Source organism: Castor canadensis, chromosome 14 (assembly GCF_047511655.1).
Source record: "Castor canadensis chromosome 14, mCasCan1.hap1v2, whole genome shotgun sequence".
NCBI lineage: Eukaryota > Metazoa > Chordata > Mammalia > Rodentia > Castoridae > Castor > Castor canadensis.
In genome coordinates this window covers 16,098,632-16,168,299 of record NC_133399.1, presented here as the reverse complement: position 1 = coordinate 16,168,299, position 69,668 = coordinate 16,098,632, and the positions used below count along the sequence as shown (strand labels likewise).

At 47.4% G+C, this 69,668-nt stretch overlaps 3 protein-coding genes and 1 pseudogene across 13 annotated transcripts in view; all 4 read left to right on the top strand.

Annotated features, from left to right (window-relative positions):
* LOC109687419 (cytochrome P450 4F3-like) overlaps window positions 1-10,993 on the top strand; it is a 12,961-nt gene extending 1,968 nt beyond the window's left edge. For 2 of the 6 annotated variants that reach the window (XM_074053847.1, XM_020165304.2), the window contains 11 exons: window positions 2,064-2,208; window positions 4,100-4,153; window positions 4,241-4,368; window positions 6,143-6,264; window positions 6,994-7,264; window positions 8,270-8,336; window positions 8,500-8,629; window positions 9,375-9,508; window positions 9,603-9,667; window positions 9,831-9,913; window positions 10,302-10,993. In XM_074053847.1, the coding sequence (XP_073909948.1) occupies window positions 2,064-2,208; window positions 4,100-4,153; window positions 4,241-4,368; window positions 6,143-6,264; window positions 6,994-7,264; window positions 8,270-8,336; window positions 8,500-8,629; window positions 9,375-9,508; window positions 9,603-9,667; window positions 9,831-9,913; window positions 10,302-10,479 (1,377 nt within the window). In that variant the 3' untranslated portion in view covers window positions 10,480-10,993. Of the gene's footprint in view, window positions 1-2,063; window positions 2,209-4,083; window positions 4,154-4,240; window positions 4,369-6,142; window positions 6,265-6,993; window positions 7,265-8,269; window positions 8,337-8,499; window positions 8,630-9,374; window positions 9,509-9,602; window positions 9,668-9,830; window positions 9,914-10,301 lie in introns of those variants that run through there. The other 4 variants (XM_074053849.1, XR_012441297.1, XM_074053850.1 and 1 more) reach the window with 4 other exon arrangements.
* Window positions 10,994-18,521: 7,528 nt separating this feature from the next.
* On the top strand, window positions 18,522-29,324 carry LOC109687411 (cytochrome P450 4F4-like; annotated as a pseudogene).
* Window positions 29,325-32,039: 2,715 nt separating this feature from the next.
* LOC109687421 (cytochrome P450 4F1-like) lies at window positions 32,040-43,669 on the top strand. 2 transcript variants are annotated; one of them, XM_074053854.1, is made up of 13 exons: window positions 32,040-32,205; window positions 32,474-32,672; window positions 35,072-35,216; window positions 37,310-37,363; window positions 37,453-37,580; window positions 39,391-39,512; window positions 40,106-40,376; window positions 41,378-41,444; window positions 41,604-41,733; window positions 42,449-42,582; window positions 42,671-42,735; window positions 42,900-42,982; window positions 43,359-43,669. In XM_074053854.1, exons 2-13 carry the CDS (start codon window positions 32,475-32,477, stop codon window positions 43,534-43,536), a joined length of 1,575 nt encoding a protein of 524 aa, XP_073909955.1. In that variant the 5' UTR covers window positions 32,040-32,205; window position 32,474; the 3' UTR covers window positions 43,537-43,669. The 2 variants fall into 2 exon arrangements, with proteins under 2 accessions (XP_073909955.1, XP_073909956.1); XM_074053855.1 differs by lacking the exon at window positions 32,040-32,205 and having other exon boundaries at window positions 32,232-32,672.
* Window positions 43,670-46,257: 2,588 nt separating this feature from the next.
* On the top strand, window positions 46,258-57,999 carry LOC109687406 (leukotriene-B4 omega-hydroxylase 3-like). 5 transcript variants are annotated; one of them, XM_020165288.2, is made up of 13 exons: window positions 46,264-46,571; window positions 48,258-48,275; window positions 49,341-49,467; window positions 52,230-52,283; window positions 52,375-52,502; window positions 53,184-53,305; window positions 54,543-54,813; window positions 56,077-56,143; window positions 56,322-56,451; window positions 56,805-56,938; window positions 57,032-57,096; window positions 57,264-57,346; window positions 57,724-57,999. In XM_020165288.2, exons 1-13 carry the CDS (start codon window positions 46,374-46,376, stop codon window positions 57,899-57,901), a joined length of 1,575 nt encoding a protein of 524 aa, XP_020020877.2. In that variant the 5' UTR covers window positions 46,264-46,373; the 3' UTR covers window positions 57,902-57,999. The 5 variants fall into 5 exon arrangements, with proteins under 5 accessions (XP_073909961.1, XP_020020877.2, XP_020020879.2 ...); XM_020165290.2 differs by lacking the exon at window positions 48,258-48,275 and adding an exon at window positions 47,277-47,290 and having other exon boundaries at window positions 46,264-46,575; XM_074053860.1 differs by lacking the exons at window positions 48,258-48,275; window positions 57,264-57,346 and adding an exon at window positions 47,277-47,290 and having other exon boundaries at window positions 46,258-46,575; window positions 57,724-57,933.
* The last annotated feature ends 11,669 nt before the right edge of the window (window positions 58,000-69,668 follow it).

The window sequence follows — 69,668 nt, the reverse complement described above, 5'->3', positions numbered from 1 at the left end:
AGAAAACATTCAGGCTTTGTCTTTCTGAACCGGGGTTACTTCACTTAACATCTTGTCCACCAGTTGCATCCATTTACCTTCAAACTGCATGGTTTCATTCTTTTTTGTGGCCAAATAAAACTTTATATATGTAAAGTTTCATACACAGTTTCTTATCCATTAATCACAATAATAAGTTATAGGGTGTCAGAAACCATCCTTGACCTCACACCTTAACCTTGGATTTCGATCTGCTTCCTCTTTGGGTGATGTAGCATCCCTGGTTGCCTTTCTTGCGAAAGGCACAGTTGACTGGAATGTGCACAGGTTCAGTGAGACCAGGCACAGGAACTCTATCTTAGCCTGGTGGGCAGCAGGTGCTTCTGGTGGGAGCTGACCCACTGATGAACAGTAAGGGGTCACCTCTACTCCCTTGGAATCTGGCAAGGCTGTAAGATTCCCTTTTCTAGTCCTTCTCCATAGGAAGGGATGGAGGCTGAGTGAAGTGTCAAGACATGAAAGGAAGTGAGATGAGCTGTAGGGACAGGTCCTGAGGCCACACTGCTGCCCACAAATCCTCCTGTGGTGGTTTTCTCCTGAGGCTGCCTCCAGTGCTGGAAGAATTCCCCCAGTGGAAAAAATCCATCTTCACTAGCCAAGGTGGGCATCTCAGGGTAAGACAGCATGGGTTCTCTGTCAGCCCTGGGATGCACCCTTGGGACTGAATATGGCTCTGAGAGGGAAGGAAAGGAGGAAGCGGAAGCAGAGATTTCCTGCATCCTTGCCTAATCCAGACACATACTGTAGGGGCTGTGTCACCTCCAGAGGCTGGAGGACCTGCTAAAGCTCTTGGGAAAGTATATTAGTCAGGGTTCCCTAGAGAAGCAGAACCAAAAATGACACACACATGTATATACACATGCACACACATATACACACATGCACATACATGCACTTACACACACATGCAAGAGTTGTTATGAATTGCTTAGCTAGGTGACCCATTCTGAGAAATTCTTTGGGAGATGATTTCATTGAGCTAACAGTCAGAGAGTATAGTCATATAAACTTAGCTGCTGTAGCCTGCTGCATACCAGGCTAACTGGTATTACCTGTTGTTCCTTGTATGCAAACCTGCACAGTAAGTTACTGTTGTAGGAAATTGTAACACTATGATATTTGTGTATATAAATGCATCTAATCATATAAAAATATACAGAATTTTTGTTTCTTTAAATTCTCCTTCCTTCCTCCTTCCCTCCCTCCCTCCCCCCTCCCACCCTCCCTTCCTTCCTTCCTTTCTTTTCTTTCTTTCCTTCTTTCTTTCTTGGCAGGATCTCACTTTGTAGTCCAGTCTGGCTTCAAACTCACAATCCTCTGTTTCCATATCCCAAGTTCTGTGATTACAGGTGGGTACCACCATGCCCACCTTAATTAACCGTGTTGTATTCTTATGGGTAAGGTCATATTGTGTGTTGTGTCCTCGACAGAAATTTCATTAAGTAGCGTGACCATATTTGCAGTTATGTACACATGCATATATAAATACATATGCATGTGTACATATGTGTCTGCACAAGACACATAAACATAAATATGGAGAGAGGGGAGGATATATTTTTTATGGACACTGGCTTTTGTAATTATGGAGACAGAGAAGTCCCACAGGATGCCATCTGGAAGCTGGAGGACCAGGGAAGCTGGCGATGCAATGAATTCAGTGTGAGACCAAAGGTCTGACATCTGGGGGAAGGGAGGGGCTGCTGGTGTAAGTCCTGGAGTCCAAAGTCTCAACAACCAGAATTCTGATGTGTGAGGGAAGGAGAAGATGGATGTCTCAACTTGAGAAATGAGAGCCAATTTGTCCCTCCTCTGCCTTTTTGCTTTTTCTGAGTCATCAATGGTCTGGACGATGCCACCTGTGGAGGGTGGGTCTTCCTACTCACTCTACTGATGCAAATGCCCATCTCTTTTGGAAACACAGTCACAGACACCCAGACATCCCAAGGAATGTCCCTTGGCCCAGGCAGGTTGACACCTGAAATAAACATCAGAGGAAGTGACCACTCTTGTTTTGTTTGCAGATCCCTCCCACAGAGCAGGGCATGAAGAAAGTGACTCAGCTGGTGACCACCTATCCCAAGTGCTTTATGATATGGATGGGTCCCATTATCCCTGTCATCACCTTGTGCCACCCTGACACCATCCGACCTATCCTCAGTGCTTCAGGTACCCAAGGGGAGCTGGTGGTGGGCACCATGGTACATCTATTTGCAGTCCCTACCCCACCTTCTGTGTGGCCCCTGCAGTAGCCCGGCTCCTCCTTCTCTCTTCTCTCTCAGTCTTCTCCATCTCTCACCAGCTCTCCTTCCATTTACTCTCCACAGCTGCTCACCTCACATCCATTTGGATCCCACTGTTCTGAGCATGTCAGAGGTCCTAGGAAACCTCAGTCCAAGGCCCTGTTCTGGAGGAACCCCCAATATTGAGGATGTAGATCAAGACAGACACATCCCCAACCTCATGCATGGAGGAATGAGTTGAGGAACACGGGCTGTGTTAGCTCAGTGGAGAAGAAATGTTTCTACGAGATCAGACATGAGCAGAATTCAAAGGGTGGAGGACAGGGGAAGACAGAAGCAGGGTCATCTGGAACGATGACTGAGACTGTTTAAAGCAGGAGCAGGGGTATCCTCAGTACCCAAGGCTCTGCCATGATTGCATCACTCATGCTCATCCCAAGCCCAGAGCAATGAGAGGGGATCTGGGTAGCTATTCCTTTCTTTCTTTTTTGTAGTACTAGAGTTTTGAACTCAGGGCCTCATGATTTCTAGGCATCTTTGGGGACATGTGATGCTGATGGGAGGGACCCTGGCATGTGGTCATCCACCTCTTTCACCCTTGGTCCATCACACCTGAGCTCTTCACTCAAGATGGGCACAGCAATTGCTCCAGCTGTCCACTCTTGAGGTCACTGAGCTGCCTCCAGCTGGTCAGGTGACCTGACGGCAGGCAGGAGGGTTGTGGAAGTGATGCTCCTACCTCTGTCTCACCTGTGGCCATGTCTGTTTGTGTCTCAAACATTCCATGTGATGTCTTCTGAGGACCATACCTGCAGTAGGCCACATCTTGTCATATTTACAGTTGCAACTCTGTCCTGGTTACACATGGTATATTTTGTACCTGGTTACAGAAGGTGAACACCTGGGCTCATATGAAGAAGGTCATGTGTGCAGATCATTTTCCAGCTTGGACATCTGGGGCATGTCCAGTTTTGTCTGGTTCTTGTCTCATGATCAGTTTGTGACTGTCTTTTTCTCTGGTGGTCATATCTGGGTCCTACTTGAATCTTGCCTAAGATCTGGGACCTAGAGATTCTCTGAATATGACTGAGATTTTATTTGAGTCTTGTTTGAGGCTGGAATTAAATACATATAGGTGACATCAGTGGCCACATGGTGTTGCATCTGGGACACACCTGGAAAATGAGTGGCACCATGTTTTTTGAAGCAGGGTCTCATTATGTAGCCCAGGCTGACCTCAAACTGGAGGTCCTCCTACCTTAGCCTCCTGAGTGCTAGACTTATAGACATATAGCACCAGACCTAGTGAATAAAACTATTTTTACATCCTATCTGGGCCCTGTGTGTAGGGCATGCTGACATCTGTCAGCCTACCTCTGTACTGTTTCATAGTACATGGTGGATTGTCAGGACAGGTCATGTTTGCCGTGGCCACCTCTTGACATGGCAACTCATAGGTGTCCATGTCACATGTCCCAGGTGTATTTCAGGAGATGTCAGAGAGTGCTGGACTGGATAGGGTGTCCTAGGTCTCTGTAAAGGTCTGTAAGTGTGGTGCTGTGCTTGGTGGAGCAAACCATGTGGACCATGTGGGAGCCAGGTCAAGGCATGGTGATGCATGTTGTGCTATGTCAGGCTGTTTCTTGACTCTACTTGGTGCTACAGCCTGACTCGCTTTCCCCTGGACTCACTGTTCTTCCCTGTGCCTTTGTTCCCCTTCTTCCTATGCTGGGCTTGGAGGGAGAAGTGCAGAGCCCCAGTGCACAGCCCCTACCCTTATTCCTTTCATGGCCCCTGATAGCTCTCCTTCACATCAGTTGCTGTGGCACCCAAGGACATGATGTTCTACAGCTTCTTGAAACCCTGGCTGGGTGAGTAATGCAGGTGAAAGGGGTGGGGACAGCCTTGGGGTCAGGGGAAGGTGTTGTCTTGCCTAATGCCCATGGCTGCCCTACAAGGAGATGGGCTCTTGCTGAGCACCAGTGACAAGTGGAGCTGTCACCGTCGCTTGCTGACACCAGCCTTCCACTTCAACATCTTGAAGCCCTATGTGAAGATTTTCAACGACAGCACAAATGTCATGCATGTGAGTCCCTTGAACTCAGGGCCCAGCTGAAGCTTGGTGGGGCAAAGAGACCACAGAGAGTTCATCTACAGTTTTGGATCAAATGGGTTACTTTAAGACCATGTTGTTTCTCTATGAGCCCCAGTTTTCTCATTTATAAAGTGGGAATGAAAATCTCTAACTGAAAGTTGGTCCTAATTAGACATTGGAATCATGTCTCTGGCACAAGTATGTTCTCAGGAGTTAGTATCTACATTTCTCTCACAGAGCCTTGTAAACTGAACTCAGTGGTGATGAAGGTTGCATAGAAACTATCTTTGAGGAACAAGACACTTCCAAACTCATTGCATTGACGGTTTAAGGGCTGATGATTGCTGACAAGATTGTAGGTCCATTGACTGGTTCTTTTGGACCTCTGGGATGAGCTCACTCATGGGATATGAGGAGCTGTGGGTCATGTGGGTAGCTTGGCTGATCCTGGCTCAGTTCTCTCACATACTTTGGGCTTGGCCAACTTCCGGCTAATTTAGATTGACCTCAGATGGAATAAATTTATTAGTACCCCTATAACTCTCCCTTAAGAAGGCATTCTCTGGTCATTCACATGGCAGAGAGAGGGCCCTGTGGGAGGGAGAGGAGGCTGAAATGCCTCTTGAATATTATGTGTAATTGTTATGGCCTCATCAATTTCCCCACATTGTGTTGGCCAAAGTTTGAAGTTCAGCAAAGAATCAAATTGGGGGAAGAGGCTAAAATGGGCTCAAATTCTTAATTGTAGGTATTGAAAATCACCTTGCACAGGGTGTGGGTATAGGATGAAGATAAGAATTCTGGATGAAGATTTTTTTTCCTAATGCAAAATGATTAAATGAATGCTTTCTCATTAAATGAGAATGGGACAGAAGCTTAGGGGTGTCAATTACACATGGCACAGAAAGGAATATATAAATATTGTTGGTTTTCATCCTTTCTTCATATCACACAAACACAATAGGGTTGACATGCTGGACTTCAGTTGGTGCCTGCTGATGTCTCTTTATGCATTACAGGGAATAGTCTTAGGTTTAGGGAATTTGTTTTTACATCAAGCAAAGTAAGCATGATGTTTGTCAGAGGTAACCAATTCTTCCTCTCTCACCTTTATTCTCTGAAAACACAACTCTGAGAAATGGCCCAGTTAAGTTAAGGGTCATGAATTTTTTGGTATGCTCAGAGCATGTATGGGATGTTTTGAATCAATTTAATATAATGAAAATGAGGACAACTAACATGGATTGAGCAGTCAACACATGCCAGAAAAGATGCCATGTGCCAATTCCATAGTCTATGCTGTTCAATATAATTTTCACAATCCCTCAGAAGTTATGTTTTTTACCCCATTATGGATGGTGAACCTGAGATCCTTGCCCATGTTTTTGCACCTAGTAAGCAAGGTAGGAATGGCAGAGCAAGGGTTTCATTCTGCTTTATCTGAAACTAAAGGAGATCAACTTACTTGTTGCTGAAGACTTGACTGGTGGGACATGGGGGAAGGCAAAGAGCTGACAGAGTGCCAATAGGGCATGGGAGACAGAGCTGTGACTCTAATGTAGGACTCATGTCTCCCAGCCTTGGGTTTTCATCTGCTATAGTAACAGCTTCCACTCCCTCCCAAGCCTGATTATGCTTAGGGTCAGGTATCTGGGGCAGAGGACAAGGAGATACCAGGAGGCTGGTTCTGGGCATTCTATCCTGGTTGTTGGGGTTGGAGAGAGGCTCAGAGGCCAAGACCTAGACCCAATCCTTCTCTGGCCAGGCCAAGTGGCAGCGTCTGATCTCAGAGGGCAAAAACCGTCTGGACATGTTTGAACATATCAGCCTCATGACCTTGGACAGTCTCCAGAAATGCATCTTCGGCTTCGAAAGTAACTGTCAGGAGTGAGTTCTTGCCCTCAAATTGAGAACCTGGGCCATGGACCAATAGGAGGAGGTGAGGGAAAGAGGTCTGGCCCAAGGGATCTGAGTGATTTCCTGGAGGAGGTGAGTTGGAACTTGCCTTGAAAGACAGGGAAGGGTAGAGTGAGAGTGGTCCTTCTAGGTAGGTGGAATCATTTGAGTAAAAGTATGGGGGCACAAATGAGCCAATGATGTGTGAAAGGCATTAATGAGGCACCTTGGAAATGAGCTTGGTGGGGTAGGCATTCACTGTTTTCAGGACATTGAAAACCAGGCAAAGTGTAAACTTCTCATTGAGGTTTTCAGGGAACTCTTGAAGTGTTTGAACTTTTGTTAGTCAGTTTCCCTTACCATGTTAAAAAATACCCAATATAATCAACTTAAAAAGATGAAAGGGTTTTTTTAGCTCATAGTTTAGTTTTGGAGGCTTCAGTCTATGGTCTGTTAAATCTGTTGCTTTTGGACCCATGGCAAGGAGAGAGAGAGAGAGAGGAGAGAAGAGAAAGGGTCTAGGGTCTCAATATCAAGAGGTGGTCAGGACTGGATGCTCAGTAGGAGAGGAGTCTGATGTACACCCTGTACTCTTGAAGGAACCATCTGTTTCTAGATGCTCCTTCTCCTTATCGGAGGTGGCTCCCAGCTGCTCTGTGAGATCTCCTTGGGCTTCAGGGATGTTAAATGGTTGCCACCTTTTATGTCCTCGTCCTGCAGGAAGCCCAGTGAATACATTGCCACCATCTTGGATCTCAGTGCCCTAGTGACAAGAAGGGGCCACAACTTGCTTATGTATATGGACTTCCTGTACCACCTCACCCCTGATGGGCAGCACTTCCGCAAAGCCTGTCGCCTGGTGCATGACTTCACAGGCGCTGTCATCCAGGAGCGACGCCAAACTCTCCCAGATCAGGATGTTGATGACTTCCTCCTGGCCAAGGCCAAGTCCAAGACATTGGACTTCATTGATGTGCTGCTACTGACCAAGGTGGGCCTCTCCAGAGATAGAATGGATTTTGAGGTCGAATGTCAAGTCAGATAGCTTGGGCTTGATACAAAGGGCTCTGAGGCAACATGGAAGATGCTAAAGAAAGGTGAGACATTCCAGTGATAGATTTTAGTTGTGACTCTGGAATACAGAGCACAGGGACTGGTAAGTCTGAAACTCTGAAGAGCCTGAGAAGTCACTCTGTTTACAAGTTATAAGTTAGTACATGGCAGTTTATATGGATCAACATGTATGTTAAAAGCTGACCAAACTCCATAATCTCCATAAACTCCATAGCAACCTTCTGGCTACTCACAGTAATAATAGCACCCAGGGTAGGATTGTAGCAATGTCTTCCTATTCCCAACTCCCCATTCTCCAGGAAATGCCATGTTTTTTCTTGTAGGTGCAGCAGGGTTTACTCTACAGAAGTAACACCTGCACATTATAAGTCTTGGAGCTTATATAGAAAAGCTGGCATATCTGTGTCTTCTTGCCTCCAGGGAGAGAAACAGAGGGAGAGAGAGAGAGAGAGGAAAATGGAGAGGGATAGAAGAGGGAGACAGGGGATTTTGTTCTGGAGTGTAAACAAGTTCTCTCCAGTGCAAAGGTAAAGTCTGTTTGCAAAGCAAATGCCTTCAGATGAGATAAGGGAGATTCTCTGTATTGAGCACTTGAGAATGTGAGCCAATATCTTGGAGAAATGATTAATCTTATCTTCCAAGAGAAATTGCCCTTTAGTCATCCTGTAACTCTGGTTGCCAGTAACTTCCACATCAGGAATCCCTCACCTGTAGAAACACGACCATTTTCAAGGGTCACTGACTTCTACAACAAGGGACAAAACAGGAGGGAAGTCAGCCAGGTGACGATGACTGTGGGGTAGCGTCTCTGATTATGGTGACTAGAAAAGGTGGAAAGAAATGGGAGGTTTATGTTTCTGTTTGGAAGGTGGATCATCAGAGATTTTCTCAGGTTATATCAAGAGTCTTGCCTTCTCTCCAGGATGAAGATGGGAAGATGCTGTCAGATGAGGACATACGAGCAGAGGCTGACACCTTCATGTTTGAGGGTGAGGGTCCAAGTGTTGGACTAGAGAGGCAAATAGGTCTCTCCATCTCAGGGACTAGATGACTCCATTCTGTCTATGATCTCCTTTCCCCCTACTGCCTATGGGCTTCAATACCTGGGTGCTGAGCAGGGCTGACACCCATGCTTGCCTGGCTGCCCCTCAGGCCATGACACCACAGCCAGTGGTCTCTCCTGGGTCCTATACAACCTGGCAAAACACCCAGAATACCAGGAGCGCTGCCGACAGGAGGTGAGGGAGCTCCTGAGGGACCGGGACCCTAAAGACATCGAATGGTGAGTGCAGGTCCTGGCCGCCTGTTCCCTACCCCTCTCATTGACTCTGCTCCCAGGTGGGAAAGAAAAGCTGTTTTTGTAAAGTTTTCCTTTATTGTTTGGTGGCAATAGGAATGAAGTTCAGAGGCAGGCCCCGGTTACCAGGCTGACCAGCAAGGGGGGTGTTGTAGACTTTGGGACAGAAAGAGAATTAGTGACAAGATGACAATATGAGGGCAGATAATGCCACTTTGCATGTGCTCAATATATGAACTCCCCTTCTTCTCCAATCCTCTTCTCTCAAAGATCATTTTATCAAACACCTTTTCCTGGGAATGTTTTATTTTCCTCCTGAAACTGAGTTCCTACCCTAGTCGATGCACAGGGGACACCAGGGAGTAAAAATCTTGTTTCTGTGGTCCTGATCCTACATCAGCCAGCCAGCCAGCCAAGCCTCATCCAGCAAATACTTCCACAGTGCCCTCTGATTCCCAATTCAGTGCCCAACCCCATTCTGTGCTCTAGAGGCCTGGGAACGACCCAGCCCAGGGACCTGCCTTCCAGGAACTCCCAATTAAGGGGAAGAACAGTCTCAGGTTGGGCCACTAAAAGGACACTTTCTATTTTCTGCTTTTCTAATTTGCACGTATTTTATCCATCTGAGGCTTATTTTAGTAGAGGGACAAGTGCGTTCATTGGGCAACATAGGGGCCAGTAGCCTGTGCTTTTCTCCTTTGATAATTGTTAAGGTGCTGGATTTCCTTAGGGACGACCTGGCCCAGTTGCCATTCCTGACCATGTGCATCAAGGAGAGTCTGCGCCTGCATCCACCGGTTGTATTCATCACCCGCCGCTGCACACAGGACGTGATGCTCCCAGATGGCGCGGTCATCCCCAAAGGTACCACAGCCTCGGAGTGGGGGCCCTCCAGTGGAGCAAGTGAATTTCATCAGGCAGTCAGGCCTTGTCTTGCCATTCCCGTTCTCTCCCACAGGTGTTACCTGTGCCATCAGTATTTTTGGGACCCATCACAACCCAGCAGTGTGGCCAGATCCTGAGGTGCTTCCTATCTCCCCTCCGAAATTGTGGTTCAGCCCCTGAGATCTAAGAAAGAGGGCAGATTTTGAAAATCAGACCTCATCTTCCCCCAGCATAAGCACACTTATCTCCCTGGCTGTGCTGGAGACCCCACCCTGCAGCCTTGTCCCTTTTTCTCCTGCAGGTCTATGACCCCTTCCGCTTCGACCCAGAAAACATCAAGGACAGGTCACCTTTGGCTTTTATTCCCTTCTCGGCGGGGCCCAGGTGAGACCAGGGGGATGTGGTGGGGTTGTGGTGATGGGGCGGGGGTCTGGGGTGACAGTGGATCATGGGTGGTGGGCGTTGGAATGGTCAGAGTCCCAGGTGTCCTATACTCCCCACCTGTGCGGGTCTCGTGGAAAAGTTTGGAGGATGAGGCCAGGTAGGACCAGAGCGGCTTGTGGGGCGCTCAGAGCTCCTCCCTGCCTGCTGCTCTGAATTGGAGTCTGGGGTCTGCGCCATGCTTGATGACATAGAAGCCCACACGGGGTCCCAGCACGTTAGGCCTTCCCAGCCCTCCGGCTGGCCAGGTGGGGCGGGGTCCCCGGATAGGGTCGGTGCCTTGGGGCCCCGTGTGGGGTACCTGGCAGTCATCATCCCCACCCGCCCTTAGGAACTGCATCGGACAGACGTTCGCCATGAGCGAGATGAAGGTGGCGCTGGCGCTGACGCTGCTGCGCTTCCGCGTGCTGCCCGACCACGCGGAGCCGCGCAGGAAGCCTGAGCTGATCCTGCGCGCAGAGGGCGGGCTGTGGCTGCGGGTGGAGCCGCTGCGCGCGGGCGCTCGGTGACCACAGCCTGCGGGACCTCACCGTGGGCACCCACCCACCATGCAGCTTCCCAGGGATAATAGTGCACTCTCACCTGTGCCTGCCCTGGGACCCTGACTCCACCCACCCACCCACCATGCAGATTCCCTGGGATAAGACAGTGCTGTCACCTGTGTCTGCCCTCGGACCTCAAACCCCACCTACCCTCCATGCAGATTCCCAGGAATAAAACTGTCACCTATGTGTGTCTGCCCTGGGACCCTTGACTGTACCCAACCACCAATCATGCAGAATCTTTTTAATAAAACTGTGGTGTCACCTGTGTCTTCCCTGGGACCCCTGACTGTAGGTACTCCCTGCCATTGAGATTGCCAGGGATAAGATTGTGCTGTCACCTGTGTCTGTTTTGGGACCCCCTGATCCCACCCACCCACCATGCAGATTTCCAGGGATAAGACTGTGTGGTCACCTGTGTTTCCTTATGATACCTACCCACCATGTAGATTTCTAGAAATAAAACTGTGTCTGAGCCTGACTGAGCACCAACGTTGGCGCTGGGGGACTGCTGGGATCCTAGATTTAGTGGAGACGAAGGGAGCCAAGACTGGTATCTCTGAGCCCAAGAGCCTGACTGCTTCTAGCTAACAACAAGGCCACCATGCTGTTTGTGCATTTCTCCCCACTCCCTTCAAAGCTTGGAGTTAATATCTTGGCAATAGGGAACCATGGGACATGTTTGTCCAGAGAGGGACCAGGATTAGGGGTGGGGCTGAGATTTTGTGTCACAGAGCCAAACCCTGAGTCGCACTATGTTTTTCCCCACTCTAACCTCCAATCAGATCTCCTAATATACCCTTCTTTTCTCACCTCACCATTCCTTCACCATTTTTGTTGTTACCAAATTAAATTTGTCCTTGCTTTTGAATTGGAGTCTTGCTATTTAGCCCAAGCAGTCTCAAAATCCTGGGCTTCAGTTTTCTGGGTTGCTGAGACCACACATTGTATAACATCTTTTGGGGGCAGCCTTGGGTGTTTTATATTGTGTCTGATCTTTGCAGTATCTGTATTTCTTATTTGCCTGCCACGTTTGCTCATTTTTCACTCATACATTCATTCTCTGTGTCACTGGTGTCTTTGCCTGGATATCATCTTTCCTGTTTGAATGAATATTCGTAGAATATTCATTCCTGTAGAACAGTTCCTGTAGAGAGGAGTCCTTAGAACCTTGCTGATGGAAGGTTATGTTAAATGTATTTTCCGAGCTGGCAGTGTTTTTCTGGAAGGTAGATGGGTTAAGTGACTGTGTCTTGTCCAATGTGCAGAAAACAAACATTGCATGATGATTTTGTTAGCCTTCTTGAATCAGACACTGGGCCACTCTTTCTGTTCAGCCTTTTCCATTCTTCCTTCCTAGAACTTGCATATTGATGATGTTGCTGGAACTTCATCTTGGACCTTGAGGACAAGAATTGCTCTTTATGGGTGATAGGGCAGATAGCCAGAAACAGTGGGGTCAGAGTGCACTGGAGCTGTGCTATGGTCTGAAAGTTGTTTCACAACCCCAGTTCACACTCTGAAATGTCCCCAGTACAGTGTCATTAAGAGGTGGACTTTGGGGAATTGATTTGGTCCCTCAGGTAAGAGGTTTGTGCCCTTTTATGAAAGAGGTCAGTGTCTGTTTCCCTTCCCCTTCTGCTATGTGAGGACATCGAGGAGGCACCATCTCTGAGGAACAGACTTCCACCAGACATCAAATCTGCCAGTACCTTGGCCTTTCCAGCATGCAGAACTTCGAGCACAAACAATCTGTTCTTTCTAAGTGGCCCAATCTGAGATATTTGTTACACCAACCCAAATGGACTAAGACAATGCACACCAGCTTGGAGTTGTCCTGTCCAGGTCAGAATCCCAGTTGGCAACTTCTTAGCTGTTTATCTCGGGAGACTCTTTTTATCACATTCAACCTCAATTTCATACTGTCTAATCCTACTCCCCTCTTTAGGATGTTTTGAATATTGAGCAAGCCCTTAAATACAACATAGGTGAGCCAATATCCATTAATTATTCATGTTTATAAAAATCAATTTCCTCCCTTTTCCCTTCCATTTGCATCACATTTTAAATTTTGAAATATTTTAAAATTTCACAAGACAATTTTAAGTTTTAGAGACCTTGGCAACCTTCTGTTGAAGAGGATTTCTTAGAATGTTCAGTAAATTTAAAATATGCACAGTCACTCCTTAGAAATTAGAAGCTTGTCTGAAGCTGGTCTGACTTTAGAACTGAAAAAAATTGAAATACAACGAGTTCCTCATTCTCACCTAGATGTTCCAGGGAGTGGAACTAACCTGGGTTTTCACTACTAAGAATTAGGTGATGGAGTGACTATCCTGGCTTGGGTAGCAGGGCTCCTGTGACCTCTTCAGTACCACGGACAGAAGCTGCCTGAACTTTCCTCAATAGGGGTCTCTGTCAGGGCACAGAATCCAAGACCTGAGCGTCTTTGAGGAGGCTCCAGATTCAGGACCTGGGATGATTACCAGCGGTAGAATAAGAAAGGAACACTGCAGGCCTGGGGATGTAACCCAGTGATAGACCTTTGCCTAACAGGCTCAAGGCCCTGGTTTCATCCCCGGCAGTACAGTTAAATAAACATACAAAATACTTGCAAAAGTAGATGAATAAACATTTAGTAATGTCTAAGCTGAAAGTCACATTTGTTTTTCTCTGCCTCTAGTTTTCTTACTTCAAATGATTTTCTTATTCAAAGACACATTCACAGAAGAAACTAGAAGTAACAAAGTAAGGGAAAAAATCATCTATAGTCTCAATGTGTTAATAATCACTGTTACTGTTTTCTCATACATATTTATACGTCATTATTTTACATGTAAATTTTTATTTAGAACTAAATGTATTGCTTTTACATGCAAGTTTCTGTTTAGGGATCTTATTTTACTGGCTATAAGCACACAAAAAGCTGCTGGCTGCTAGAGATCATTCATCATTAACTTGATGCAAATCAATACAGTGATCTGAAGCCACTTTACCTCCACTAAAGTGGTTAAAATTATGGGCGTGTTGGCTCATGCCTGCAATCTCACAGGTTGAGACACTCATGAGCAAAGTTAACACGAGACTATCTGAAAAAACAAGGTAAAAGCAAAGGACTAGGGTCATGGCTCGAGGTAGAGCACCTGCCTACCAAGAAAAAGGCTCCGAGTTCAATCCCCAGTACCACAAAAAAAGTAAGAAAGAAAGAGGGCTGGTGGAGGGACTCAAGTGATAGAGATCCTGCCTAGCAAGTGTGAGGCCCAGAGTTCAAACCCCAGTACTGAAAAAAAGGAATGTAAAAAGAGGAAGTAACAAGTGTTGGTGAGGATGTGGTATGTATTCAACACAAACGAAAACCGGGTTTGAATATCAACTTGCACACAAATGTTCATGGAAGCCTGTTCACAATTGCATTTACAGGTTAATGATTAAGTGAATGTGGTGTATCCACATTTCAATGCAATAGAATATACATCAGCCATAAAAAGGAATGAAATACTGATACATGCTACACCATGGCTGAACTGTGACGACATTACACTCTGTGAAAGAAGCTGGACCTAAAATGTCACATGTTGTATGGTTCGTATGTGAAACGTTTAGAAGAGGTAAATCCATAGAGACAGAAAGCAGACTGGTGGTTGCTAAGGGTTGTGGGAGGTGAGAATGAAAGGAGTCCGGCTTAATGGGTGTGGGGTTTCCTCATGGGATGATGAAAATGACCTGGGGCCAAATAGAAGTGAAGATTGCACAACACAGTGACAAGATGAATGCCACTGAATTGTGCATGGCTGCAGAGGTGACTTTTCAATTCTGTGATTTTTATGTGTATTTTATCATATCTATGTCTGGGTAATCATGGGTCTTCACATAATAATATATTTTAAGCAACTTTCCATGGTGTTAAATCATCTTAGGAAATACCATTTGGTGATCTTTAAAATCATTCTTGAGTATTTAAGCCATGCTTTATTTTAGGGTATTTTTTAGGGGGGATTGCTTGTTTTTTTGAGACAGCATCTCACTATATAGATCTGGTTGGCCTGAAAATTCAGATCCTCCTGCCTCAGCCTCCTAAGTGCTGAGATTACAGACATGCCCTCCCACGCCAGGATCTATCTTTTAATGTGAATTTGTTGGAAAATAAAAATGTTTGATCTCATTTTCCATGAATTCTCTTATGCACATTGATGGCTTAAGATATCATTGTCAATTAAGATTGAGGTACTGTTCATCAAATAACTTTTTCTGTTGGTTCTGGAGTTTGAACTCAGGGTCTTAGGCATCTAGCACTCTATCACTTGAGCCATGCCTCCTGCCTAATCTTCTTCAAATAACATTTGAAGTAGAAATTTCATTTTTATAGCAAGAGATAAACATATATTCATGTAGGATTTGGGTGCAATTAGACAGCTTTCCTAGAACAAATTTGGCCTGACAACTCCACAGACACTGACTTTTAGGTTTCATTAACAGGAGTAGACAACTAAGAATGGAGAAGGCAACACTGCAGTTTCTCAGGTATATGTGCTGATTTCATCCAAACATTGACCTTATAAGTTGTAGAGATTAACTTGCTTGCTCAAAGTCACTTAGTCAGTGAGTGGTGGATGAGGTTGAATTTGGTCAGGTTGGCTTCAGAGGTTGCCCCTTAACCTATGAAGAAGTGATTTCACAGTGGCTTTGAGATCCAGGCACATCAGATCACCTGGGGCCACTCATACTTAGTGGTGGGACTCCTTGACAAATATATCTCCAATTTTTAAATACAGTATATTCTGACAGAAAAGCATTCACTCCTAAAATATAACATACATAGTGAAAATATTGCTCCTTCACCTGCCCAATCTTCACCTTTAAGGAAACACTTTTTTTTGCATACTCTTTCGAAATATACCTAGTTGAAAAAAATATATAACTATAGCCACTCAATGATCACCTTAAAATTACAAGTAAATTTTCAGGAGTATAATATGCATATTTGATGTACAGTTCTGAGTTTATAATACATAGAATTATGTAACCACCACAACTATAGTCACCCTGGCACTCATAAATTTCCTTCCACCTCTAACCTGTGGAAACCACTGACCTACCCTCTATGTCTAAGGTTATGCTTTTTTTCCTGTGTTTGGATAAGTGGTTTGAACTGTGTGTAGCCTTGGAGTCTGGCTGTTTCATTAGCATACTGCATTAGAAATTGATCCATGTTGTATGTATCAAGATTTTGTTTCCTTTGATTGCTAAGTAGTTTCCATTACATGGATGGACCACATCTTAACGAGATTGAGCTTCCTATTCATGAACATTGTATATGTTCCCACTTCTTTGAGTCTTCTTGGATTTCTTTCAACAGTGTGATAAAGTTCTCATCATAGAGATTCTGCTCATACTTTGATAGATTTACACCTGAACACATTCCTACTGGAGCACATTATTGTAAAAATTTACTTTCTAATTGTTTGTGTTTTCCACAGCAGGAGTTGACAAATTTTTTTCTTGAAAAGGCCATATAGTAAATGTTTTAGGCCTTGCGTGGTCCACTTGGTTTCTCCTCCTTAAACCTTTTTAAATTTAGAAACCATTCTTGGGTCATAGTCCACACAGAAAGATCCACAGCTCAGATTTGGTCCATAGAGCAAAGTCTGCTGATTCTTGGGATATGGAAAATGAATTGATTTTTGTGTACTGACCAGATAGCATTCCCATTGGAGTACAAATAATGACATTTCCTCAGTCCCAGCAATCCTTCCCTTGGCCTCTCTTTCTCACCAGCTGACGCTCCATTCTTTGTGATGCAGAAAACAGCTGCTCAGAGTCAACTATACTTGTGTGTTCAATGTCTCCCCTCCCACTCCAAACTCCAGGCTTTAAGATTGAACCAAGGATCACAATGGTGAATGAATGGAGAGAGTGGGAAGTGTGGGTCTGTGCAGCTTGGAGACTCTGCCACAGCCACCAGTGTAATTCTCAAAACACCCATACCTGGTGCTGTTCCCATCCTGAGCACAGAGGAGGCTCCCTGTGCTGGATAGTGTGGGGACAGCAGGGTCCCAGGAGTCTGCTTCAATGTGTGTGTGAGAGACTTTGGATGTGTCTCTGTGTAAGTGTGTGTGTGACTGTGTACATTCGTGCATTTACATGTGGGTCATATGTGAATAGGTGATTGCACACATTCTGGTGACTGTGTATGCATTTTCACACTATGTGAGTGTCTGGGTATGCACGTGTGTGTGTGTGTGTGTGTGTGTGTGTGTGTGTGTGTGTGTGTTGTTCTCACTTAGCATCTGTAATTCTTACACCAGGCTGTGCTCATGGATGGAGCCACTATGTTTGTACCCTGTCTGTGTCCCCAGGCCTGACCGCTGCAGTGCAGGTGCCACATTCTAGAGAAACAGTGTCCTTTGAAGAAGCCCTGGCACTGAGCGGTGGCTGTGGATGGATAAGTGTCACCCTGTGAAGAATGACCCTGAGGTGCCTGTGCAGTGCTATCTGTCTCCCAGAGCCCCCAGCAGGACTGAGCTCTGCTGAACCACAGTGCAAACTTCCTTCATCAAGCCCCCTTTCACTTCTGCCTCTTCTTCCATCCTCACTCCCCACCTTCCTGCTGGTGTTTCCTGGGACCACCTCCTATCCAAAGACACAGCTGGCTGTTGAGTTCCTTTCTTATGGTCATCTTCAAATAAAATATTGCATTTGACTCCTTACATCAGAATCTGCTTCTGGAGAAACCAATTTAAGACACAAAGGTTAGTTGTCTTCTCCAATTCCTATAGGCCTATTCTTGGGACCTTATTATCTAGGAGGAATGTGAGGCTCAGACAGGGTGAGTCACTTGTTCAAGGTCACAAAAGTTGTGAGTGGCAGAGCTTGGGTTTGACAATGGGCTGCTGACCTGCCAGGTCTTTTCTACTTTCCTAAAAACCTGCTAAAGGCCATGAAATGAATGAGGGATGGTTACAGCCAGCAACTTCCCTGTTGGGTGCACCAAAAGCACCCCGGCAGGTGCCTATGTCTTCATTCTACCACAACAGTAAAAATGGAAAACACAGGTGTGGTGCTGACCGCAGGTTGTCAGCTCTTTGTTAATTTTCATTTATCTCACAACAACCTTGCTATTATTACTCCTGATCCATGGACAAGAAAACAGGTACAGTGGGCCAAAGAGATATGCTCAGAGCCTCCCAGTGTATATATTAGATGTTTTCTCAACCACAATGCTTGAGGCTTCATGTTTGTGCCACATATATGTGCCAGGCATGACCCTAAGCAGTTTTGTGTGTGTGTGTGTGTGTGTGTGTGTGTGTGAGACCGAGGTTTGAACTAGGGACTTGTGTTTGCTAGGCAGGTGCTCTTACTGCTTGGGCCACTCCGACAGTTTCTTATATAAACACATGTATTGTCATTATATAGATGAGCAGTGTTATTTAAAGTTCTATGCAGACTTCACTGAGAAAAGGAAGGGTTCTGATCTCACCTGCCTGGACCCCACCTGCTAGGCACCCTATTGGACTATTATATTAATATATTAATATAGTGTTAAAATAGGTGTTTATCTATTAGACAAACACCTGAGTCTCCCCACCTCCCTCCACCTGCCACCTCCACTTGTGTCCAAGCTCCAGCTGGGCTCTTTATCCCTAGAATCTGACCTAGGAATTCCCCTGAGGGGCCTGCTCTTAAACTCTGTGTCTCAACCCAGGCCCTGGGCTGCTTGGAGATAGGACTTGAAGTAGACAAGACTGTTAAGCTAATGTATAGGCTGGCATGTGAGAACCTCCAAATTCTGCATCAAGAAAAGATACATGAGGTCCTCCCTGTTCAACTTGCCGAGGATTTCAGGAGATGTTCTGGGACAAGGCTTGACCCAGCCATGGTCTTCTGATCCCTGAACTCCCAGGTTCAAGCTTTATCTGTGGCACCTTGTACTACAAAGGGCTTTGTTGACTATAAACTTTGAGGCTCAAGTCACCTTTGTCTACCCCCCAATCTTACACCTCACCGCACCCATGCGGGTGCGACTGAGTTCTAAGCACACAGTTTTCATACAGTCACCATGAGTTGACTTCCCTGGCTGACCTTGAGAGTGATTGGCTGGTCCAGCCTAGCATAATGTCCCATGGCCTCCTTCCAGGTCAGGAGCAAAAATAAGAAGTCCTAGAGTAGGGCAGAGGAGACCGTAGGGGTAAATCTGCTCCTGAGAGAAGAAGCCAGGTTTGGTGGCTGGAGGGACTGGAGGTTCCTGGTTAGGAATGGGGAAGGGTTTGCCTAAGGCTAGGACGATTCAGGGAGCCAGCTGTCTTTGAAGGCCAAGAGTCTCCTGCCAACAGTCTTTGGCCACCTCTCTATGACTCAGGCAGTTCTGGGCTATAATCATTGTGTCCTAAACTACCTTGTCCTTTTCTTCTTCCTAAATCTCTTTTCTTTGTGCTCCTCTTCTCACATCCTCTTCCTCCTTAACTACCCTCTGAGTGCCTCTTCTCCTGGATTGCCCCTTCCTGCCATGCCTATAATACTCACAGTCCCTGGCCCTGTCCTGTATCCCTACAGTCCCTGTCCATCTCCTGAGTCTCAGGCACTCACTCTCTGTCCATCTGCCCTGCAGGATTCTGCACCTGAGCCTGTCCTGGCTGGGCCTGAGGTCGATGGCAGCCTCACCATGGCTTCTGGTTCCTGACTCATGTCCTGATGCAGGTCTATACCCTCTATGAAAATGTTCATCCCCTCCAATGTTTCTCTTAGTTCCCCAAACAGAACTGGCTCTTGGGCCACCTAGGCATGGAAAATATGGCAGGTCTGTGATAGGGTAGATGAACTTCTGAAGAGTCAGGGAGTTTGGAGTAGTGTGTGGGCTGGTGTCCTTCCCATGCCACCCAAGCCTTTGTCCCATCTCTGAAATATTACCCCTAGTCAATTTTGGATTCATTTCTGTCCACTCTTCCCCACCTTGGAGCACATGTGAAAGGTACCCAGAGTAGGTTACCCACAGTGAAGACCCCTGGTTTTCCCACATTCTGCACTACTGGACTCCAGTCCTCCCTAAGGGTGCTGTGCAGGCTGTACTTCTTGCCTAAGCCATGTCTTTTCATCTGCCATCTCTATGGTTCCATTTTTTTTATAAGAATGATCTTGAAACTCCTTCTCCCACCAGACACATGCAGGACATTTATCTCTTCTGGAAACAATCACAGACACACCCAGACATCCTGTTTCACCAGCAAGGGCATCCCCTGGCTCAAGCAGGTTGACAACTGAAATGAACCTTCTTCAGAGGTTACCACCCCTGTCTTGCTTGCAGGCCCCCCCCCACAGAGCAAGGCAGGAAGGAAGTGACTGAGTAGGTGGGTGCCTACCCCAGGACTTTATGACATGGATGGGCCCCATTGTTCCCATCATCAATTTGTGTCACCCCAACACCGTCCTATCTGTCTTCAATGCCTCAGGTACCATAGAAAGTTGGTGGTGCGGGTGCTGTGGTACATCTGAGGTCTTGCAGTGCTGACTCCCATCTTCTGTGTGCCTGCAGTAGCCATGTCCCTCTCTCTCAGCCCTCTCCATCTTTCCTTCATGTCTTCACTGGCTCCCTTTTCCCTGTCTCTCTCCACTGCGGTCACCACTTATCCCCAACCAGATGGCCTCCAGGCATCTCCTGGATGCCTCAGTTAAGGCCCTGTCTTGGAGAAATGCACATTCTCCAAGAGATGGATCAGAACAGTGGCATCCATAGCCTCACGGGGTCAAGAATTGGTCATAGGGAAAGGGGTTGTTACATCTTGTTGAAAAGCATGCTGTATGCTAGGTGAGTGGGTGCATATCCAGGGGAGACCAAAGCAGGGATGTCTGAAATTATGAGGGGGACTGTTTAAAGCAGGGTCAGGTGGCGCAGGAGGCATCGGCAGCATCTGAGACCCTCTGCCACTATGACTACCCAAAGGCCAAGATCATTAGAGGGCTGTGGCTAGCTGGGGTCTGGTCTGCTGTTTCCATGCCATCCCGCTCTGCTGAAGCGGTTCTTCTACCCTATGCCTTCCTGCTCCAGGCCCCAGGAAATTCCCCTAGGACACCTCACATCAGCCTGGCTTCCTTCCCTGACCTCTGCCTTTCCTAGCCTTGAAAGGATGAGGTTAAACAGCAGTGGGTAAACATCCCACAGAGACCATGTCTGACACCTGCCAGGGTAGGTTCCTGGCTCCCTGAGGATGCCAGTTCTCTTCCAGTTGTGAATGGCAGAAAGTTACCCTGGTGTGCGCTGAGCATTGAAAAGGAATCCACTGACTATAGACCAGGGTATGTAGTCATCAGGCACAGCTGTATCCAGAAGTCAGAGACTCACCTTACAGTCTGTATTCTGTTGGTTTTCTCTTCCTGTGTGTCACTGCCTTTCAAGGAAGCCTTTTCCCCCAGGTCTAAATAATGAGACCCAGAAATTCAGTACCATGGGAGGGTTTACCTTTCCCCCAGTTTCCATAAGTGGCCTGTGGTTCACTTTAATAGACCTGGCCGGAATCACAAGCCAAAGTTCTCATTCAGTCCCTGATACTCTGATTGCCAAGAGTTGGTAGGCATGGCGCTTTCAGTGACATTGGTTTGGGGAACCCAAAGAGTGGAATGATTAAGAAATCAGACTGTAGAGTCAGAATGACCCAGGCTGAGGCCTCAGGCAGGCAACTTTTTATTTGGGAGATGGTGGGCAAGTGACTTGATCCTTCAAGAGGCCCATGGGAATGTGATGTTTGGGATGCAAACAGGGGAGAAATCCTTGTGTCCCTATAACTGAGGGACCTGGAGAGTTGTTTTCTGAGGATGTTGGAAGGAGCCCAGACAGAGTTCAGCACCAACAGGGATAAGCGTCTGGAAAGAATTCCCAGGGCTCCAGCTGGCTCCCTTCTCTCTGGCAGCCTAGATGAGCAAACATAGGGTCCACCTGTTCTTCTACAGATGCAGAGCTCGAAGACAGGTGTTCTGTGCACCCAGGACCTGGAAAGCACCTTTAGGGATGTGTGATGCTGGTGGGAGGAACCCTGGCACTGGGTCATCCAACCTACCTTCATCACTCCATGCTCTTTGCTCAAGATGGACACCGCAGTGGCCCCCACTATCTGCTGCTGAGGTCTCTGAGCTGCCTCCAGCTAGTCAGGTGACATAAGTGCAGGCAGGAGGGGCTGTGGCAGTGGACCTCTGTCTTACCACTGTGTTATCTGGACACCTCTGATCATGTCTGCTTGTGTCTTACACATCCTGTGAGATGCCTTCTGCATTATCACACCTTGTTGCAAGGCCACATCTTGTCACATTTCCATTTACACCTGTGAATTGGTTACACTTTGTATGTACTGTACCTTGTTACACTTGGTTGACACTTGGGATCAGATGAAGTTGTTCATGTCTGAGCTCATTTTGGGCCATGCAATTTTGGGACATGTCAGGCTCTGTCTGGTGTTAGCTGAGTGGATGTTTGAAATCGTCTTTATCTTTGGCTAGTCATGCATAGACCATATGTGTGTTTGTCTGACAATTCTACAAAGTACTGACCTCTTTTGAGACTTTTCTAAGTGTCCATACAGGTCATGTCAGAGGCCCAGTTGAACCACATCTGGGCCACAGCTGCAACGTTAATGGGAGTGTATTTAAATCCTACCTGTGCATCTCTTGAGACACACTGGGGCCATGTCAGATCGTGTCTGGTCCATGTCACAGTGTGTTGTGTCTTGTCAGGGAAGGTTTATGTATGTTGAGGCCATGTCATGACTTGTTAACTAATATCTAGCCATGTTCAGGTGTATTTCAGGAGAGGTCAGAGGGTGCTGGGGTGGACGGGGTGTCCTCGATCCCTGTAAATGTCTGTGGAGTATTGTGCCATGCTCATGTGTGGCACACCATGTGAGAGCCATGTCAGCAGAGGTATGCCAACTCATGTTGTGCTATGTCAGGTTGTGCCTTGGTTCTCACTGCTGCTGCAGCCTGGGCTGCTCCCTCCATGTCTCTTTCCTCCTCCTTCTGTCTTTGGAACCTTTCCTGCTATGCTGGGCTTGAAAAGTGTAGACTCCTGGTGCATAGCCCCTACACTCTGTCTCTCTCCATGGGCCCTGATGATTCTCCTTAATGTCAGGTGCTGTGGTGCTCAAGAATGTGGTCTTTTACAGCTTCCTTAAACCCTGGCTGGGTGAGAAACTGCAAGTGAAAGTACCTGGGGAGAGCCTCGAGGGTGAGGGTAAGGTGTTGTCCTAGTCCAAAAATCATGGCTGCCCCACCAGGGGATGGGCTCTTGCTGAGTGCTGGTGACAAATGAAGCTGTCACCCACACATACTGATACCAGGATGGAGTCTTTTGAACTATTTGCCTGGGTTTGTGATGCTACTGATCCCAATCTCCCAAGTAGATAGGATTACAGGTGTAAGCCACCATATCCCAGCTAGTAGAGCAGATCTGGACTCAAATGTCAGATGAAATGGCAAGGCAGATGGTGCAACTTTGCAAATGTTCAGAAATAAGAGGACACTCAGAAGCCAGGAAATGTATTGAACAGGTAAGGGACAAGCCAGAGATAGACATATTTTAGAGTTTTCTCTGGATTGCATATAGCAGGGAACTGCTAAATCTAAAATCATTAAGGGTCTGATATTTTATTTTATTTTATTCATATGTGCATACAATGTTTGGGTCATTTCTTCCCCCTTCCCCGACCCCCTCCCTTACCCCCTCGCCCCCTCCCTCTCCCCCCCACCCCCTCCATACCTGGCAGAAACTATTTTGCCCTTATCTCTAATTTTGTTGAAGAGAGAGTATAAGCAATAATAGGAAGGACCAAGGGTTTTTGTTAGTTGAGATAAGGATAGCTATACAGGGAGTTGATTCACATTGATTTCCTGTGCGTGTGTTTTACCTTCTAGGTTAATTCTTGATCTAACCTTTTCTCTAGTTCCTGGTCCCCTTCTCCTATTGACCTCAGTTGCTTTTAAGGTATCTGCTTTAGCTTCTCTGCGTTGAGGGCAACAAATGCTAGCTAGATTTTTAGGTGTCTTACCTATCCTCACCCCTCCCTTGTGTGCTCTCGCTTTTATCATGTGATCAAAGTCCAATCCCCTTGTTGTGTTTGCCCTTGATCTAATGTCCGCATATGAGAGAGAACATATGATTTTTGGTCTTTTGGGCCGGGCTAACCTCACTCAGAATGATGTTATACAATTCCATCCATTTACCAGTGAATGATAACATTTCGTTCTTCTTCATGGCTGCATAAAATTCCATTGTGTATAGATATCACATTTTCTTGATCCATTTGTCAGTAGTGGGGCATCTTGGTTGTTTCCATAACTTGGCTATTGTGAATAGTGCTGCAATAAACATGGGTGTGCAGGTGCCTCTGGAGTAACCTGTGTCACAGTCTTTTGGGTATATCCCCAAGAGTGGTATTGCTGGATCATATGGTAGATCAATGTTTAGCTTTTTAAGTAGCCTCCAAATTTTTTTCCAGAGTGGTTGTACTAGTTTACATTCCTACCAGCAGTGTATGAGGGTTCCTTTTTCCCTGCATCCTCACCAACACCTGTTGGTGGTGGTGTTGCTAATGATGGCTATTCTAACAGGGGTGAGGTGGAATCTTAGTGTGGTTTTAATTTGCATTTCCTTTATTGGTAGAGATGGTGAGCATTTTTTCATGTGCTTTTTGGCCATTTGAATTTCTTCTTTTGAGAAAGTTCTGTTTAGTTCACTTGCCCATTTCTTTATTGGTTCATTAGTTTTGGGAGAATTTAGTTTTTTAAGTTCCCTATATAATCTGACTATCAATCTTTTGTCTGATGTGTAGCTGGCAAATATTTTCTCCCACTCTGTGGGTGTTCTCTTCAGTTTAGAGACCATTTCTTTTGTTGAAGGGGTCTGATATTTTAGTCTATTTTAAAAAGACTAATGGTTGTGTACTGGTGACTCACGCCTATAATCCTAACTACTGAGGAGGCAGAGATCAGCCAGATTGTGGTTCCAAGCTAGCATGAGCAAATATCTTGAAAAAACCCAACACAAAAAAAGGGCTGGCAGAGTGGCTCAAGGAGTAGGCCTTGAGTTAAAACCCCAGTACTATTTAAAAAAAAAAAACCCTAATGTTCGCGTGTCACAGAATCTGTATTTTATCTGTGTTGACATTTGCATGGAACCCTGTGATCAGAGCAGTGCATATATCACTCATGGCAACAGCAGCAACCAAATAGGATTGTAGCAATGGCTCCCAGCAGCTCCTCCCTGGATGATGCAATGCTTTTTCCTGCATGTGCAGCAGGCTTCTCCCCAGGTGAAAGGCATGCACCTTGTGAGCCTAGGAGCTAATGTAAGATTGGTACAGATCTGCCTCTTCTTCTCTTCTGAGTGCAGAGGGATAAGGAAAGAGAACTTTGTTCTGGGGCATAAACAACTTCTAATCAGAGCATTGATGACGTCTGTGTGCGTGTAAAGCACCTGTCTCCATATGAGAGATTAGCATCTCTGGAGTTACCACCTGATAATGAGAGCTTAAGTGTTAATCTCTACCATGGTAAATTACATTCAATCATCCTAGAACTCTGGTGTCCAGAAATTTTCATCAGGAACCCCTCATCATACTGATCATATTGATGGGTCAATGATTGCTATAATCAGGAACAAAACAGATGATTAGGAACCCCAAGTAGGAACTTATGGGGTACTGATCGTGATGATGGTGACTAAGTGAAGTCCACTGCTGCAAGTGGGCTTGGATTTCTGGGTGAAAGATGGACCTTCAGGGATTGTCTCAGGTTAAATCAGGAGCCTTGGGTCCTACTTGATTTGGGGAGTCTTGCCTTCTCTCCAGGATGAAGATGGAAGGATGGTGTCAGTTGAGGACATATGAGCGGAGGCTGACAGCTTCATGTTTGAGGTGAGGATCTCACTGTGGGACTACCGAGGGGTCAGGGGTTTCTCCATCCCAGAGACCCGGGATGATCACTCCGTTCTGCCCATACTCTCCCCATACTGCCAGGGGGACTCAATGTCCATGGGAGCTGTCCACCCTCTCTGGACCCAAGCCTGCCTGGCTGCCCCTCAGGCTATGACACTACAGCCAGTGTTCTCTTCTGGATCCTGTACACTCTGATGAAGCACCCGGAATATCAGGAGCACTGTCAGCAGGAGGTGCAGGAACTCCTGAGAGACAGCAATTCGAATGAGATAAGATGGTGAGTGCAGATCTTTGTGACCTATTCCCTAGCCCCCCTCATTGGCTCTGCTCCCAGGTGGGGAAGGGAAGTTTTCTTTGTGTGTGGATCTTCCATTTTTGTTTGGTGGGAATAGGAGCTGAGCTCAGAAGCATGCCAGACACTTAGCCTGGGTAGCAAAGGCAATAATTAGTGACAAGATGACATTATGTGAGGGCAGATGGTGCCCCTTTGACCTTTCCCTCCCCTCCGCTTCTTCTCTCTCTCTCTTAGCATTTAATAAAAAGTCTCTTCATTTCTTGAGCTGGCAGAGGGGCTCAAGTGACAAAGCAACTGCCTAGCAAGCATAAGGCCCTGGTTCAAACCCCAGAACTACCAAATGTTTTTACTCTTTGAATATTTGTTCATCTTCTGCACTCAAGTTCCTACCCTATTCTACAGACCAGGAATTCACTGGGGACACCTGTTCCCAGGACACCTGTGTCATCCATCCAACCACCCAGCTTCATAAAACACCCCACACTACCTTCCTGCCCCCAGTTCTGTGCCCAGCCCCATTCTATGCTCTAGAGACCTGAGAAGTTTTCAGTCCAAGACTTGCCTTCCAGGTGATCCTAGGGTGATGTAAGGACAGCCCAGGCCCTACTCAGGACAATCTAAGGACATAGACAGGGTGGATTTAGAGTAAGATAAGTAAAGCTAGAGGAAAAGTATTTCAGCTGAGACCTTGAATGATGATCAGTAGATATTTATTACAGTTTTGAAACAGTGCTATAAGTCAAGAAAATAGGCCTGTGTCCAAGGAGGAGGGATAAATTAGGAGGAGGAAGAGGAGGAAGCTGAGAGGAGGAGGAACAAAAGGAGGGAGGAGAAGTAGGGAAGAGAGAGGCATACAGAGATGAATAAGGAAGAGGTCAGGAAGGACAGGAGGGAGAATGTGACAGAGGGATAAAAGGAGACAAAGGGTGATAAAGAAAAGCAAATATCACATCTGTTAATTTCTGTTTCTTTTTCTGTTGCATTTGAATTTTTCTCTCTTGCATAAGAAATATTTATTTGTATGCAAGTTTTTAAACTTTTAAATGGTGGGTATTTGCATGTGTTTATCTCAGATTAAGCTTCTAAATATACCTGGCTAAATTTTCTACAGTACTTTCCTAATTTTCTGCTTTTCTAATTCTCACATGTTTGATTCATCTGATCCTTATATTAACACAGGGAGAAATGTGTTCACTGGGCAACATAGAGGCTGGTGGCCTCTGTTTTGCTCCCTGGATGCTTGTTAAGGAGTGTGGGTTTCCTTAGGGACGACCTGGCCCAGTTGTCTTTCTGACCGTGTGCATCAAGGAGGGTCTGCAGCTGCATCCAGCCGTCCTATTCATTGCCAGCTACTGCATGCAGAAAGTTGTGCTCCCTGATGGCTGGGTTATTCCCAAAGGTGCCTAAGGGAAGGGACTCCTGGGAAGATAGCAGAGTCCATCAGGCAGCAGAGCCTTCTCCTGACAGCCTTCCCCTCTCCCACAGATGCCATTTGCCTCATCAATATTTTCGGGATCCATCACAACCCAGCAGTGAGCTCTGAGGTGCTGCCTCCCTTTCCTCCCAGTGTTTGTCCATCACAGGTCCTAGAGGATGTGGCCAGGTTTTGTTTTATTTATTTATTTTTCTTTTATTTATATGTGCATATAATGTTTGGGTAATTTCTCCCCCTACCCCTGCCCCCTCCCTTACCCCCCCACCCCCTCCCTCTCTCCCCCTACCCCCTCACTACGTGGCAGAAACTATTCTGCCCTTATTTCTAATTTTGTTGAAGAGAGAGTATAAGCAATAATAGGAAGGAACAAGGGTTTTTGCTGGTTGAGATAAGGATAGCTATACAGGGAGTTGACTCACATTAATTTCCTGTGCGTGTGTGTTACCTTCTAGGTTAATTCTTCTTGATCTAACCTTTTCTCTAGTTCCTGGTCCCCTTCTCCTATTGGCCTCAGTTGCTTTAAAGTATCTGCATTAGTTTCTCTGCATTGAGGGCAACAAATGCTACCTAGTTTTTTGGGTGTCTTACCTATCCTCACCCCTCCCTTGTGTGCTCTCGCTTTATCATGTGATCGAAGTCCAATCCCCTTGTTGCGTTCGCTTTATCATGTGATCGAAGTCCAATCCCCTTGTTGCGTTTGCCCTTGATCTAATGTCCACATATGAGGGAGAACATACGATTTTTGGTCTTTTGGGCCAGAGTAACCTCACTCAGAATGATGGTCTCCAGTTCATCCATTTACCTGTGAATGATAACATTTCGTTCTTCATGGCTGAGTAAAATTCCATTGTGTATAGATACCACATTTTCTTAATCCATTCATCAGTAGTGGGGCATCTTGGTTGTTCCCATAACTTGGCTATCGTGAATAGTGCTGCAATAAACAAGGGTGTGCAGGTGCCTCTGGAATAACCTGAGTCACATTCTTTTGGGTATATCCCCAAGAGTGGTATTGCTGGATCATATAGTAGATCTACGTTTAGATTTTTAAGAAGCCTCTAATTTTTTTTCCAGAGTGGTTGTACTAGTTTACATTCCCACCAGCAGTGTAAAAGTGTTTCTTTTCCCCCGAATCCTCACCAGCACCTGTTAGTGGTGTTGGTGATGATGGCTATTCTAACAGGGGTGAGGTGGAATCTTAGTGTGGTTTTAATTTGCATTTCCTTTATTGCTAGAGATGGTGAGCATTTTTTCATGTGTTTTTTGGCCATTTGAATGTGGCCAGGTTTTGACCATGGCTTCAAACCTCCCCTTCCCTCAGCACAAACACACCTGTCTCTCCCTAGCTGTGCAGGAGACCCCACGCAGCAGCCTTGTCTCCTTCTGTCCTGCAAGTCTATGATCCCTTCTGCTGCGACCCAGAAAACATCAAGGACAGGTCATCTCTGGCTTTTATTCACTGCTCGGCGGGACCCAAATGAAACCAGGGTGTGTGAGCAGGGAGTCGGATGATATGGCGGGAGTCTGGGCTGAAAGGAAAGTGGACAAGGGGCTGGGGGCTGGGATGGTCAGTGTCCCAGGTGTCCTTCCCGCCACACCTGCGCAGGTTCCGAAGAAAGGTTTGAGAATGGGGCTGGATAGGACCAGAGCAGTTGGCGGGGCCCTCAGAGCCCCTCCCCGATGCTGCTCTGAATTGGGGTCTGGGGTCTGGGCCAGGCTTGGGGACATGGGAACCAACACAGGGTCCCAGCACGTTAGGCCCTCAATGCCCCAAGGGCTGGCCAGGTAGGGCGCATTTCCTGGCCAGGGTCGGTGCCCTGGGGCCCGTGTGGGGTTCCAGGCAGTCATCATCCCCACCCGCCCTTAGGAACTGCATCGGACAGACGTTCGCCATGAGCGAGATGAAGGTGGCGCTGGCGCTGACGCTGCTGCGCTTCCGCGTGCTGCCCGACCACGCGGAGCCGCGCAGGAAGCCTGAGCTGATCCTGCGCGCAGAGGGCGGGCTGTGGCTGCGGGTGGAGCCGCTGTGCGCGGGCGCTCGGTGACCACAGCCTGCGGGACCCCACCGTGGGCACCCACCCACCATGCAGCTTCCCAGGGATAATAGTGCACTCTCACCTGTGCCTGCCCTGGGACCCTGACTCCACCCACCCACCCACCATGCAGATTCCCAGGGATAAGACCACGCTGTCCCCTGTGTCTGCCCTGGGACCACCCCCCCCACCGCCGATCCCACCCACCCACCATGCAGCTTCTCAGAAATAAAACTGTGCGGTCACCTGTGACTCAACCTCACTGAGCTCCAGCAGGGGGCGCTGGAGGAACTGCTGGGATGCTAGGGTGGGCATGGGTGGGGGGAAAGTGGTGTCTCTGAACCCAAAGCCTGACTGCCTGTTGGTGACCATATGCCCCACACTGCTAATGAATTCCCATCTCCCACCCCTCCCATCACAAGCATGGACTTATCCTGTGGGTGACAGACAGCACGCGAGGTGTTTGTGCACAGAGGGACCAGGATTAGGGGCAGGATTGAGACTGTCACAGCGGCAAACCGTGCCTTGCACTAGAACTTCCACTACCCCGATTTCTAAACTGATCTAATGTACCAGTATTTTTTCACCTCATGCTTCTTCACTCTTTTTGTTGTTACTAAATTACTATATTTAGTAAATATAACAAGCGTGGCTTTTTCAGTTGACCTGTTTTGAGTTGGGGTCTTGAAAGTAGCCCAGAGCTGTCTCAAACTCCTGGTCTAAGGGACCCTCCTGCTTCATTCTTGTGGTTTGCTGAGACCATGCAATGTGACACCTTACTGGGCCAGTCCTAGATGTCGTATAGTGTCTGATCTTTGCTGTATTTGTATTTCTTATATCGCCAGTAATGTTTATTCATTTTTCACTCATGGGGTTACTATTTTGTGTCACTGGTGTCTTTGGCTGGGTATCACCTGCCCTATTTGAATGTGTATATGTAGAATATTATTAAGGCAATTTTGTATGAAGAGGAGTCCTTGGAACCCTGCTCCTTTTTTTTTTTTTCAGGCCACTGAGGTTTGAACTCAGAGCCTCACACTTGCTAGACAGGCCCACCTGCATAAATGTCCCTGTTTTAATAAGGCATTGTCCCCACCAAATAGGGTAAGCAAAGCAACATGGCAGAAGGGAAGAGTTTGTGCTCAGGGTTCAACAGACCTGGATTTCTTTGAGCTCTGCAATTTAGGCAACAGTCTCGCCGTCTTTGTGCCTCAGTCTGCTTTTCTGTTAAATGGGCACCTTCTCTGCCATTACTTGGATCTCTCCACCCAATCCAGCACATAGTAGGAAAGCTTTATATAAGGATGCAGCACACATCAGGCACACTTTATGTAAAATGGGTAGCATTCACACTTATTTAGGGCAGATAGCATTCAGTGGGCACACCTTATGTACAGCCAGAGGCACTCAGCAAACACACTTATGTTAGATCAGGCAGCATACTGTAGAGTTCAAGGCCCTCGGGACACTGGTGCCCTGTACATACCATGAGTTGTTGCGGGAGTTTGCTAGCTGAGATATGAGACTTTTGAGGCAATTAGCAGGAAGCAACATTTTATTGTGCCAGCATAGACTCAGCAGACTCGTGTCCAAAGGCTGAGCCCTGAGAAGAAAGCAATCACCTTATATACCCTTACAAGCAGGTTACAGAAGCAAAAAGCAAGGTCTAATCCATATATGGTTATATTTAATTTTATTGGCTACTTTATCCTAGTGCTAGGTGACTTTTCCCTCCCTGGAGCTTTGTGACCTTCCTCAGGTTCAGATTTCTCAGGTTTTATCTCTCTGCTATGCCATCCCTACCTCCCTGCCACTTACTCAGGACAAAGGCCTAGTCTGGTTTTTTCTGATCCTCCTCCCTGCTACAGTGTGGCACACAATGTGCAGGCTTTATGTAGAGCACACAGTAGGCATGTTTTATGGAGAGGACCCAGCACACAGTAGAAGAATTTTCCTTACCATCTTTTGCACAGAGCAGAGGCGTAGCTCAGCGCAGCTCCAGTAGTATTTGCTGAGCCTTCCCTCACTCCCTCTGTTTGGGGCTCTCTTCTCTATGGATCCCTCCTCTGTCTCCTTCTAAGGCCTTCATCAGACATCCCATTTTCCTACAAGGGAAGACTGAGCCCAGGAGGTACTGCTTTGCCCAGTCAGAGAAGGATGGGGCCGAATGAGATTCCACTTAAGGTCACCTGGCTCTGCCATCTACTGTTGCCCTCAGGCACTCATCCTGTGCTCAGACCCCTCCTCTCACCAACTCTCATCTCTCCTAGAGCCCAGACTCCAGATGTGCTGCTCCAGCTGTGCTCCTTATTTATGGAATTTGACTTGGGAAATCCCTGGAGAGCCTGGATTCTCTTCTCCTGCAATTCATGTCTCACTGGGGCCTTGGGCTGCTCAGAGGCAGGACCCTTGCTAGGCTGAGCAGCTGATGGACAGAGCTCGCATCTCAGAGCCTCCTAATTCTGCAGGAGAAATGGTGTACCAGGAACTCCCAGCCCAACTTGGAGAGGATCTCGAGATGTTCTGGGACAAGGCTTGGTCCAGCTCTGGTCTCCTGTCCCTAGAACTCCCATTTCGTGATTTTACCTCCCATCCCTTGGCCTTGGAAGGGCAGGAGTGGCTGTAAACTTGGGGACTCAGAGTCACTTTTGCCCATGACACAAACACAAAGTGCTGAATTCTGAAGTTTGCTTCCTGCCTGTGCTTGTGGCCCTGAACTAGTTCCCCTCTGCAAGGGCACTTTCCTGGCTGCCCGCCCAGGCTGGAAGAAGATAGGGAGCCTGCCAGGGATTGGCTGACCCACCTGACACCCATCCCCGTCAGCCTCTCCAGGTCAGGGACCAGAGACAAGGAAGTCCCAGAAGAGGGGTGAGGAGCTTGTGAGGAACAAGCTGATCCTGAGTGAAGGTACTGGCTGGAGTGTCCTGGCTTGGACTGCAGAGGGCACTGCTCAAAGCTGAAGCCGCTCCAGAGAGCCATCTTGCCCAGAAAACTGGTGGTTACTGGGAAACAGCCCTGGTAACTTCAGGCAGCTCTGCACTTCAATTGATCTCTCTCTTGTTTCTCCTCCTCCCCTCCTCCTTCTCCTCCTCTTCCTCTTCCTATTCATCTCCTCCTCATGCAGCTCTTTTCTCTCTTCCTCTCCCTTCTCACTGCCTCTCCCCCTGATTGCTCTGGGTCTCCCTCCCACTCCGTGTCGTCCTTCCCCTAGAACTCATAGTCCCTGCTCCTATCCTGTGTCCCTGTCCTGGGCTCCAGGTGCTCACTCTGTCCATCTGCTTTGCAGGATGCCTCAGCTGAGCCTGTCCTGGCTGGGACTGGGGCTGGAGGCAGCCTCCCCTTGGCTGCTCCTGCTCCTGGTTGGGGCCTCCTGGCTCCTGGCTCGTGTCCTGACCCGGATCTACGCCTGCTGTGAAAACTCTCGTCGCCTGCAATGTTTCCCTCAGCCCCCCAAACGGAACTGGTTCTTGGGTCACCTGGGCATGGTGAGTTGGCAACAGGGTGGGTCCAGGGTGTCAGTGATGATGGACTTCTGAGGGGTCAGAGAGTTGTGGGTAGGGTGTGGGCTGGGGTCCTTGTGGTGCCATCCCAGGCCTTTCTCCCATCCCTGTCCTCCTGCCCCTAGTCTATATTGGGTTCATTTCCTTCTTATCTTCCCTACATTGGTGCACCATGGGGGGACCCCAGGTAGGCTACCCAGAGTGAGGACTCCTGGTGTCCCACAGTCTCTACTGCTGGGCTTCAGGCCTTCTGAGGGGCGCTGTCCAGGGTCTGCTCTCTGCCTGGACCATGTCTTTATGTCTGCCCATCTCTGGCCCTCTGGTTTTCCACCAGAATGATCTTTGATCTCCCTCCCCCACCACATGCACTCAGGGCACAGCTGGGCCAGAAGAGAGGCATGGCTGTCTCCCTCTTCTCCTTCCTGGCCACCTTCCTCTTACCTTGCTCTTCTCCCCTAAGATGTGCTAGCGAAGCCTGTGCTCAACCTGGATAAAAGCCAGCCCCTCACACCCTCTCAGAAGTTGTCCTTTTTTTTTTCACCCTCTTAATTAATTTTCCAATTTTATTAGCATATATTCATTGTACAGGGGAGATTCGTTGTGACAACTCTGAATAGCCTTACATTGTACATTGCTTAGATTCTTCCCTCCATCTCCCCTCTGCCACCCCTTCCCCACTCCACTTAAAGCAATTACAAGATATTTTATTGTATTTCCTTTATGTATATGAAGCCCATCAACCCTATTCCTTCATCTTCATCTCCATTCACCCTCCCCCCTTCATGCCAGTACTCCCCCACACTCTTCCTGTTTTACAGTCCTGTCCTTCATTATTAATCCCAAAGCCAGTGTTCAGATGGGTTTCTCAGTGTATCCCAGCTGTGAATATGCTTTACTTTGGTCAGTTCAACCCCCTCTGCTACTCTCCCTTACCCCTCCGTCCCACCTCCCATTTTCGACAGCTTTCAGTACATACTGTTAAGTCCTCTGCCTGCACAGATGTGAGGTATTTCAATATGGTGACTATTGTTCTCTTTCCTTTCCCTCCTTCCCAGAATTCCATAGTGTGGTTCACTATTGCCAACATATTCTACCTATAGATGTGTGTATGATCATGTTTGCTTTTGTGTATACTGCAGGGGCTGTGTCACCTTCAGAGACTGAATGAGGGACCTGCTGAGCCTCCTGGAAAGTTGCATTAGTCAGGGTTCCCTAGAGAAACAGATCCAATGACACACAAATACACACATGCACATACGTGCACACATGTACATGCGGGCGCTGTTATGCATTGCTTAGCTATGATGACACATTCTAGGAAATTCCTCAGGAGGTGATTTCATTGTGTGACCATCCAAGAGTATAGTCATACAAACTTAGTTGGTGTAGCCTGCTACACAACCAAGCTAAGTGGTATTTCCTACTGTTCCTTGTATGCAAACCTGTTCGTGTTGTGATACACAATTATATTGTGTATGTAAGTATAGAAAAAGTAAAGAAAAAGTACTAGGCCCTAGGAATTTTTCAGTTTCTTTATAGTCTCTTTCTTTCTTCCTTCCTTCCTTCCTTCCTTCCTTTCTTCTGTCCTTCCTTCCTTCCTTCCATCTTCCTCCTTCCCTCCCTCCCTCTCTTCCCCTTTTTCTTTCTCTCTTTCAGTCAGGATTCCACTTTATAGCCCAGTCTGGCTTCAAACTCATAATCCTTCTTCTTTCAGATCCCAAGTGCTGGGATTACAGGTGGACACCACCATGATGTTGTGTTCTTATCTAGGGTCATATTATATGATGATTCTTGACAGAAGTTTCATTAAGTAGTACATGATCATATATATAGTTATGTATATATGCATGTGTACATATATCTACACACTACACATAAATATGGAGAGAGGGGAGGATATATTTATTATGGGCATTGACGTTTGTAATTATGAGACAAAGAAGTCCCACAGGATGCCATCTAGAAGCTGGAGGACTAAGGAAGCTGGCGTTGCAATGAATTCAGTGTGAGACCAAACGTCTGAGATCTGGGGGAAGGGAGGGGCTGCTGGTGTAAGTGGTGGAGTACAAAGGCTTGAGGACAGTGGTTCTGATGTCTGAGAGCAGGAGAAGACGGTTGTCCCAGCTCCAGAAGTGAGAGCCAATTCTCCCCTCCTCTGCCTCTTTGTTTTCTCTGAATCATGAATGGACTGGATGATGTCAGCCACCTGGAGGATGGGTCTTTCTACTCACTCTAATGACACAAATGCCCATCTCTTTTGGAAACACAGTCACAGATACACCCAGACATCCTGTTTCACCAGCCAAGGGGTGTCCCTTGGCCCAGACAGGTTGACACCTGAATTAACTCACCAGGGGAAGTGACCACTCTTATTTTGCTTGCAGGTCCCTCCCACGGAGCAGGGCATGAAGGAAGTGACTCAGCTGGTGGGCACCTACCCCCAGTGCTTTATGACATGGGTGGGTCCTGTTATCCCTGTCATCAACTTGTGCCACCCTGACACCATCCGACCTATCCTCAGTGCTTCAGGTACCTATGTGGAGCAGCCAGTGGGTACCATGCTACATTTGAGGACTTGGAGTCCCTACCCCACCTTCTGTGCAGCCCCTGTAGAAGCCTGACCTTTCCTTCCCTCTTCTCTCTCAACTTCCTCCATCTTTCACCAGCTCTCTTTCCACTGTCTCCCTCCACAATTGTCACCCCACACCCAGCAGGAACCTGCTGCTTAGGAAACCTCAACCCAAGGCCCTGTCCTGGAGAAACCCCCAATACTGAGGAGGTGGATGAGGACAGAGACTTCCCCAGCCTTGTGTAGTGAGGAATGTACTGAAGGACAGGGGCAGTGTTGGCTCAGGGGAGAGGTAAGGTCTCTGCTAGATCAGACATGAGAAGTCAGAGGGTGGCAGTTAAGGGGAGACAGAGGCAGGGGCATCTAGAACGATGAGTGAGACAGTTTAAAGCAGGGGCGGATGGGCAGGGTGGTATCCATGGTACCCGAGGCTCTGCCGTGATTGTATCAACCATGTTCATCCCATGCCCACAGCAATGACAGGCTTGTGGCTCTTAGGGGATTTGGGCAGCTGATTTTTCTTGTTTTGCAGCACTATGGTTTTATACTCAGGGTCTCATGCTTGCTAGGCAGGTGCTCTACCACTTGAGCCACTGCACCAGTCCAGTTTGTGTTGAGTGTTTTCTAGATAGGGTCTTGTGGACTATTCACTCAGTCTGGCTTTGAACCATGATCCTCCTGATCTCTGCCTCCCAAGTAGCTAGGATTATAGGCATGGACCAAAAGTGCCCAGCAGCTATTTCCATGCTATCCAAATATGCTAGGTTGTTTTTCTCATATCCATCCTTTGTTCCCTTATTCCAAGCTTCTCTAGGACACCACCTAGAGAAGGTGCCCTAGTGACACAGGGCAGGTCCCCTGCCCTGTGACCCTCCAATCTTTGGACAGGCCAGACTGAGCTGGGGAAAAAGCAGTGTCCCACAGACACTGTGTCCCACAGAGACCATGGTTCTCTCCAGTGTAGGCAGGAGAGGCTGTGACAGTGATGCCTCACCTCTGTCTCACCTGTGGCAATGACTGTTTGTATTTCAAACATTCTGTGTGATGTCTTCTGTAGGGCCAGACCTGCCGCAAAGCCACAGCTTCTCATATTTACAGTTACACCTGTATCCTGGTTACACATGGCATATTTTGTACCTGGTTATGAAAGGTGGACACTTGGTATCATATGAAGAAGGTCATGTGTGCAGATAATTTGCCAGCTTGGACATCTGGGGCATGTCCAGTTTTGTCTGGTTCTTGTCTCATGATCAGTTTGTGACTGTCTTTTTTTCTGGTGGTCATATCAGGGTCCTACTTGAAGCTTGCCTAAGATCTGGGACCTAGAGATTCTCTGAATATGACTGAGATTTTATTTGAGTCTTGTTTAAGGCTGGAATTAAATACATATAGGTGACATCAGTGACCACACTGCATCACATCTGGGCCACATCTGAAAAATGGGAACATTTACTTTTGAGGCAGTGTCTTACTATGTATCCCAGGCTGGTCTCAAACTGGAGATTCTCCTGCCTCACCCTCCTGAGTGCTAGACTTACACCATATAGCTAGTTAATCAGACAGTTTTTATGTCATAACTGGGCTCTGTGTGTATTGCATGCTGAGATCTGTCAGCCTACCTCTGTACTGTTTCACAGTACATGGTGGGATGTCAGGGAAGGTCATGTTTGCTGAAGCCACCTTATGACATGTAAACTCATAGGTGTCCATGTCACATGTCCCAGGTGTATTTCAGGAGATGTAAGAGAGTGCAGGGATGGACAGAGTGTCCTAGGTCTCTGTAAAGGTCTGTAGAGTGTGGTGCTGTGCTCGGTGCAGCAGACCATGTAAGAGCCATGTCAAGGCGTGCTGACACATGTGGTGCTATGTCATGCTGTGCCTTGACTCTACTTGCTGCTACAGCCTGATCTGCTTTCCCCTGGACTCATTCTTTCCCCCTATGTCCTTGTTTCCCTTCCTCCTATGCTGGGCTTGGAGGGAGAAGTGCAGACCCCTGGGACATGTCCCACACCCCATCCCTTTCATGGCCCCTGATGACTCTCCTTCATGTCAGTTGCTGTGGCACCCAAGGACATGATGGTCTACAGCTTCCTGAAACCCTGGCTGGGTGAGTAATGCAGGTGAAAGGGATGGGGACAGTCTTGGGAGCTAGGGGAAGGTGTTGCCCTAGTCCACTAATCATGGCTGCCCTCCCAGGTGATGGGCTCTTGCTGAGTTCCGGTGACAAGTGGAGCTGTCACCGTCGTATGCTGACTCCAGCCTTCCACTTTAACATCCTGAAGCCCTATGTGAAGATTTTCAACGACAGTGCAAATGTCATGCATGTGAGTCCATGGAACCAGGGTCCCACCTGACACTTGGGGTGGGGGCAAAAGGACCACAGACATAGCTCATCTATAGTTCTGGCTCAAATTGGATACTTTGAAGTCATTGTTGGTTCTCTATGAACCCCAGTTTTCTCATTTATAAAACAGGGATAAACATCTCTACATCAAAACTGGCCAAGAAGAGATATTGAAATCATGTCCCTGGCACATGGTAGATGCTCAAAAAGAGGTAGTTTCTACATTTCTCTCACAAAGGGCCTGTAAACTAAACTCAGTAACCATGAAGATCCAATCCAAATTGGATTGGAAACTTCAAAACTCATTGGATTGAAGCTCTAAGGGCTGATGATAGCTAACAAGTCTGGAGGTACATTGGCTGGTTCTTCCGGACCCCAGAGATGGGCTCACTCATGGGATATGAGGATCTATGGGGCAAGTGGGCAGCTTGGCTGATCCTGGCTCAGTTCTCTCACATAGTTGAGGCTTGGCCACCTTCAGGCTGATTTAGACTGATCTCAGATAAGACAAATGTACTCATATCCCTACAGTTCTCCCTTCAGAAGGCATCCTCTTGTCATTTACATGGCAGAGAGAGGGTCCTATAGAAGGGAGAGAAGGCTGAAATGCCTCTTGAGCATTAGGTTTAATTGTGACCTCATCAATTTCCCCACGTTGTGCTGGACAAAGTGAGAACTTCAGCCCAGAATCAAAGGGGGGAGGTGCTAACATGGGCTTCAACGCTTAATGGTAGGTACTGAAAATCACCTTGCACAGGGTGTGGGTATAGGAAAAAGGTAAGAATTGAGGATGAAGATTTTGTGAAGGTGTAGGATTTTTTGCTAATGCAAGGTGATTAAATGAGCTCTTTCCATTTCATGGATTCTGCCAGAGAAAGGGTCAGAAAGAAAGGGCAGTCAATTCCTCATGGCACAAAAAGCAACATGCAAATATTGTTGTTTTCATTCTTTCTCTAAGTCACAAAATGCAATGGGAGTGACGTGATGGGATTCAGTTGGTGCTCATGCCTTCTACTGCATTTCAAGGAGTAGCTTTAGGCTTAGGGAATTTGCTTTTACACCAAACAGAAGTAAGACTGATATTTGTCAAGGGTGACCATTCTCTCCTCCCTCACTATTATTCTCTAAAAACAAAGCTCTGAGTAATGTCCCAGGTTAAGGAGAGCAGGGTTGTGAATTTTTGGCATGCTCAGGGCATGCATAGGATAGTTTGAAATCAATTTGTTACAATGAAGATGATGACAGCTAACACTGATCAAGCAGTCAGCACTTGCCAGAAAAGATGCCATGTTCCAATTCCATCATCTATGCTGTTTAATATAATTTGCACAATCTGTCAGGTGGGGGTTATTTTTTACCCCATTATGGGTGGTGAACCTGAGGATCAGATACTTTATGGACCTTGGACATGTTTTTCTATCTAGGAAGCAGGCTAGGAATGGTGGAACAGGGGTTCCACCTGGTTTACCTGACGCTAAAGGAGATCAACTTACTGTTGCTGAAAAGTTTACAAGTTGGACATGGGGGAGGTCAAAGCACTGACAGCATGCCAACAGGGCATGGGAGACAGAGCTGTGACTCTAATGTAGGACTCATGCTCAGCCTTGGGTTTTCATCTGCTATAGTAACAGCTTCCACTCAGACCAAAGCCTGGTTATGCTTGGGTTCAGGTACCTGGGGCAGAGGACAAGGAGGTACCAGGAGGCTGGTTCTGGACAGTCCATCCTGGTGGTTGGGGTTAGAGAGAGGCTCAAGGAGCCAGGACCTAGACCCAGTCCTTCCCTGTCCAGGCCAAGTGGCAGCATCTGATCTCCGAGGGCAAAAACCGTCTAGACATGTTTGAGCACATCAGCCTCATGACCTTGGACAGTCTCCAGAAATGCATCTTCAGCTTCGAGAGCAACTGTCAGGAGTGAGTTCTTGCCCTCAAATTGGGAACATGGGCCATGGACCAGAAGGAGGAGGTGAGGGAAAGAGTTCTGGCTCAAATGACCTGACCAATTTCCTGGAGGAGGTGGGTCGGAACTTGCCTTGAAAGACAGGGAAGGGAAGAGCATGAGTCATTCTTCAAGATAGGTGGAACTGTTTGAGTAAGGGTGTGGGGGCACAAAGGAGCTGAAGAACCCTTCCTAAAGTTCTACCACCTCAAACAGCCACACAGGCTGCCAACCATGCCTTTCACACATGGTCTTGGGTAAAAGTAGCAGAGCTGAAGATGGGCATGATCAGAGTGGAGCTCTGTGGAGCACTGACTGCCACATGGACACAAGATGGAGTTAAGAGTGGATTCAAGAATGGGTAGACAATTTCAGGAAGGAGGTGGGGCAGGACTGGATGCTGGTAGGAGAAGAAGGAGTCTGATGCCCACACTGAGCTCTGGGTCGGTCCATATGTTTGTAGATGTTCCTTATCCTGACAGGAGGTCATTCCCACCTGCTTTTGTGAAGTTCTCCTTGGGCTTCAAGAATGTTAAGTGGTTTCTCCCTTTATGGCCTCATCCTGCAGGAAGCCCAGTGAATACATTGCCACCATCTTGGATCTCAGTGCTCTAGTGATGAGAAGGGCTGAGAACCCACTTCTGCACATGGACTTCCTGTACCAGCTCACCCCCAATGGACGACGCTTCCATAAGGCCTGCCGCCTGGTGCACGACTTCACAGATGCCGTCATCCAGGAACGACACCGAACCCTACCTGATCAAGGTCTTGATGACTTCCTCCCGGCCAAGGCCAAATCCAAGACATTGGACTTCATTGATGTGCTGCTGCTGACCAAGGTGGGCTTCTCCAGAGATAGAATGGATTTTGAGGTCAAATGTCAGGTCACATCACTTGGACTTGATGCAGAGGGCACTGTAGCAACATGGAAGGTGCCTAAAGAAGAATGGGACATTCTAGTGACAGATTTTACTGATGACTCTGGAATACAGACAGCAAGAACTGTTAATTCTGAAACCATGAAGAGCCTGAGATGTCACTCTATTTACAAATCATAAGTTAGTGCATGGCTGATCTACATGAATGTTGACAGCTGGCCAAACTCCATGATCCTAGAAGCCCTCTGGTTACTCACAGCAATAACAGCAGCCAGGGTAGGATTGTAGCAAAGGCTTCCCATTCCCCAGCCACCCACCTTCTCCAGGAAATGCCATGTTTTTTCCTGTTTGTGCAGCAGGGTTTACTCTATAGAAGTAACACATGCACATTATAAGTCTTGGAGCTTATATAGAAAAGCTGGACTTATCTGGGTCTTCTTCCCCCCAAGGAGAGAATAGAGGGAGAGAGAGGAAAATGGAGAGGGACAGAAGAGGGAGATAGGGGATTTTGTTCTGGAGTGTAAACAAGTTCTGTCCAGTGCAAAGGTAAAGTTTATTTGCAAAGCAAATGCAATGCCTTCAGAGGAGATAAGAAAGATTCTCTGTACTGAACTCCTGATGGGTACAAATATCCTGGAGCAATGATTAATTTTAACTTCCAAGAGAAATTGCCATTTAATCATCCTGCAACCTCAGTTGCCAGTAACTTCATCTCAGGAATCCATTCCCATGTAGAAACATGGTAATTTTCAAGGGTGACTGATTTCTACAACCAGGAACCAAACAGGAGGCAAGGCAGCCAGGTGACAATGACTGTGGGTTGGGGACTCAAGAGATGGAAACTGAAAGAGGTGGAGAGATAAGGAAGATTTGTTTTTGGTTGGAATATAGATGTTCATAGATTGTCTTCAATTAGATCAGGATCCCCAGTTTTGATTTGAGGAGTCTTGCATTCTCTTCAGGATGAAGATGGGAAGATGCTGTCAGATGAGGACATAAGAGCAGAAGCTGAAACCTTCATGTTTGGGGGTGAGGGTACAAGTGTTAGTCTAGAGAGGGGAACAGGTCTCTCTATCCCAGGGACTGGTGGGTGGACCTGTCCATGCTCCCCTTTCCCCATCCTGCCTGGTGCTGTCTATCCTCTGGGTGCTTCAGCACAACAAAGTTGCCTGCATGGCTGCCCCTCAGGCCATGATACCACAGCCAGTGGTCTCTCCTGGGTCCTATACAACCTGGCAAAACACCCAGAATACCAGGAGCGCTGCCGACAGGAGGTGAGGGAGCTCCTGAGGGACCGTGACCCTAAAGACATCGAATGGTGAGTGCAGGTCCTGGTGGCCTGTTTCCTAGCCCCTCTCATCAGCTTTTCTCCCAGGTGAGAAAGGGAAGCTGTTTTTGTGAAGTTTTCCATTATTGCTTGATGGGCATAGGAATGAAGGTCAGAGGCAGAGCCTGGTTACCAGGCTGACCAGCAAGGGGAGTGTTGTAGACTTTGAGACAGAAAGAGAATTAGTGACAAGATGACAATATGAGGGCAGATAATGCCACTTTGCATGTGCTCAATATACAAACTTCCCTTCTTCTCCAATCCTCTTCTCTCAAAGAGCATTTTATCAAACACCTTTTCCTGGGAAAAGTTCCTACCCTAGTGTCCTGGCCATGGATTCACAGGGGACACCAGGGAGTAAAAGTCTTGTTTCTGTGGTCCTGATCCTATATCATCCAGATCCAGACAGCCTCATCCAGCAAATACTTCCACAGTGCCCTCTGATCCCCAGTTCTGTGCCCAACCCCATTCTGTGCTCTAGAGGCCTGGGAACGACCCAGCCCAGGGACCTGCCTTCCAGGAACTCCCAATTAAGGGGAAGAACAGTCTCAGATTGAATTTCTAATTTCTGCTTTTCTAATTTGCACCTATTTTATTCATCTGAGGCTTATTTAGTGGAGGGAGAAAAGATTCCACTGGGCAACATAGGGGCCAGTGGCCTCTGTTTTGCTTCCTAGATACTTGTTAAGGGGTGGAGTTTCTTTAGGGATGACCTGGCCCAGTTGCCCTTCCTGACCATGTGCATCAAGGAGAGTCTACGGCTGCATCCCCCAGTCTTTGTCATCTCCCGCTGCTGCACCCAGGACATTGCACTCCCTGATGGCCTGGTCATCCCCAAAGGTACCTGAGCTCTGGGGAGGATTCTTCTGGGTAGCCAGTTTCATCAGGCAGCCAGGCCTTGTCCTGACAACTCCCTTCTCTCCCACAGGTGTTATCTGCATCATCAGTATTTTCGGGACCCATCACAATCCAGCAGTGTGGCCGGACCCGGAGGTGATGCTTCTTGCCCTGACCAGAAATTGTGGTCTAGCCCCTGAGTTCTAAGAAAGAGGGCAGATGTTGAAAATCAGACCTCATTTTTCCCAGCACAGACACACCTGTCTCTCTGACTGTGCTGGAGACTCCACCCTGCAGCCTTGTCTCTTTTTCTCCTGCAGGTCTATGACCCCTTCCGTTTCGACCCAGAAAACATCAAGGACAGGTCACCTCTGGCTTTTATTCCCTTCTCTGCGGGGCCCAGGTGAGACCAGAGGGGATGAGGTGGGGTTGTGGTGATGGGGCGGGGGACTGGGCTGACACTGGACAAGGGAGATTGGGATGGGATGGTCAGTGTCCTAGGTGTTCTTCCTTCCTCACCTGAGCAGATACCGTGAGAAGATTAGAGGATGAGGCTGGCTAATTCAGAGTGGTTCGCTGGGCACTCAGAGCCCCTCTTCACCTGCTGCTCTGAGTTGGGGTGTGGACCAGGCCTGGGACATGGGCTGCCACATGGGGTCCCAGCACGTTAGGCCCTTGCCATCCCAAGGGTTGGTCTGGTGGAGCGCATTCCACGGCCAGGGTCGGTACCTTGGGGTCCGAGTGGGGTCCCGGGCAGTCAGATCTCCCACCGTCCACAGGAACTGCATCGGACAGACGTTCGCCATGAGCGAGATGAAGGTGGCGCTGGCGCTGACGCTGCTGCGCTTCCGCGTGCTGCCCGACCACGCGGAGCCGCGCAGGAAGCCTGAGCTGATCCTGCGCGCAGAGGGCGGGCTGTGGCTGCGGGTGGAGCCGCTGCGCGCGGGCGCTCGGTGACCACAGCCTGCGGGACCCGACCGTGGACACCCACCCACCATGCAGCTTCCCAGGGATAAGACCACGCTGTCACCTGCGTCTGCCCTCCGACCTCAAACCCCACCCACCACCATGCTGAATCCTTGTAATAAACCTGTTCTGTCACCTGTGTCTGAGACTCATTGAGCAATAGAAGGGGGCGCAAGGGAACTGTAGGGATCCCAGGGTGGGGGAGGCAGGACTGGCGTCTCTGAGTCCAAGAGTCTGACTGCTGCTTGTTGACCACAGGGTCCCCACGCTGTTGGTACATTTTCCAGGAACCAGACCATGGGAGGTGTTTGTTGAGGAGGGAGACTAGGATTAAGGGCACATTTGTGACTCTGTCAAGATGGAAAACCTGCAGTTTCACTACATTTCCACCACCTTGACACATTTCTTGACATTAAAGCATCATATCATGTGGCCTTAAATGTTTGTACTTAGTTCTAGCCTTTTTTTTTTTTCTTTTTGAGGTACTGAGGTTTGAACGCACAGCCCACACCTTGAGCTACTCACCTGCCCTGTTTTGTTACGGATTTTTTTCCAGATAGGGTCTCGAAAACTATTTGCCTGGGCTGGCTTTGAGCTGTGACCCTCCTGATCACTGCCTTCTGAGAAGCTAGGATTACAGGGATTAGCCACCAGTGTCCAGCTCTTTGTTTTGTTTTTAAGCAAAATATTAGAAAATAATTTCAAGTACTTTAATAGCAATTTCAAAGTGCTCACATTTGCATGAGTTATCTTTATGCGCATTGATGACTTCAGATATCATTGTCAGTGAAAATTGGGTTACTCTTCCTCAAATAAATTTTTTTTCTTTTTTTTGGTGGTACTGGGCTTTGAACTCAGGACCTCACACATGCTAGGAAGGCGCTCTATCACTCCTCTAGACCAAGATTTCATTTTCTAGCAGAGGATGCACATATATTCATGTAGGATTTTGGTGGGGTTTGATGTCTTTCTAGAATATATTGGTGGGAAACTCCAAAAAGACTGACTTTTTAACCTTCTGAGAATGAACTCAAAGTGGTAGAACTTGCCTAGCAAGTGGACAACCCTGAGTCCAAATCCAAGTACCACCAAAGAAATAATAATAGGAAAGCAGACCAGTAAGAAGGGAGAAGGTGAGGATGCAGCTTCCTAAGTACATGCTGATAGCATCCTCACGTGGACCTATGGATCATAAAGATTAACTTGCTTGCTCATGGTCATTGGGTGAGTGAGTCATGGATGGGACTGAGTTTGATCAGGTTGGCTTCAGAGGTTGCACCTTAATCTATGAAGAAGTGATTTCATAGTGGCTTCAGTCCCAGTTATATAAGAACAGCTGGGGACCACTCAGACCTAGTGGTGAGGCTCTTTGGCAGGTGATGTCTACACTTTTTCAATGTAATATTTTTTGACATGAAAGACACTCACTACCGTAAAGAATAAAATACACAGTGAAAAATATTGGTGTTTCACTTGTCCATTTCTCCATTTTCAAGATGAAGAAACTTACGTTTAAGTTTAAGATCTGACTTGTGACAAATGCCTAGAATTGTGTAAGCACCACCACTGGAGTCACCCTGCACTCATAAATTTCCTTCTACTCTATTTTCTTTTTAAATTTATTTTAAATGGCATATAATAGTTGTACAGGGGGCTGTATTGTGATATTTACATATGTGCTTATAATATATCTTAATTAAATTCACACCTCCATCATTGTCCTTCTTCCCTCCTCTCCCCCCCTTAGATTTCATCATTCTATTTTCATATAGAATACAAAATATATCCACCATACTTTTCATCATTCACTCTTTCCTTATCAACATTTTAACTCTTAATTCCAAGAACGTCAAGATTTATTATGCATAAAATTTACTGACATGTAAAATGTGAGACTATTTATTTATTATAAAAATTTTCATCATACAGAGAAGTATTCATCATACAGGAAAGATTCATAATGATAATTCCCATTAGACTTAACTGTACATTGGTTAGAGCACCCCCATTTTCTCTCCCCCTCATATACCCTTAACCTATGTGAACCACGGCTTGGCCTGGCCCAGGCCTCCTGCTCTCTGAACTAACTCCCATGTTCAGGGTTTTATCTGTTGCACCCTGTACTTTGAAGGGCCTAGGTGGCTATAAACAATGGGGCTCAGAATCTACCTTGTCTGCTCCCCAATCTTGTACACCATCCCATGTGAGAAGGGCTCAGTTTATTTCCCTCTGCACTAGGTTGGCCCCACCTCTTTGCCTTGGCTACCTGCCCCGGCTGGGAGGAGACGGTCTGGCCCAGCCCAGCCTCCCACAACCTCCTCCAGGTCTGGAGCCAGAGACAAGGGAGTCCCAGAAAAGAGGAGAGGAGGCAGTGAAGCTACTCCTGAAAGAAGGTGCTGGGCTGAGGTGGGAGGGCTGCTAAAGGGGCTTGACTCGAGATGAGAAGTATTTGCTCAGAGCTGATAGGGTCCCACAGTGCCTGCTGCTTAAGCTGCGCAGCAACAGGAGTCAGCTGTCTCAGAAGGCCAATAGTGTCCTGGTGACCATCTCTAGCCACCTCTCTATCATTCTGGCTGGTCTGGTATATAATCATTGCCTCCTAATCCACCTTGTCTTTTTTATCATCCTTGATCTATCCTCTTCCTCATCCTCCCTTTCCTCCTCCTGTTCCTTCTCTTGCCTCTTTCCATGCATTGCCTTGCAATTCCCTTCCCTTCCTGCCCTGCTCCCTACACTCACAGTCATTGCAACCCTGTCATGTGTCTCTGGTATTCCCTGTTCCTCTCCTGAGACTCAGGCACTCACTCTCTGTCCATCTGCTCTGCAGGATGCCACAGCTGAGCCTGTCCTGGCTGGGCCTGGGGTCGGTGGCCGCCTCCCCATGGCTGCTCCTGCTGCTGGCTGGGGCCTCCTGGCTCCTGGCTCATGTCCTGACCCAGATCTACGCCTTCTATGAAAACTCTCGTCGCCTCCAATGTTTCCCTCAGCCCCCCAAACAGAACTGGCTCATTGGTCACCTGGGCCTGGTGAGTTGACCACAGGGCTGGCCTGGGGTTGATTGTGGTCTAAAATCCTTCTCGTGCTGCACAAGCTATTCTCCCATCCCTGTCCTCCTTCCCCTAGTCTGTTTTGTATGCATTTCCATCCACATTGGTGCACCTCTTAGGGGCCTCCAGGGAAGGCTATCACAGTGAGGGTCAATGGTATTTTCACATTCTCCACTGCTGGACTTCAGCCCTTCTGATGGGCGCTGTTGTCCTGGGTCTGCTACATGCCTTAGACATTTTTTTAGCAGTTTGAACTCAGGACTTCATAGTTGCTAAGCAGGTACTCTACCACTTGACTCATTCCACTAATCTATTTTTATGTCGTATATTTTCAAGATAAGGTCTGGCAAACTATTTGCCTGGGCTGGCTTTGACCAGATCCTCCTGATCTCTACTTCTTGAGTAGCTAAGATTACAGGTATAAGTCACCTGCAATTGGCCAGGACCATTTTTTGCTTGTGTGTCAACCCAGACTTGGGGTTTCAGTTTTTCTGAAGAATGTTCTATGGCCACAAGCCTCCACAGAGGTGGAATATATGTGTGTGTGTGTGTGTGTGTGTGTGTGTGCATGTATCTGTGTATGTGCTTACATACATCCAAATGTATATATATATATATATATATATATATATATATATATATATATATATATATCCAAATGTGTGTGTGTGTGTGTGTGTGAAGAGAGAGAAGAAAAGGTGTATTTACTATTTACTATGGGTATTGACTTATGTAATTATGGAAACCAATAAGACCTATAATATGACATCTGGAAGCTGAGAACCAAGGAAGTTGGTGATGCAATGAATTCAGTGTGAGACCAAAAGTCTGAGATCTGGGGATCTGGGGGTTGGTAGGGATTGGTAATATAATTACTGGAGCCCAAAGGCTCAAAGACCTGTAGTTCTGATGTCTGAGGGCAGGAGCTCATGGATGTCCCAGTTCCAGAAGTGAGAGCCAACTTTCCCTTCCTCTACTTTTTGTTTTATCTGAGTCTTCAATGGACGGGATGATATCAGCCACACTGTGGAGGGTGGGTCTTCCTGCTCATCTACTGATATAAATGTCAATCCCTAACAGACATACCCAGACATCTTTTTTCACCAGCTATCTGCCTGTCATTTACCTCAGCCATTTGATACCTGAAATGAACAATCTCAGTGGGTGACCATTCTGTCTTGTTTGCAGGTACCTCCCACAGAGCAGGGCATGAAGGAAGTGACTAAGCTGGTGGGCACCTACCCCTGAGGCTTTATGGCTTGGATAGGCCCCATTTTCCCCTTTATCACCTTATGCCTCTCTAACATTGTCCAATCTGTCCTCAATATCTCAGGTACCCAGGGGAGCTGCTGGTGGTGGGTGTTTTGGCACATCTGAGGACTTGCCGCACCCACTTCACACTTCTGTGCAAACCTTACAGTAACCCATCCTCTCCTTCCCTCTTATCTGTCATCTTCATCTTTCCTTCTTGTCTTCACAAACTTCTTTTCCATGGGCTCCTTCTTGGTGTCCTCAACCATCTCCAGGATGCCTAAATCCAAGACCACTCCTCAGGGAACCCACATTTTAGAAGTGATGGATCAGGACAGAGACATCCACTATCTCATGTATTCAGGAACAGGCAGGAGAGACAGGCTGTGATGGCTGAATTACAGGAAAAGTAAGATCTCTTCTAGTCAGAGGGTGGGGTTCCAAAGAAGACAGAGTCAGGGGCATCTGGAAGGATGAATGGGACTGTTTAAAGCACAGTCCAGTTATTTAGGGAGCATCAGCAGATTTTTGAGGCCTCTTTTACATGTGCCATTGCTATGACCACCTTCATACCCAAGAGCAACTAGACAGCTTGTAGAAAGGGGACTAGTCTGCTATTCCCATGCCCTCACACTCTGCTTCATCAGTTCCTGCTACTCAGTGTCCCAGAAATCTCCGCTATGACACCTACCACAAACATTGATCCATTCCTTGCACTCTGCACTTCCCATTCTTGGACAGCATAGGCTGAGCCTGGGAAGCTGCACTAATCCTCAGAGAACATGGTTCTGACACCTGAAAAGGCAGGTTCTTTGTTCTCTCTGTCTACCAAGTTCTCTACTAGTTATGAATGATGGAAACTCACCCTGGTGTGATCTAAACAAAGAAAGGGACTCTATTATCTGTAGACCAGGGTAGGTAGTCTTCAGGCACAGGTGTATCCAGGTGTCAAAGAATGACATCGTAATCCATCTCTCTTATCTTGGTTTTATCTTCCTGTGTGAGACAGTCCATTTCAAGGCATCCTTTTCCTGCAAGTCCCCTGATAACTTGCAGAAATTCAGTTCAAGGGAGACCTCACTTTGCCATCAGAGTTCACATAAATGACATGTGATTCACTTTTATTATAACTGGAGTCATTCATGGGACAAAGTCATCATTCAGTCCCTGATACTCAGATTGCCAAGTGTTTTGATGTTCAATTATAGAAGATGGATGTGCTGCTCTGGAAGTGAGAGAGAATTTTCCCTTCTTCTAATGTTTTGATTTTATCTGCATCCTCAGTGAATTGAGTCTGCCAGCTATATTGTAGATGCTGGGTCTTATGACTCAATCTGAGGAAGCAAATGCTAATCACATCTGAAACACTCACAGACACATAAATGGGGTTTCACCCTCCATCCTTATACCCCTTAACCAAGGCAACATGCCAACTGAAATGAACCATCACAGAAGGTAACAACCTGTCTTATTTCCAGACACCCCCCCACGGAACAGGGCTTGAAGCAAGTGACTCAGCTAGTGGGCACCTACCCCCAGGGCTTTATGGTGTGGATGGGTCCCATCTTCCCCCTCATCAATTTGTGCCACCCTGACATCGTCCGATCTGTCCTCAATGCCTCAGGTATTCATGGGGAGTGGCTGGTGGTAGGTGCCATGGCACATTTGAGTACTTCTAGTTATGATCCCATGCTTCTGTATGGCTCTGTGTTAGCCCTACCCCTCCTTCCCTGCTCTCTCTCAACTCCCTCCATCTTTCCTTCATGTCTTCACCAGCTCCCTTTCTAGTATCTCTCTCCACTGCTGTCAACACTTACCCCACTGTGGTGTTCTCCTGGAATTCTCAGAGTTCCTCAATCCAACACCGTATCTTGGGGGAGCCCACATTCTAGAATAGGAGGATCAGGTCAGAGACATCCACAACCTCATGGATTCAGGAATGGGCAGAAAGAGAGACTAGACTGCTGAATTATAAGAGAAGAGAATTCTTTGCTAGTCAGAAGGTGGGGTTCAAGGAAAACAGAGGCAGGGGCGTCTGGAAGGATGAGTGGGACTGTTTAAAGCAGGTTCGGTTGTGTAGTAGGCATCACCAGCTTTTGAAGCCTCTTTTATACCTGTCATCAATGTGACCAACTCACAGAGCAACAAGAGAGCTTGTGGCAAGTGGGGAGTCTGGTCTGTTATTCCCATGCTCTCCCACTGTACTGAGTCAGTTCCTGCTACTCTATCCTGTGTCCTCCTGCTCTGGGCTCCAGGAATCTCCCCTAGGACACCCAATACCAACCTGGCTCCCCTCTGTGTCCTCTTCCCTTCCCATCCTTAGCCTGGCCATGCTGAGCCTGGGAAGGGGCAGCAGCCCACAGGGACCATGGCTCTGACACCTGCCAGGGCAGGTTTCTGGCTCTCTCTGCCTGCCAAGTTCTCTGTCAGTAGTAAGTGGTGGAGAGCCACCCTGCTGTGGTCTAAGGAAAGAAAGGGAACTTCTTGACTGTAGACTAGAGTAGGTGGTTCAGTCACAGTTGCATCCAAGTGTATAAGAATGACAACCTGTATTCTGTCAGTTTTACCTTCCTGTGTGAAGCTTTCCCTTTCAAGGCAGCCTTTTCCTTTGGATCTCATGATGACTCACAGTTCAGTTCCATGGGAAATCTCATCTTTCCCCCAGTTCCCATAAGTGGCCTGTAATTCACTTTAATTGTCGTGACCCAAATCAAAGTCCAAAGTCCTCTTTCAACTTTTGGCATTTCTATTGCCAAGTGTTGGCAGGCTTGGGACTTCCAGTGCCATTGTTTTAGGGAACTCCAAAAAAGTTGAGTGGTTGAGAACTGAGGCTATTGAGTCAGAAGGATCCACACCAAGGTCTCAGGCAGACCCCTTACTATTTAGGAGGTAGTGGGCAAGTGACTTCATCCTTAATGCCATGGTCTATAGAAAATAGGAAGGAGGAGGCTATGGAAATGTGGTGTTTGGGATCCGAATGGAGTAGGAATACTTATGTCCCAGCAACTGAAGACAGGGATTATTGTGTTCTGAGGGTATTGGAGGAAGCCCAGGCAGAGGTCAGCATAGTGAGGACTAGTGACTGGGCAGAATCCTAGGGCTCTGGATGGCTTTCTGTACTGCAATCTTTCTCAATGGCAGACTAGAGAAGCAGGCATTGAGTCCATATTGTTCTTCTACAAATCTAGAGCTTGTAGGCAGGTGTCCTATATACCCAGGGCCTGGCGAGCACCTCCAGGGATGTGTGCTGCTGGTGGCAGAGACCCTGGCATGCAAGTCATCCCCGTCTTCCACCCCCACCTCCATAACTCCCATGCTGTTTGCTAAAGATGGACATTACACTGGCTCCAGCTGCCCACCACTGAGGTCTCTGAGCTGCCTCCAGCTAAGTAGGTGATTCAAGTACAGGCAGGAGGTGCTGTGGTACTGATGTCCCTGTCTGCCTCATCTGCAGTCCACCTGTCTCTCCTCTGGTCGTGTCTGCTTGTTGTCTCTATCATTTACTATGAAGTCTTCCATATGGCCACACCAGCAATAAGGCCAACTCTTGTCACATTTACATTAAACCTGTAACCTGGTTACACCTGGTATGTTTGGCTGGTTACCCCTGGTGGACATGTGGGATCATCTGAAGATCGTCACATGTGGGGCTCGTCTTGGGCCGTGGATAGGGAGGCATGTCAGGATTGGTCTGCTTTCTGTTGAGCAGCAATAGTAATTGCCATTATTGCCTGCTGGTCATGTCTAAGCCATGCCTGGACTTGTCTGAAGTTGGGACTGAAGTTCCCCCTGAAAAATGGCAGATACCTTATTTGTCCAAGGCAGTTTAAGTCTTAGGGTACATCCAGGTCATGTCTCAGGTCCAGTTGGTTCATTTCAAGGCCACATCAAGGGAATGAATGTGACCATTTTAATCTGGTGTGTTGCTTGTCCGCTGGGCAGGTTGAGGTCTATCAGACCATAGTTGGTTCATGTCAGACCATGTGGAGCTATGTCAGGGCAAGTCTCCTATGCTGTGTCTATGTCAAAACATGTAAACTCATGGGTGTTCGTGTCACATATTCCAGGTCTATTTCAGAAGATGTCAGAGAGTGCTAGAGTGGACAGGGTGTCTTAGAGTGAGGTGCTGTGCTCATGTGGGGCAGACCATATGTTCCATGTGGGAACCTTGTGAAGGCATGGTGATGTGTGTGGTGCTATGTCAGGATGCGCCTTGGCTCCCCTTGCTGCTACAGCCTGTTCTGATCTGCACTTGCCTCCCCATTCTTTCCACTAAACTCTGCTTCCTCCGGCTATACTGGGCTTGGAGGGGAAAGTGCAGTCCTCTGCTTGGGAGCCCGCACTGCTACCCTCCTCCATGACCCCCAATGGTTTTCCTTCTGTCAGCTGCTGTGGCGCTTAAGGACTTAGTCTTCTACAATTTCCTGAAACCCTGGTTGGGTGAGTAATTGCAGGGAAAGGGCCCCAGGGACAGCCTTGGGAGCTAGGGGAAGGTATTGCCCTAGCCCACTAATCATGGCTGCTCTACCAGGGGATGGGCTCTTGCTGAGTTCCAGTGACAAATGGAGCCGTCACCGTCGTATGCTGACACCAGCCTTCCACTTCAACATCCTGAAGCCATATGTGAAGATTTTCAATGACAGCACCAATGTCATGCATGTGAGTCCCTTGAACCCAGGGCCTCAACAGAGGCTTGAGGGGCAAAGAAGCCATAGACAGATCTGGTCTATCATTCTGGCTTGATCCTCCCTTTCCTCGCTCACCTGTAAAATGGGGATGAAAATCTCCACTCAAGGGTCATCCAGATGATATAGTGGAATCATGCCCCTGGCACATGGTAAGTTCTCAGAAGGGGTTAGTTTCTGTGTTTTTCTCACAGAAGCCCCATAAACTCAACACAGTAAAGATGAAGATGACAAGCTAGGAATGGTGGAGCAAGTATTCCATGAGACACTAAACCAAATCAAGTCAACTGTTGCTCAAGATTTGAGGGTGGGGGCTGTGAACATAACTCAAGTGTTCGTTTGTGTAAGGCTCTGGGTTATACACTAAAAAGGAAAGACTTGACAAGTGGGACTTGTAGGAGGGGAAAGAGCTCAAAAGAGGCCACAGAGCATGGGAGACCAATCTAAGATTTGAGCTCAAAGCTCCTCACTATAGCACATTATATCTGCTATAGTAACAGCATTTACTACCAGTATAATATGATTATCCCTGTGGTTGGATACCTGGGACAAAGGACCAGGAGGCTATTTCTGGGGAGTCCATGCTAGTGATTGCAATTGGGGAGGGGTTTGGGATCCAACACCCAGCCCCATCCCTGTCCCCTTGTCTGGCCAGGCCAAGTGGCAGCGTCTAATTTCCAAGGGCAATACCTGTCTGAACATGTTTGAGCACATCAGCCTCATGACCTTGGATACTCTGCAGAAATGTGTCTTCAGCTTTGACAGCAACTGTCAGGAGTAAGTCCCTGCCCAGGGTGTTGAGACCTGGGCCCTGCTCCTAAGAGAGGAGGTGAGGGAGGGAGGAATGTCCAGAGACCCAGAGGGGCCTTCTTGGAGGATGCAGCTCAGAAAAAGCCTTGAAGGGAAGGAAACTGGAGGTGTGAGTCATCCTTCCACGTGGTGCAATTGTTAGCATAAAGACAAGGGAGTGTGGTGAGCAGAGCATATGTGAAGGCAGTGAGGAGGCATCATGAAAATGGGGTAGGTGTGGCATAGGCTAAGACTGCAGGACATTGAAAAGTCTGGCAAGGGCTGTAAACGTTATCCTGAGGTTGCCAGGGATCTGCTCAAGGTTTCCAGCTTGTGCCAGTTCGTTTCTATTACAGTGTCAAAGTAACTGAAATAACTAATTAAAAAGGATAAAAAATTTATTGGAATCACGATAGTTAATTCTTGGTTGGCTATATGGTTTTAGGCCTGTGGCAAGGCAGTGTGTCATGGTGGGAGCACTTGGTGGGGGAGGATATTCATCCCATGGGAGGTAGGAAGTAAAAAGAGAGACAGAAAGGGGGTGATGTCCAAATATCTCCCTCAGAGACATGTCTCAATGTCATATCCCCCTCCCCCAGTCACAAATTGTAAAGGGTCCATCACCTTCCAATACCACCCTGAGTTTGGGATCAAGCTTTTATTTTATTTTATTTTTATTTCGGGATCAAGCTTTTAAATAGATATAGGCCTTTGGGGCTGGGAATCAAGCTTTCAAAGGCTGACATTTGAGGGTACACTTCCAAATTATAAAACAGAAGTGATGGCATGATGGGTATGACCAGAGCTGAGCTGTGTGGAACACTGGCTCTCATGTAGATACTAAATGAAGGTGACATCAACATAGGGACACTAGGGAAGGAGCTGCCAGGATCCAGTTGGAAGAGAATGAGGTCTGGGTTGGGTGGACAGTTTCAGCAGTAGATGGGCCGAGGCTGTTTCTGTATAGGAGAGGAAGTAGAGGAGTCTGATGCTCTCCCTAGGCTCTGGGTGTGGGGCCATGGGCGCAGCTCACAGAGATGCAATATAGGTAGAGAAGAGAGGGTGGAGAATGAAGAATGGCTCATTCCCACCATCTTTCTGTAGATCCCGGCTTTTCTGGATGCTCCAAATCCTGATGGGAAGTGACCCCCAGTTGCTGCTGAGAGGTGCTCCTTGAATTTAGGAATGTTAAGCAGTTGCCTCCCGTTATGCCCCCATCCTGCAGGAAACCAAGTGAATATATTGCTGCCATCTTGGAGCTCAGTGCCCTTGTGGCCAAAAGAAATGAACAACCACTTCTGCACATGGACTTCCTGTACCAGCTCACCCCCGATGGGCAGCGCTTCCGTAAAGCCTGCCGCCTGGTGCATAAATTCACAGATGCCGTCATCCAGGAGCGACACCGTACCCTCCCTGATGAGGGTCTTGATGACTTCCTCCTGGCCAAGACCAAGAGCAAGACATTGGACTTCATTGATGTGTTGCTGCTGTCCAAGGTGGGCTTCTCCAGAGGTAGAATGAATCTTTTAAAATTAGGTTATTTGGGCTGGCAGAGTGGCTCAAGTGGTAGAGCACCTGTCTAGCAAGCACGAGGCCCCGAGTTCAAACCCCAGTATCACAAAAAAAAATTAGTAGTTTAATTACGTTTTTTGAGATGGTTCTCACTAAGTCACTCAGGCTGGTATTGAGTTCTTACCCTGAAAGTATTCTCCTGCTTTCACTTCCCAAGTACTGGGACCACAGGTCTGTATTTAAGAGCATGGCTTTCAGAGGTAGAGTGGGTCTTGATTCAAATCTCAGAAAAATAACAGGCCAATGATGCAAGTTACACAAGTTCTGTAGTGACTTGGTCTTGGTGCCCGGTGCCCTTAGGAGCCTGGAATGGTATTTGAGGAAGTGAGGGACAAGCCCAGGGCAGGCATATTTTAGAGATTACTTTGGAACACATTCAGCAGTAGACTATGAATCTGAAACCAGGAAGTGCTGGAGTTTTAGTCTAATTACAAGTTAATGTTACCACAGTATCTGTACTACAGTATCTGCCTCTCTATCTATGTTGATATCTGCACTAAAATATGATCAGAGCAGAGTTTCTATAACTCATGGCAACAGCAGTAGCCAGATAGGATTGTAGCAATGGCTCCTCATTCCAGCAGACCCTTCCTGGCCCAGGTAATGCTTTTTCTTGCATGTGCAGCAGGCTTTTCCCCCCAGGAGGAAGACATGGACACCGTGAGTTTTAGCACTTATGTAAAACAGGTGCAATCTGCCTCATCTCTCCTACTGAGTGAACAAGAAAGAGATAAACAGGGAGAGGTAGTGAGAACTTTGTTCTGGGCTATAAACAGCTTCTCAGTGCAAAGATGACATCTGTGTCTGCACACCACATGTCTCTGGCGGATATAAGATTCTCTAGATTTGCCACCTGGATTGGGTGCATATGTCCTTGGAGTAATGATTAATCTCTAACTTCCAAGGTAACACCATTCAATCATCGTGTAACCCTGCATCCTGCATAATACAGAAACATGACAATATCTATGGATCATTGATTCTTCCCACCAGGGATTAAAATAAGTGACAAGGAAGCCAAGTTAGGATGCTGTGGTTTGGGGACTCTAGTAATTGGGACCAAGAGAAGACTGCTGGTGGGAGTGGGTTTGGGTTTTGGATGGAGGATGGATCTTTAGAGATTGTCTCAAGTTAGATCAGGAGCCCTGGGTCCTTGTTTGATTTGGAGAGGCCTGCCTTCTCTCCAGGATGAAGATGGGAAGATGCTGTCAGATGAGGACATACGAGCAGAGGCTGACACCTTCATGTTTGAGGGTGAGGATTCCACTGTGGGATTACTGAGGGTCAGAATGTGGTAGGTGGACCTGGATCACTTCCTTAGCCCTACCTCCCTTTTTCCCATCCTGCCTGTGGGCCTCACTGCCTGGCTGCTGTCCACCCTCTCTGGTGCTGAATTAGCCCAGGTACCCAAGCCTGCTTGGATGTCCCTCAGGCCATGACACCACAGCCAGTGGCCTCTCCTGGATCTTGTACAATCTGGCAAAGCACCCAGAACATCAGGAGCGCTGTCGGCAGGAGGTGCAGGAGCTCCTGAGGGACCGGGACCCTACAGAGATCGAATGGTAAATGTTGTCTACTTTCTACCTTCCTTTTCTCCCAAATGTATTTTTATTAAAACCAATTAGAAGTGTTTCTTTTGTTTCTTCCTTTGCATTTTAATTTTGCTCTTTTGCTATAAGGAATATTTAGATTTACACAAATTTAACCATTTTCCTGGAGGACAATGGATGTGGCATTTGGCTCAGAAAGAGCTTGTAAAGATATCTGGCTAAATTTTCTTCTGTACTTTCCTAATTCTTTTCTTTTCTAATTCTCACATATTTGATTCATCAGGGTTTTATACTGGTAGAGAGGCAACACAGGTAGCCTCTATTTTGCTCCCTGCATATTTGTTAAGGGCTGGGGGTTTCCTTAGGGACGACCTGGCCCAGTTGCCCTTCCTGACCATGTGCATCAAGGAGAGTCTGCGGCTGCATCCGCCGGTCATGGCCATCTCCCGCTGCTGCACGCAGGACGTAGTGCTCCCAGATGGCCGGGTCATCCCCAAAGGTGCCACAGCGTCAGGGGAAGGGGCTCCTGGGCAGAAAGCAGGATCCATCATGCACAGTGACCTTGTACTGAGATACCTTTCCTCTCCCACAGGCGTTGTCTGCGTCATCAGTATTTTTGGGACCCATCACAACCCAGAAGTGTGGCCAAACCCTGAGGTGCTGCCTCCCCTTCCTCCCAGTGCTTGTCCATCATAAGTCCTAGGGGAGGTGGCCAAGTTTTGACACGGGGATCAAACCTCCCTTTCCCCAGCACAGACAGACCTGTCACTTCCTCGCTGTGCAGTATACTACATGCAGCAACCTTGTCTCCTTCTGTCCTGCAGGTCTATGATCCCTCCCGTTTTGACCCAGAAAACATCAAGGACAGGTCGTCTATGGCTTTTATTCCCTTCTCTGCGGGGCCCAGGTGAGACCAGACAGTGGGAGGCTGACGTGACAATGGACAAGAGGTGGGGGTTGAGATGATCAGTGTCCCAGGTGTTGTCCCAGGTGTCCTTCCTGCCTCAGCTGTGCAGGTTCCCGCAGAGTTTTGGAGAATAGGGCTGCGAAGGACCAGAGCTGACCGTGGGGCGCTCAGAGCCCCTCCTCGCTGCTGCTCTCAGTTGGGGTCTGGGGTCTGGGGTCTGTGCCAGGCATGGGGCCATGGTAGTCCACACGGGGTCCCAGCACGTGAGGCACTCCACGCCCCTGGGGCTAGGCAGGTGGGGCGGGGTCCCCGGATAGGGTCGGTGCCTTGGGGCCCCGAGTGGGGTCCCGGGCAGTCATCCTTCCACCCGCCCATAGGAACTGCATCGGACAGACGTTCGCCATGAGCGAGATGAAGGTGGCGCTGGCGCTGACGCTGCTGCGCTTCCGCGTGCTGCCCGACCACGCGGAGCCGCGCAGGAAGCCTGAGCTGATCCTGCGCGCAGAGGGCGGGCTGTGGCTGCGGGTGGAGCCGCTGCGCGCGGGCGCTCGGTGACCACAGCCTGCGGGACCCGACCGTGGGCACCCACCACCAAGCAGCTTCCCAGGGATAAGACCACGCTGTCACACCTGCGTCTGCCCTCCAACCTCAAACCCCACCCACCCACCATGCAGATTCCCAGGGATAAGACCACGCTGTCCCGTGTCTGCCCTGGAACCCCTGACCCCACCCACCACCATGCTGAATCCTTGTAATAAACTGTGCTGTCACCTGTGTCTGAGCCTCACTAGCAATGGTAGTGGGCACTAGGGGACTGTAGGGATCCTAGGGTGGAGGAGGCAGGAATTTAGTATCTCCGAGCCCAAGAGTCTGACTGCCTCTGGTTGACCACAGGGTACCCACGCTGATGGTACATTCTCTGGGAAGCAAACGAGGCGAGGTGTTCGTGGAAGAGGGGGACCAGGGTTAAAGGCAGGTTTGAGACTCTGTCAGGGAGGAAAACCTGCAGTTGCCCTACGTTTCCACCACCTTGATGTATTTCTAGGACGTTAATTATCATATCATGTGGTCTTAAATCTTTGTATTAAGTTCTAGTCATTCCTTTTTTAAAGAAAGAAAGAAAGAAAGAAAGAAAAGCATAATATTAGAAAAATCATTTAAACTACTTTAATAATTTCAGAGTATTGTTCTCATTTCCATGAATTACCTTTCTGCACATTGATGGTTTGAGATATGATTGCCAATGAAAATTGTTACTCTTCTCAAATAACTTTTGCACTAGAGATTTCATTTCATAGCAAGGGATGCACATATATCCTTGTAGGATTTCCTGGAACAAGCTTGGCTTGGAAACTCCACCCTTACTGACGTTTTGGTCTGGTTAAGAGGACTGGATTGCTGAGGTAGTGGCTCCAGTGGTGAGGGCCTGCCTAGCAGACATAGACATTAACTCTTTACTCAGACATAGACATTATTGTCATTGGGTCAGTAAGTGGCAAATGGGGCCGAGTTTGTCAGGTTGGCTTCTGAGGCTGCTCCTTACCTATGAAGAATGTGTTTCACTGTGGCTTTCAGACCTAGGCACATCAGATCTGCTGAGGTGACCAATCAGACATAATGGCCAGACTCTTTGACAGGTGGTGTCTACAACTTTTCAATGTAATAAATTTTACATTCACTACTTTAAAAATTAAAACACATAGTAAAAAATATTGGTTCTCCACCTTCCCATTTTTTTCACCTTTAAGTACACACCTTTTTGGCATACCCTTTCTTGGTATACCTAGAAAATAACATGTGACTATAGCTACTCCAATCATCTTAAAATTACAATGAAGTTTTCAGAAGTACAGTATACTATCTTTGGTGTACAATTCTGAGTTATGACAAATGCCTAGAGTTGGGTAACCACCATCACAACAGTCTTCCTGGCACTAATAAATTTCATTCCACTCCTAACTTGTGGAAACCAGTAACCTATTCTCTGTCTATAGTAACACTTTTTCACTGAGGTTGGATAAGTGGGTTTGTACGGTGTGTATCTTTGGAGTCTGACTGTCTTCATTAGTATATTGCATATTACATGTTGTATTATTGCTAAGTAGTTTCCACATCTTAACAAGATTGAGCTTCCTATCCATAAACATTATAGATGTCTCTATTTCTTTGGATCTTCTTGGATTTTTTTCATTAGTGTGTTAAAGTTTCTACAGTAGATATCCTGCACATACTTTCTTAGATTTACACCTCAGCACATTTCTACAGGTGCATGTTATTGTAAAAACTGATTCTTTAAGACATTTATTTTCCAGTAATTTATAATTTTACATAGCAGGAGCTGCCATATTCTTCTGAAGTGGCCATATATAGTAAATAATTTAGGCCTTGCATGTTCCACCTTGTTTCCTCTATTTCTCCTACAAGCATTTATTTCAATTTAAAAACCATTCTTAGCCCATAGTCCATAAAAAAAAGTGACCACAGGTCAGGTTTGTTCATAGTGCATACTTTGCTGTTCTATTGAATATTGAAATTTAATTGATCTTTTAGTACTGACCCAGTGTTATTCCCACTGGAGTACCAACAATAACCTTTCCTCAAACACAACAATCCTTTCCTTGGCCTCACTTTCTCACTAGTTGATGCTCCATTATTTACTTCATGATGAAGCCAACTGCTTATAGTTTCATCTGTACCTGGGTGTTCATGTCTTCATTCCCACTCAAACAGGCTTTGAGAGTCTGCCAAGGATCGCATTGGTAATGAATAAAGAGAGAGAGAGTAGGAAGTGTCTGTAGGTCTGGAGATTCTGTCACAACTGCCAAGTAATTCAAAACACCCAAGCCTGGTGCTGTCTCTGGGTGCTGTGAGGACTGTTCCCCTCCTGAGCGTAGAGGAGGCTTCCTCTGCTGGACAGTGTGGGGCAGTAGGCTCCAAGGACTGCTTCAATGTGAGAGACTGTGAGTGTGACTCTGTGTGTCTTTGAGTGTGCGCATTTGTGGAAATGGATGTGTCACAGCCAGCGTGAGCAAGTCTGTTAACCTGACTAGGGGTGACTGGGGGTTAGAAAAAAGACACAAAGACAGACACAGACAAAAGCTGGGACTGGATGGGTCTGATGCTCCTGATGAGAGATGCCTGTGACTCCCTCTGCATCCAAGCACATTCATTTATTCAGTGCATGTGCAGAAGTCAAGATAGGTTCTCATGGGCTAAGTCACGTAGTGAGCAGGAGTCTGCTCTGACTGTCCTTGTCTAAAGGTAAACACGTCCTGTTTCCCACGCAGGACGTGCAGCCGTACTGAACCTTGCTCACTTCCATCCTGCCAGGGCCTTGCCTTCTCAGCACAAAGGACCTGACATGACCATGCTCACATCAAGGTTTCTTCTCAGTGCTTCAGTTACTGGTCTCCCACATGTGTGTACATGTGTACTCTATGTGTGTGCATGTGTGTACATAACTGTGCTTGTTTGTGCGTATGTCATTAACACAGTTTAGATATGCAAATGTGTGCACAAGTACCCATCTACACTGGGCTGTGCCCATAGGTGGAGCTACTGAGTTGGTCCCCTCCCCATGTCCCTGGTACTGGTTCCTATAGTGCAGACATTCTGGAGAAACACTGCCCTTGGAAACAGCCCTGGCAGTGAGGGGTGGCTGTTGGATATATATATACCACAGCCCTGTCACTCTGGGAGGGATGACTCTGAGGTGTGTCTGCAGTGCTAGCTCCCAGAACCCCCAGCAGGCTGAGCCACACTGTTCCACAGTCCAAATTTCCTTCACCCAGTCCCCTTTTACTTCTGCCTCCCCTTCCCACCTCACTTCTCACCGTCCTGCTGGTGTTCCCTGAGATCACTACCCAAAGATAGAACTGGCTGTTGACTTCTTGTCTTAGGATCGCCTCCAAATGAAGTATTTGCACTTCACACCCTGCATTGGGGTCTGCTTCTCGGGAATTCAAACTAAGACACTGAGGTTGGCTGTCTCCTTCACTCCCAATACGACTCTCTTAGGATAGGCCTAGGAGAAATTGATGTTCAGCAAGGGTAAGTCACTAGCTCAAGGTCACAGAGGTTTTGAGTGGCAGATCTTGACCTTGACCATGGGCTGTCTGACCCCGAGCAAGGCACTTGCTGCTTTCCTAAAAGCCAGCTATCGTCCATGGAATGAATGAGGGATGCTTGCAGCCAGCAAGTTCCCTGACAGGTGTGCCTGTCTTCATTCTGACACCACAGTAATAAAGGTAAATACAGGCTTGGTACTATCCATAGACCAGGCAGTGTTGTTGTCATCCTTTGCTCATTTTAATTTATTTAATTTTCACAACCACCTTGCTATTATCCCCAGTCTGTAGGTGAGAAAATGAGGTACAATGAGGTAAAGAGATGTGTCCAGAGCTACAAAGCTTGTCCTGATGTGAGCCACCCACTGTGTGTGTTAGTTTTTTGCCCAACCACAATGCTCACTGCCTTCTCAACAGTCATATGTATGGAGTCCTCTTGTGTGCCAGTCATGGCTATAAACAGTTCCTATTTGAACCCATACATTGTAATTTTATAGACGAGTAACTGTTATTTAAAGTGCTATGAAAACTTCATAAAGAAAAGGAAGGACTCTGACCTTGTCTGGCCATACCTCACCTTCTCAGGGCCCTTCTGGCTTCAGCCCCTAGGCCCCTGCACTCCCTCCACCTGATATCTCCATCCGAGCCCAGCCTCCATGTGAGCTATATCAGCTGATATTTGACCCAGAAAATCCCACGAGGAGCTGGAATCTTTGCTCAAGCTCCTAAACTATCTCAGCTCAGTCCCAGGGTTGCTTGAAGGCAGGACTTGAATCCTTCCTAGGCTAGGCAGCTGGTAGGCAGAGGCTGGCAAATAATGTCAGAGCCTCTGAGTTCTGTACAGGAAATGGGGCCTGACATTCCCCAGAGCAACTTGAAGAAGATTTGGGTAGATGTTCTAGGACAAGGCTTGGCCTGAACTGGTCTCTTGTTCTCTGAATACCCAAGTTCATGTTTTTATCTTGTACCCTCTATTTGGAGGGTTTGGGTTGCTCAGAATTACCTTTATCTGTCCCCTGATTGAGTAGACTGTGGATGTGGGAGGGACCGAGTTCATTTTCTTCTGCAACCAGCCCCTGTGCCTTGGCCCCTGTACCTTGGCCACCTGCCCAGGTAGGGAGGAGGCAGCCAGGCCACCCATAGCCAGTTCAGCCTCCCCACAGCCTCCTCTGGATTGAGAGCCAGAGACAAGAGAGTCCCAGGCCATGGGAGAGGAGGCTGGGGGATGTGTGGCTAGAGGGTCCTGACCTCGGAGTGGAGGGCTTTGCTTAGAGCTGGTGTGGTCTCACGATGCCTGCTGCCCAAGGCCAGGCAGCAGCACAATCAGCTGGCTCAGAATGTGACTAGTGTCTTATTAATGGTCACTGGCCACCTCTCCATGACTCAGGAAGGTCTACCATATAATCATTGCCTCTTCATTCACCTTCTCTTTTTCTTCATCCTCAATCTTTCCTCTTCCTCACCTTCCTCTTCCTCATCCCCCTATTCCTTTCTCTCTCCCCTCTCTTACCTCTTCAGATGGGTTGTAATACCTGGACTACCTCATCCATCACTCACAGTCTCTGCCCCTGCCCAGTGTCCTGGAGTCCTTGTTCCTCTCCTGGGTCTTAGGCACTCATTATCTGTCCATCCACCCTGCAGGATGACACAGTTTTGCCTTCCTGGCTGGATCTGGGGTTGGTGGCCGCCTCCCCATGGCTGCTCCTGATGCTGGTTGGGGCCTTCTGGATCCTGGCTCATGTCCTGACCCAGATCTACGCCTTCTATGAAAACTCTTGTCGCCTCCAATGTTTCCCTCAGTCCCCAAATGGAATTAGCCCTTGGGTTACCTGGGTATGGTGAGTTGACAGCAGGGAGGTTCTGGGGTTTCAGGGTGGAGTTGAGAGTTGGGTATGGGCTGGGGTCCTTGTGGGGTCACCTAAGCAGTTCTCCCATCCTTGTCCTCCCTGCCCAGGGCTGTTTATGTTCATTTCCATTCTGTCTTCCCCACATTGTGGGTTCCATAGGGAGGGCTGCCCAGAGTGAGGACCCCTGGTGTCCTATATCCTGCACTTCTGGACTCAGACCTTCTGAGAGGTGCTATTTACAGTACATTCTCTGCCTTGACCATTTGGTGATTCAGCCCAAATCAGGACTTTCAGTTTGTCATGAGAATGACCTTTGACCACCAGCTCCCACTGAGGTAGGGCACATACATAGATAGAGACAGAAGAAAAGGTGTATTTATTATGGGTATTGGCTTATATAATTATGGAAATTGATAAGACTCAATATGCCATCCTCAAGCTGGCGGACCAGGGAAGCTGTTGGTGCAGTTAATTCAACATGAGATTGAAGGTCTGAGATCTGGGGGAGAGGGGACTGCTGGTGTCAGTCCTGGAGGTTGAAGACTTGAGATCTCCAGGTTTTGATGTCTGAAGGTAGAAGATGGATGTCCTGGCTCTGGAAGTGAGAGCAAATTTTCCCTTCCTCTGATGTTTTGGTTTTATCTGCATCCTCAGTGGATTGAGTGATGCCAGCTCTATTGTACAATGGCCTAACTCAGTCTACTGAAGCAAATGCTAATCACATCTGGAAATGCCTTCATGGACAAAATTCAGTTTTCAGTCTCCTTCCTTTCACCTGTTAACCAAGGCAGAAACTGAAATCAATCATCACTGGAGGTAGCTACCCGTTTGGCTTGCAGGCCTCCTCCACAGAGCAGGGCATGAAGGAAGCGACTCAGCTGGTGGGCACCTACCCCCAAGGCTTTATGGCACAGATGGGTCCCATCTTCTCCTCATCAATTTGAGCCACCCTGACATCATTTGATCTGTCCTCAATGCCTCAGGTACTCATGGGGAGATGCTGGTGGTAGGTGCCATGGCACATTTGAGTACTTCTAGCAGTGATCACATGATTCCGTGTGGCCTTTGCAGTAGCCCAACCCCTCCTATCCTCTTCTCTCTAGCCCTCTCCATCTTTCCTTCATGTCTTTACCAGCTCCTTTTCCACTATCTCTATTCACTGCTGTCACCCTTACCCCAATGTGATGTCCTCTTGGAATTCCCAGATTTCCTCAATCCAAGATAATGCATTTGGGTAACCCACATTCTAGAAGAAATGGATCAGGACAGAGACAGCCACAGGCTCATGAGTTCAAGAAGTTCAGAAAGAGAGACTGTGATGAATGGCTTGTAGGAGAAGTGAGATCTCTCTTAGTTAGAGGCTGGCATTCCAAGGAAGATAGAGGCAGGGGCATTTGGAAGGATGAGTGGGACTGTGTAAAACAAGGTCTGGTTGTGCAGGGGGCATCAGCAGCTTTTGAGACCTCTGTTATACCTGCCATCACTATGACCACCTCCATACCCAGAGCAACTAGAAATCTTGTGGCAGGTGGAGGCTCTGGTCTGGTATTCCCACGTTCTCCCACTCTGCTGAGTCGGTTCCTACTACTCCATCCTCTGTCCTCCTGCTCCAAGATCCAGGAATCTCCCCTAGGGCAGACAACCCTGACATGGCTCCTCTCCATGCCCTCTACCCTTCCTATCCTTGGACAGGCCATGCTGAGCCTGGGAAGGGACAGCATCCCACAGAGACCATGGCTCTGACATCAGCCAGGGCAGGTTCCTGGCTTTCTCTGCCTACCAAGTTCTCTGTCAGTTGTGAGTGGTGGAAAACCACTCTGGTGAAGTCAAAGTAAAGAAAGGGAACCTACTGACTGTAGACCAGGGCAGATGGACTCAGGCACAGCTGTATGCAGGTGTCCAAGAATGACATCACAATCTATGTTCTGTCAGTTCTACTTTCCTGTGTGAGACTTTCCCTTTTAAGGTAGCCTTTTACTCCAGATCTCATGGTGACTTGAAATTCAGTTCCATGGGAAAGTTCACCTTTCCCCCACAGTTCCCATAAATGGCCTGTAATTCACTTTAATAGTCCTGGCCCAAATCAAAGTCCAAAGTCTTCATTCAACTTTTGTCATTCTGTCATGCAGTGCTGGCAGGCATGGAGACTTTAGTGCCATTGTTCAGGGACAGAAGTTGAGTGGTTAAGAACTCAACTCAGGCTGTGGCATCAGAGGATCCATGCCGAGGTCTCAGGCAGGCTCCTTACTATTTGGGAGATGGTGGGCAAGTGACTTTGTCCTTCTGAGCCTCAGTCTGTTTATCTGGAAAATGAGAAGGAAGAGGCTCATGGGCATTTGGTGTTTGGGATCCAAATGGAGACGGAATTCTTGTGTCCCAGCTACTGATGGACCAGGAGTATTGTGGTCGAGGGTGTCAGGAAGGAATCCAAGCACAGTTCAGCACAGAGTGCGAGGAGTGACTGCACAGAATCCCCAGGGCTCCATCTGGCTCCCTGTACTACCATTCTTCTCTCTGGCATCCTAGAGGAGCAGGCATTGGGTCACTTTTATTCTTCTACAGATCTAGAGCTTGCATGCAGATGTCCTGTAAATCCAGGGCCTGGAAAACACGTCTGGGGACATATGCTGCTCGTCGCAGGGACCCTGGCATGCAGTCATCCCCATCTTCCACCCACCTTGGTCAAGATGGACAATGTACCTGTCCCGGCTAGCTGCCACTGAGGTCTCTAAGCTGTCTCCAGCTGGTCAGATGATGCAAGGCCAGGCAGGAGGAATGTGGCAGTGATACCACTGCCTCTGTCTCACCTGCACTCCACCTGTCTCTCCTTTGGTCATGTCTGCTTGTTTCTTTAACATTCACTCTGAAGTCTTTTGTATGGCCACACCTGCCATAAGGCCTCATCTTGTTACATTTAAATTAAACCTGTGACCTGGTTACACCTGGCATATGTTGCAGCTGACTACGTTGGAATTGTTAGAGTAAAGGCAAAGAAGCATAGGTGAGCAGAGCTTGTGCAAAAGCAGTGAGGAGGCACTGTGGAAATGGGGGAGGAGGGGTAGGCAGTGGCTAGGTCCTCAGGACATTGAAAAGCCTGGCAAAGGGGTGTGAACTTTATACTGAGATTGCCAGGGAATGACTGAAGGTTTCCATCTTGTGTTAAGTTAGATTTCCATTAAAAAACAAAGTGCCTGAGATAAGTAATATAAAAGGAGAAAAGTTTGTGTAATACACAACAGCCAATTCTTGGGTGGCTGTGCTGGTTTCTGGACTGTGGAAAGGCATAAATCACCCTGCTTGCCACATACCCCCCCAATATCCATGTCTCCCCTAAAGTGGCACATTTGTTACAGTGGATGAATCTACATTGATACATCATTATCACCCAAATTTTCTAGCTTACATAAGGGTTCACTTCTATTGTTCTGCATGCTACATACTTGGACAAATGTACCAAGACACATATCCACCATTATAGTGTTATACTGAGTATTTTCACCATGCTAAAAATCATGGACTCAAAGTGTGGCTCAAGTGATACAGCCCCTGCTTTACAAGTGCAAAGCCTGAGTTCAAACCCCAATCCTACAGAAAAAAAAAAAAAAGATGTAAAATGCCCTGCGCTCCACTTTCCCTCCCCTCTGCCTCCTAGCAACCATTGCTCTTTTTAATGATTCCATCATTTTGTCTTCTCTAGAATAGCATAGTTGGAATCATGCAGTGTATAGCTTTTGCAGATTGGCTTGTTTCCTTAGAAACATACATTTCAGTTTCTTCCATGTCTTTTCATGGATACATAGCTCATTTCTTATTCGTGCTAAGTAAATATTCCATTTTCTCCATGTATGACAGTTTATCCGTTCACTTACTGGTAACTGTAAGGTGGCTCTGACAGTTGCTTGTATTCATATGAAGACAGCTTGTGGCACTAACTATGCCCACAGGAGTCCCAGGTACCTTAGAACTTCGCCCTTAGGGCTGGCAAAGTGGGGCGGGGTCCCCGGCTAGGATCGGATCGGTGCCTTGGGGCCCCGTGTGGGGTACCTGGCAGTCATCATCCCCACCCGCCCTTAGGAACTGCATCGGACAGACGTTCGCCATGAGCGAGATGAAGGTGGCGCTGGCGCTGACGCTGCTGCGCTTCCGCGTGCTGCCCGACCACGCGGAGCCGCGCAGGAAGCCTGAGCTGATCCTGCGCGCAGAGGGCGGGCTGTGGCTGCGGGTGGAGCCGCTGCGCGCGGGCGCTCGGTGACCACAGCCTGCGGGACCCGACCGTGGGCACCCACCCACCATGCAGATTCCCAGGGATAAGACCACGCTGTCACACCTGCGTCTGCCCTCCGACCTCAAACCCCACCCACCCACCATGCAGATTCCCAGGGATAAGACCACGCTGTCACCTGTGTGTGCCCTGGGTCCCCCCCCCCACCGCCGATCCCACCCACCCACCATGCAGATTCCCAGGGATAAGACCATGCTGTCACCTGTGTCTGCTCTGGGATTCCCAAACCCCACCCACCACCATGCTGAATCCTTGTAATAAACTGTGCTGTCACCTGTGTCTGCCCTGGGACACCCCCCCCATTGCCGATCCCACCCACCCACCATACAGATTCCCAAAAATAAGACCGTGCTGTTACCTGTGTCTGCCCTGACCCCACCCACCACCATGCTGAATCCTTGTAATAAACTGTGCTGTCACCTGTGTCTGAGCCTCACTAGCAATGGTAGTGGGCACTAGGGGACTGTAGGATCCTAGGGTGGAGGAGGCAGGAATTTAGTATCTCTGAGCCCAAGAGTCTGACTGCCTCTGGTTGACCACAGGGTCCACACGCTGATGGTACATTCTCTGGGAAGCAAACGAGGCAAGGTGTTTGTGGAAGAGGGGGACCAGGGTTAAAGGCAGGTTTGAGACTCTGTCAGGGAGGAAAACCCGCAGTTGCCCTACATTTCCACCACCTTGATGTATTTCTAGGACGTTAATTATCATATCATGTGGTCTTAAATCTTTGTATTAAGTTCTAGTCATTCCTTTTTTAAAGAAAGAAAAGCATAATATTAGAAAAATCATTTAAACTACTTTAATAATTTCAGAGTATTGTTTTCATTTCCATGAATTACCTTTCTGCACATTGATGGTTTGAGATATGATTGCCAATGAAAATTGTTACTCTTCTCAAATAACTTTTGCACTAGAGATTTCATTTCATAGCAAGGGATGCACATATATCCTTGTAGGATTTCCTGGAACAAGCTTGGCTTGGAAACTCCACCCTTACTGACTTTTTGGTCTGGTTAAGAGGACTGGATTGCTGAGGTAGTGGCTCCAGTGGTGAGGGCCTGCCTAGCAGACATAGACATTAACTCTTTACTCAGACATAGACATTATTGTCATTGGGTCAGTAAGTGGCAAATGGGGCCGAGTTTGTCAGGTTGGCTTCTGAGGCTGCTCCTTACCTATGAAGAATGTGTTTCACTGTGGCTTTCAGACCTAGGCACATCAGATCTGCTGAGGTGACCAATCAGACATAATGGCCAGACTCTTTGACAGGTGATGTCTACAACTTTTCAATGTAATAAATTTTACATTCACTACTTTAAAAATTAAAACACATAGTAAAAAATATTGGTTCTCTACCTTCCCATTTTTTTCACCTTTAAGTACACACTTTTTTGGCATACCCTTTCTTGGTATACCTAGAAAATAACATATCATTATAGCCACTCCAATCATCTTAAAATTACAATGAAGTTTTCAGAAGTACAGTATACTATCTTTGGTGTACAATTCTGAATTATGACAAATGCCTAGAGTTGGGTAACCACCATCACAACAGTCTTCCTGGCACTAATAAATTTCATTCCACTCCTAACTTGTGGAAACCGGTAACCTATTCTGTCTATAATAACACCTTTTCAATGAGGTTGGATAAGTGGTTTGTTTGGTGTGTATCTTTGGAGTCTGACTGTCTTCATTAGCATATTGCATATTACATGTTGTATGTATTGCTAAGTAGTTTCCATTGCAAGGATGGACCACATCTTAATAAGATTAAGCTTCCTATCCATAAACATTGTATATGTCTCTATTTCTTTGGATCTTCTTAGATTTCTATCATCAGTGTATTGAAGTTTTCACCATAGAAATTCTGCACATACTTTGTTAGATTTACATCTGAGCACATTCCTACAGGTGCATGTTATTGTAAAAACACTAAAACACTTAAGACACTTATTTTCTGATTATTTATTGTTTTACATAGCAGGAGTTGGCATATTTTTCAGAAAAGACCATATGTAGTAAATAAACGGCCTATCTTGTTTTCCCTGTGTCTCCTAAAAGCTTTTATTTCCATTTAAAAATCGTTCTTAGCTCACAGGCCACTCAAAAAGGGACCAGGTCAGAAC

Bases quoted from the DNA above. Each gene is read 5' to 3' on its own strand.
- LOC109687406 (XM_020165286.2), top strand. From the start codon at position 46,374: ATGCCACAGCTGAGCCTGTCCTGGCTGGGCCTGGGGTCGGTGGCCGCC. The intron at 56,144-56,321 runs GTGAGGATTCCA...GATGTCCCTCAG, and splicing joins TGACACCTTCATGTTTGAGG to GCCATGACACCACAGCCAGT. The intron at 57,097-57,263 runs GTGCTGCCTCCC...TCTGTCCTGCAG, and splicing joins AAGTGTGGCCAAACCCTGAG to GTCTATGATCCCTCCCGTTT.
- LOC109687421 (XM_074053854.1), top strand. From the start codon at position 32,475: ATGCCTCAGCTGAGCCTGTCCTGGCTGGGACTGGGGCTGGAGGCAGCC. The intron at 32,673-35,071 runs GTGAGTTGGCAA...TTTTGCTTGCAG, and splicing joins TCTTGGGTCACCTGGGCATG to GTCCCTCCCACGGAGCAGGG. The intron at 41,445-41,603 runs GTGAGGGTACAA...GCTGCCCCTCAG, and splicing joins TGAAACCTTCATGTTTGGGG to GCCATGATACCACAGCCAGT.